At 47.8% G+C, this 71,586-nt stretch overlaps 1 long non-coding RNA gene across 1 annotated transcript; it reads left to right on the forward strand.

The window, feature by feature from the left end:
* Positions 1-6,380: 6,380 nt before the first annotated feature.
* On the forward strand, positions 6,381-14,205 carry LOC308611665. Its single transcript, XR_014014997.1, has 3 exons — positions 6,381-6,424; positions 7,129-7,362; positions 13,855-14,205. It is a non-coding gene; the product is annotated as an uncharacterized lncRNA (long non-coding RNA).
* The last annotated feature ends 57,381 nt before the right edge of the window (positions 14,206-71,586 follow it).

Consider the following 71,586-nt stretch of genomic DNA (forward strand, 5'->3'; position numbering starts at 1 on the left):
CTCTGCTATTAGAGGAGTGTCTGTGAGAGAATTGGAGCTTTGTCCAATACCATGTCACACCTATAGAAGTCGCACTACAACTATTAAAATCCTAGTTTTGTCGTCCTGGGGACCATCTACTCCTAATTAGATTCTGGGAGCTTAGGGTGGCATACGGAGACAAGGGGAGGGAGTATCAAGAAAATGTGCAAACAGCAGGTAGTGCCAGCAGATGGCCCAGCCAAGGAACCCAGAAACAAACAGACATGTGTCTTCTGTCTCATTTCAAGATAAAAAGTACAGTCACTTACGTAAACAAAAGGCTGCTTGCAAATGTCATCATACATACTAAGGCACTAACCACAGTATAACCTGGCTATGACAATAAAGTCATACAATGTTTTTTCTCCTCCCACCCTATTCCAAGTGCCCCAGCTTCCCTCCCCAGAGGAAACCAGTTTCTTGGTGTTCTTCCAGAGATCTGCTATAAAAAGCTATACTCTTGAGCACTTGATGTGACTCTTTACTCTCTCCTGCTTTCCATGTCATTGTAGTCCTATGGACAGCTCTAGACTGTTCCCAGGTTCAGACACAACTGTGCCCTAGCTTCACCCAAGTGCTCTCATCATTGGCTCACTGAGCCCGCTTCTGAAAATATTTATATTAGCCTTTGACAACATAAAAGGGGATGCTTTGTGAAATTTTAACCTGAGAGTTCGGAATTGAAACATATTTTTCATGCCTCCAGTGAAAGTTCTCTTAGTAAAACCCACACAAAGAAGATGCATGTGCCAACTAGTGAAGGCCCTGGGAAAATTGTAATAAAGGCAAAATTTGTTCTTCCCTTTCTTCTTCTCACGCTCAGCCCTTCCTTTTCCCTCCTGCAGGGTTTTCTTTGCCCTTTGCCCTCAGGGACTCAGTATTTTCTGGGGTAAAAACAATCCAGGAAATAATCTTTTATACTAGTTTGTAAAGAGAGGCTGATGAATTAATGTTACTTGGGTACTTTCAATTCGGGGAGACTCCCTAGGATAACGATCTCAAGGGGTGGGAGGGGGGTGGCTGTCCCTTAAGACAAGATGGTCAGAATATTCAGAAAAGTGTTAGTTTTTCTTTATTAAAAACTTTTTCTTTGGAAAATTTCAAGTATATACAAAAGTAGACAAAACAGTATAATACACTCCCATGTTCCCATCCCTCGGCTTCAATGCAAGGTATGCCCACCCACTACCCCTACCTCCCGCCCCTGTATTATTTTTGAAGCAAATCCCAGACATTGTATTATTTTATCTGTAAATATTTATTTCTAAATATCTAAAAGATAAGGGTTCTTTCTTTAACATAGCTACAATGGCACTATTTCACCTAAAAAAAGATGATAACAATTATTTAATATCATCATGTAACCAGTCAGTATTCAGATTTCTGATTGTCTCATAAATGTCGTCTTTTTTTTTTTTTTTTACACTGTTAGTTGAACATGTTCTGCTGTTCTCTGTGTCTCTCGCGAATACATTGTGGGATTTAGAACTTTGATCAGATTTCATTATAGCTGATATTTTAGACTTCTATCAGGAGGCGTATACCGTCTGGTTGTCTTTCATTTTGTGATGTTACCAGTCATTGGTAGTCAATGTCTAAATTCGTTAATTCATTAGAGGTCACATTCTAATTCTATCATGAGGTGATATTCTAATTCTATCATTTCTTCTTCACTTACTTGCTGGACTATTTCTATGAAAGCAAGCTTTTCCTTCCCCTAAATTTTGCTTACCCAGTGGTACTGTTTGTATAGGAAAAGCAGAAGAAATGCTTGATTCTCTCCCTTCATTTACTAATTTTCAACACAAGGAGTCAATTCACTGGATCTTCTAATGTTGACCAATCAAGTTTTTTTTAAAATTTTTAGTATCATTATGAACTCATGGAATTATACAAATTGATGTGTTTTAATCCCTTGCAAGTATTATGGTGTACATGATTTGAAAGCGCTTATTTGACATATAGTGATGTATTTGAAAAGACAAACTATGTCCTAATACAAACCACAGAAAGTAAACAGGAGTCTATCTGAGATTCTCAACACAGCAGGAATGGGAAGGTGGGGAAGGAGCACAATTTGAGGATACAGATCAGATGCTGGGGAAGTTTGAGTTTTGAAATTTATGTGATAATATAAGTGGTAACAAGGGCACATGTGTTCAAGATATGTTGACAGGGAGCCATAAATAATCCAAAGGTATGACTCTCTAATTATGAAAGCTCTGACACCTCAGCTACTGATTTGGGAAGATTCTGGGGAAGGTGTGTGTGCACCCACACATCTGTCTCCTCCTAGATGCCTCAAATCAGACAGTCTCCTCCACCACATGTATGCATACATGACTGTATACACCCCAAAGCCATCCCGCCTCTTCCTGAGAGGGCTGGCAGAAATCAGTCTCTCGCTACCTGTATAATGAAATGAGCTTGTTTATTCATTAAAAAAAATGTACTAAACACCACGTGCCAGGTGCTGTGCTAGTAGCTGAGGCTGGGGAAGAATAAGATCCATTCCAGCCTCTGCAAGGAGCTCTCAGCCCATCCAGGTATGGATACGTATGCAGACTCTTACGATACACTGTGATAAATGCTAAACTGATAGATGCTGGGTGCTAAGGAAGCAGCTCAGTCAGGGTTTTGGTGCTGATGGGGGTTGGGGGCCAGGGGGGAGGGTCATCTGCTGCCTTTGAGCGTTTGTCAGCCTGTCACGCTCATTGAACATCGGTATTGAACTTGAGATTAATCCAGATTCTAGATTCTAGGCTGTATGAGTTGTTTCAGCTGACTTCATGAACAGCATGTGTGTGTGTTCAAGACAGGGTATGAGGGATATAGGGCAACAGGAAATTAGAGAGCTGGGTAGTCATCGGATTCCACAGCGTTTATTGGGTAAGGAGCAATGAGCTTTCTAGGTGGAGCATGTTTTAGATAACGAGATTATGTCTGAAAAGAGAAAAGCTTTGTAATGCATTTCAATGCACTCTACATAACTTGAAAATGTAAAACACTATTATATATAGTGCCTATTCATATTATATATAGTGCCTATTCATTCACTTTCTATTCATCTGTACCCAGAAGAACTATCCATTGTGAAACCCAGAGACTGGCATAGAGTGACCTGTAATAATTATGTTTCCTCAAGCTTATCAGAGGTTGTTTTATATTAGGCCTAGCCTAAAACTGAAATATTTTATCAGATTATATTCACCTGACTGAGAACAAGGCTAAAATGCTACACTAGAGGGGATAAAGTTTTACCTCCCTCTCTCTAGTGGAATGTTGGTGTAACTACATTCTGTTTTTCACATTTTTCTGGCAGAGGCTTAGCAGGCAAACCTTCATTCATTTATCAAACATTTTCTAAACAGTTACCATGTTCCTGTCATAATGTTAGGCATTAATGATTTAAAAAGCTCAGACCTCAGGCTTTCCCCTTGAAAGACCTCATAGTCTAGTTGGGGGAGACAAAGCAATGAACAAATAATTATGTTGTCATGGGCTAGATTAGAAGGGTGTCTACAAAGGGTTTTAGGAACCCAGAAGATAAAGAAGCTCCTCTTTCTGTGGAGGAGAGAGGAAAGGTCATGGGGAGTTGCACAGAGGATGCACTGAGTCAGGGTTTCCTGGGAAAGAAGGTTCCAGGGAGAGGGAATAGCATGAGCAAGGTGGAAAGATGTGTTTGGAGAACTGTCTGTGGACCCTGTTGCTGAGGTGGGTGGGTGGGAGTAGAGAGGTTGGAGAGACGGACAGGTGAGGATTCAGCCCACTAAAGGCCTTGCATGCCTTGCTGGGGCATTGAGGCCCAATCCCATGTAAGGTGAGGAACCCTTAAAGGATTTCAAGCAAGGGGGTTATGTGAACCGATTTGGACTTCAGCGAAATCACGGTGATGTCTGTATGGGTGACAAGGACATTAAATCTTCCTTTCCGACGCCTTCCTGGAGCAGCCGATTCGCTACTGATGCTGCCCACCTCCAAAAGACTTTGGAGACTTTTTCATGTTTTGTTTGTTTGTTTGTTTTCGGTACGCGGGCCTCTCACTGTTGTGGCCTCTCCCGTTGCGGAGCCCAGGCTCCGGACGCACAGGCTCAGCGGCCATGGCTCACGGGCCCAGCCGCTTCGTGGCACGTGGGATCTTCCCGGACTGGGGCATGAACCCGCGTCCCCTGCTTCGGCAGGTGGACTCTCAACCACTGCGCCATCAGGGAAGCCCTATCCTGTGGTTTTTAAGTATCCCTGCACACTCTGCCTGTCTCTAGAGTATTAAGTCCAGTTGCTCTGTTTTTACCTCTTTGTTTATTGAGATTATTATTTACTTGCATTAAAATGTACCAATTTCAAAGGTACAGTTTGATTAATTTTGGTAATTGTATACCAGGTGTAACCACCACCACGACCCAGATATAGAAAAGTTACTTACCCTTTAAAAGTTTTCCATCCCAATTTGCCCCAATTCAGTTTTGAGACACTTTATTGAGTTTTACTGCTTTCTCTAACATCGACTCTCCGGGTGATTTAGGAAAGTCACTTTACCTCTCTGGATGTGTTTTTGCTTTTATAACATGAAAAATGCCAGAACAGATGTGTTACCAAGGGCCCTTGCAATACTTTCAGAAAATGAGGGGGTAGGGTAAGGGCGGGAATCTCAGCCTTGCGTCCTCATTCTTCACATAGCACACGCACGTGGCAGATCCTAGTGGGAAAAGCCTGTGGTCGCATCAGAGAGAATTAGGTTTCCATCTCCTCTCTTGCTAGTGTGTGTGTAACCTTTTGTAAGCATCAGCTTTCTCATCTCCAATATCAGGCTTATTAACAAGGCCTATTTGTTTACTGTTGTGAGGATGAATTGAGATGCACCGGCAGCCTTAAATGTTAGTTGGTATTTGTATTATGGCATAATAGAAAGGCACTGCATTCAACCATCTCAGTTACTACACGTTTATGCAGGCTGATTCTCACAGCCACGCCTGTCGTACAAGCGCGACGTAAAGCGGGTCTGCTTTATGGCACCCTGCTTCCGCCGTAAAGCGCCGTTGGCAATCCCGCGTGAGTGGGTTGAGGAGACGACTGCCAGGTGAAAAACGCGATTCTTGGAGGTTGGCTGACTTGACGTCTTCCCCATGGGCAAACGCGGGAGCCGGAGCCGGAGCCGGAGCCAGAGCCAGCTGCTCAACTCCCTAACTAAAAGGCAGAAGAAGCATCTAAGGGATTTCGGCGAGGAGCATCCCTTCTATGACAGGTATGGAGAGGCGAGGCTGGGACCGGCGCTGCCGGCGTCCTTTCCCGGTGGGAGCCCGCGTGTCCCCGCGTTTGGTCCGCCGGTGCCCCGGGGGTAGTGACAGGGCAGCTCCCGCCGCGTGCCACGCTGCCCCGGCGCCGGCCTAGCTCGCCCGGGGATCCTGGCGGCTTCCCGCCTGAGATGGGGTTCTTCGCCGGTCTTCCTACCCTTTGTTGAGCCTGTAGTTTTATGCTAGACGGCGCGCCTCCTGTGTGGCGACTGGGCAGAGATTTTATAAGCTTGTGTTCGTTTTCTATGTTTTTAAAGAATTGCTTGGGGGCTTCCCTGGTGGCGCAGTGGTTAAGAATCCGCCTGCCAAGGGAGGGGACAGGGGTTCGAGCCCTGGTCCGGGAAGATCCCACATGCCGCGGTGCAAGTAAGCCCGTGCGCCACAACTATTGAGCCTGCACTCCAGAGCCCGCGAGCCACAACTACTGAGCCAGGGTGGTGCAACTACTGATGCCCGCGAGCCTAGAGCCCCTGCTCCGCAACAAGAGAAGCCACCTCTCGCCGCAACTAGAGAAAGCCCGGGCGCAGCAACGAAGACCCATAGCAGGCAAAAATAAATGAATTAAATAAGTTAAAAAAAATAAAAAAAGAATTGCTTGGGACCCTCGACATCACCTATCTATTCAATGACCATGAGGAAACTAATGTTTGGGTAGTTGTGGGTTCCTCTCTAAGTGTCCAGACTCTCAGTTATGATCTTAGTGCTCATCCCACCCCTTTGGGCTGCTTTATCAACAGTTAGAGGGATAGTCTACTTAAGAAATCTGCTAGAAAAGGTGAACCCCGAGGGCTTTTATTTGCCAAAATTTCCCGTCTTTTGGATGAGAGCCTGTTACTGTGTGACTGTAGTATTTGTCATGTGGTCTTGTTAGACTTTTTCATTCGTCTCTTATTATCTATTTGGCATATCCTTCCAAAACCTGTCCAAATGCATATGGAGTTTTTACTTGACAATAGATATAATGTATTTATAACGGTATAGTCTGCCATGTTCATTTAAAGTTGTATCATTAGACTTTTCCTAATTGCTGCCTACTAGTAGTTAAAGTTTAACATTGCCTGTTTCTTTTCAGGGTTTCCAGAAAGGAAGCAAAACCACAGACTTGTCAACTGGTAATGCTTTATACCTTCTTTATGATAGTAGATTCTGGACTGTTACTTTTAAGATTATATATGGTAGTAAAGTTTGGCTACATTTCCACTCTCTTTGATTTTAGTTGTAAGCTATACTTTAGTAATATTGCTTAGTTTTAAGTGCAGATGTCTGTTAAAATGCCATTGTGATAACTAATATAGTATAGAGTATGAAACTGTCCTGAGAGATTAGCCTGTTAGAACCTGTTAAGGAGGCTTACCAGAGGGCTCTTGGTGAATCCTAAGAGGGAATGTCATGTTTGCTTAACATAAAATAGAGTGCAAAATCATCAAAGGTCTTATTTCATTACCACAGACTCAGAAATAAAGTATACTTTTTTGTTGTAAGTTTTCCTGTTGCTCCTTTAAAGGTGCCAAGTGTCTGACACATAGGTTAGATCGCCTTATAACCTAAAGCTCCATGTGTTTAGTTTGTTGTCTTCCCATGTGGAACATGAGCAGTTCAAAGAAGAGGAAGCGCTTCTAGAATCATAGCTAGATTAGTTGTTTGAAACAAATTTGGTGCTAGGTTTGGTTGAATAGATAGGACTGCGTATTTGCAGAAAAGCTAGTTTTTATTTAGAAAAGTCTGAACTTGATTCCACTGTGGACCTGATGATAGTCGTGGGGTAGCAACAAGAACAGTATAATTTTTGTTTTTAAAATCCCCATTTTCCTTTTAGTCAGAGAGTTTATAGATACTTCAAGTTCTGAAAGTGAAGCATAGAGTGAACCAGAACAAGTTTCTGGTTACAACAGACTACTTGCCACATTAAAGGATGTCTCCAAGGAAGATGAGGAGGAGGAAGAGGAAGAAGACAGTGTTCTAGATGAGACAGAAATGAATCTTGAAGATGGCGATAGTGACGTCATTGTGGAGGAAGAGATGGCAGTGGAGTCTACTGACATGCAGAAGAGTGAGTGTCTGTGATGTGGGTTTATCATCTTTGCAGGGACCACAGACAGATTGCCCCAGGGGCAGGGTGCCTTGTACCACAGAGCTGGGTGAAAGCACATGGATTCAAAGCAGAGATTCTTAACATTGTTGGGCTCTGTGATATCTTCAAGAATCTGATGAAAACACATGACCCTCTGGCCATAAAAATGCAGAAATGACATTTTTGCTTATGATTTCCAGGATTTCATCAATCCTACTTCAAATTCCCCTGATTGGGAGGAAAGGGAACATAATTCTGTTTTTGTAATGGTCTCAATTTATGAAAGAGATGATTGTTCCTGCCTTAGAGGAACCAAGTTTAATGGAAGATAGACATAAAATATACAAAACTTTTCAAGCACCGAATCTGAATGGAACCGATAAATATAAGGTATTAAAGAGATGCAAAGTGGTCACATGCTGCCAGGGTGAATGAGGGGAGGCTTCAGAGAAGAGCTGGGACTGAAAGCTTAAAGGGACTCTGTCTCACTCAGACATCTAGGTGACTTTTTTTTTTTAATTATTATTAATTAATTTATTTTTGGCTGCATTGTGTCTTTGTTGCAGTGCGCCGGCTTCTCACTGTGGTGGCTTCTCTTGTTGTGGAGCATGGGCTCTAGGCAAGTGGGCTTCGGTAGTTGTGGCACACGGGCTCAGTAGTTGTGGCTCACGGGCTCTAGAGCACAGGCTCTGTAGTTGTGGCGCACGGGCTTAGTTGCTCGGCGGCATGTGGGATCTTCCCAGACTAGGGCTTGAAACCACGTCCCCTGCATTAGCAGGCGAATTCTTAACCACTGTGCCACCAGGGAAGTCCCCATAGGTGACTTTTTAATTTAACTTTAAAATCAACTTTCTTGAAGTATGAATTAACATTCAACGAGGTGTACCCGTTTTAAGCATGTAATTTGATAAGTCTTGACAAATGTGTATATCTATATTGTCATCGCCAAAGTCAAGATACAGAACACTTCCAATACCTGCAAAAAGTTCCTTCTTGTCCTTTTACAGTCAGTTTCCCAGGCCTGGCATCAGGCAACCACTGACATGCTTTCTTTCACTATGTATTAGTGTTTCCTATTCTAGAAATTCATATGAATGGAAGCATACAACAAGTACCCTTTTGCACGTGGCTTCTTTGGCTCCTCATGTTGTTGTGACTCATCCGTGTAGCTCATATTAGTAATTCATTTCTTTTTATTACTGGAATAGTAGTCCATTGTCTGAATATATCTGGGTAACTTTTTATATTCTATTATCTTAATGCCTACTTGCCTTACTGTATTTTTTTCTATACTTTAAGGTGTCACACACCATTCTTAGTATTTTCATTCATCACTTGGACTCGGATAAAAAAATCGTTGCCTCAGACTTAGGGATTGTTTTAATTTTGTTGGTTTTCCAGTTTTCTTTCATGTTTTAGGTTTTTAAAAATGAAAAGTTTGGCTTTTTAAATTATAAAAGTAATATATATTTACTGTAAAAATTTAAGAGGGTAATATAGTTAACGTATATCTCCTCCACCGTGGGATGAACACCTTTAACATTTTATAGAACCTTCCAGACTACTTTTTTATGGATATATGAGTGAATATATATTTGTGTGTATGTGCATAATGGCCTCATACATTTCTGTAAGTTACTTTTTTCTTTAATAATATAACGTGTGTAACTGTGGGTTACTGCAGCTAGAACCCTGGTGTCCAAACTCCCAGGCCACATCTCCTTCTACTACATTACACTACCATGGGGAGGTTTAAAAAAGAAAGGGAAAGTATGAAGGGTGATTTTTCCATAAATTAAATCAACTTTAAAAGGCGCATTTGGAGAGTCAGAGAGTACTGATATTGTTAGAAAGAAGAAAGGTTTAAAAGCTGGTTAAATCTCATTAAAAAAAAATCCATATGTACCACATTGTAAAAAAGAGAAGGAAGACGGCATTCATGATTACTGGGCTGGCAGGGTAGGGGACAGTTGCATGCTGGGGGTGACTCTCGTACTGGCTCTTCCACTCTTCACACTTGTGCTCGGCCAGGGCCAGGGACCGCTGAGGGAGATCAGAGGAGAGGGTGGTGCCTTGGGGGTTCCAGGGAGTTGTGCAGCTGGCTCCCTTGCCACCCAGACTGCCCCAGGGTTCCCAGCCCCAAGGATTATGGAGCATCCCCACACCTGTTTGCTCTGCAGTTGCTGTTCTGCAACACATTTTCTCCTCCAGCACTTTCTGCAGTGTCTCCTTGGCCTTCTGCTCATGGCTGTTTTTCTGGTCTTGCATCTGTAATAGCAACTTATTCATTCCCCAAGAAGTGTATTTCTGTAAATTTGAGGCAATTCAACAAATACACATTGACCTACTGTGTGCTAAAGCCTGAGCAGGGATACAGAAATGAAAAGAAATTGGTCCTTGCCCACAGGGCAGAGATGTCAGTAATCTGGTGGACCTTCTTCCAGGCTGGAGGCAGGCAGGGAGAGTCCCTCAGGTGATGTGAGAGGTGAGTGGGGATAAAAAAACTGCCCTGGGCATGCTGGGCCTTCTCCCCTAGGCCTTCCACAGGCATTTGAACTCCGACATTTCCAAAGGGAAATCATCTTTCTAAACCTGCTCCTATCTCAGTGGCCAGCATCACCCCCCACCCAGTCTCCCAAACCCTAAACCAGGGAATCATCCTTGATTTCTCTCTCACCTTCTTCAAGGAATCAGTTCCTCATCAAGCTTTGTCAAGTCAGCGTCTTTAACGGCTCCTTCGTTACCTGTATCCTCTATCCCTACCGCCACCTCCTTAGTTCAGACCCTAGTGACACTATTATATGGATTATATAGAGACTATGTATTATCTTCATGCCTTGCCTCCCTTCAAACCCTTTTCAGTCCTGCATCTAGAGGGTTCTTTCTAAAACTTAAATCTGATCCCATCACAACCTGCTTAAATCTCTCAGTGGTTCTCAGTGTTCTAAGAATCAGGTCCAAACTCCTTGGCATGGTTCCTACTTACAAGCCCAGACTTTCATCTCATGCTGCCTCCACGCAAGCTGAACTGCTTGTAGGTCCCCTAAGCACTGTGCTTTTCAGCCTCTGCCTTTGCCCATAAAGCTTCTGCTTAGAGTATCGTGACCCACGCTTCTCACCTGGTTAATTTCTACCCATGTTCAAGATTCAGCCCTAGAATCATAAATTCTGATAAACTTGGCCAACCATACCTACCCCCGACTCTTTATGGATTAGGCAGTTTTACTGGTGTTCACATAGTATCTATATTTCTGATCTATTGACTCATCTGTCTCCTTTAAGGGATTGTAAACTCCTTTGAGGCAGGGAGCATTTTTATTTTTGTATTTTTTGTATTTTATTTAGTTATTTATTTATTCATTTATTTTTTATTAGTTTCTGCTTTATAACAAAGTGAATCAGTTATACATATACATCTGTTCCCACATCCCTTCCCTCATGCATCTCCCTCCCTCCCACCATCCCCATCCCACCCCTCCAGGCGGTCACAAAGCACCGAGCTGATCTCCCTGTGCTCTGCGGCTGCTTCCCACTATCTATCTACCTTACGTTTGGTAGTGTATATATGTCCATGCCTCTCTTTCGCTTTGTCACAGCTTACCCTTCCCCCTCCCCATATCCTCAAGTCCATTCTCAAGTAGGTCTGTGTCTTTATTCCCGTTTTCCCCCTAGGTTCTTCATGACATTTTTATTTTTTTTTAATTCCGTATATATGTGTTAGCATACGGTATTTGTCTTTGTCTTTCTGACTTACTTCACACTGTATGACAGACTCTAGGTCTATCCACCTCATTAAAAATAGCTCAGTTTCGTTTCTTTTTATGGCTGAGTAATATTCTGTTGTATATATGTGCCACATCTTCTTTATCCATTCATCCGATGATGGACACTTAGGTTGTTTCCATCTGCGGGCTATTGTGAATAGAGCTGCAATGAACATTTTGGTACATGTCTCTTTTTGAATTATGGTTTTCTCAGGGTATATGCCTAGTAGTGGGATTGCTGGGTCATATGGTAGTTCTATTTGTAGTTTTTTAAGGAACCTCCATACTGTTCTCCATAGTGGCTGTACCAATTCACATTCCCACCAGCAGTGCAAGAGTGTTCCCTTTTCTCCACACCCTCTCCAGCATTTATTGTTTCTAGATTTCTTGATGATGGCCATTCTGACTGGTGTGAGATGATATCTCATTGTAGTTTTGATTTGCATTTCTCTAATGATTAATGATGTTGAGCATTCTTTCATGTGTTCGTTGGCAGTCTGTATATCTTCTTTGGAGAAATGCCTATTTAAGTCTTCTGCCCATTTTTGGATTGGGTTGTTTGTTTTTTTGCTATTGAGCTGCATGAGCTGTTTATAAATTTTGGAGATTAATCCTTTGTCAGTTGCTTCATTTGCAAATATTTTCTCCCATTCTGAGGGTTGTCTTTTGGTCTTGTTTATGGTTTCCTTTGCTGTGCAAAAGCTTTTAAGTTTCATTAGGTCCCTTTTGTTTATCTTTGTTTTTATTTCCATTTCTCTAGGAGGTGGGTCCAAAAGGATCTTGCTCTGATTTATGTCATAGAGTGTTCTGCCTATGTTTTCCTCTAAGAGTTTGATAGTTTCTGGCCTTATATTTAGGTCTTTAATCCATTTTGAGCTTATTTTTGTGTATGGTGTTAGGGAATGATCTAATCTCATACTTCTACATGTCCCTGTCCAGTTTTCCCAGCACCACTTATTGAAGAGGCTTTCCTTTCTCCACTGTACATTCCTGCCTCCTTTATCAAAGATAAGTTGAGCATATGTGCGTGGGTTTACCTCTGGGGTTTCTATCCTGTTCCATTGATCTATCTTTCTGTTTTTGTGCCAGTACCACACTGTCTTGATTACTGTAGCTTTGTAGTATAGTCTGAAGAGGGAGCATTTTTAAAAAAATAAAATTATTTTTGTAGGCTTGGGGATCTGAACAATATTCAGTAAAGTCAAGTTTTAAAAATTAATACATTTGTATTTTTAGAATTTCTCCTGGCTTCAAGGTCAAAAAGAAAAAGACACAAGAGCAGCTTTGCAAATTCACTGGGGGTCTTGCCTTTCCAGTGCTTTTCATTTTTACGCCCTGTGATATTTGGGAAAGCAGGAGCCTTTTACTGTCGATTCTGGGTTACCCAACTGGGTAAGAGATAGTCTAGATAATGCAGATTTAGAGTTCAATATCAAATCATTTCCATTTAGCTTTGGAGTCATCTGAAAATTTGGATTTAAAGGTCGAGTGGGTCTTATGTTCTTGGAATTGTCATTAGAAACCAGATACAGGAGTTACTGGTTGAGATCATACATGGTTATGTCCAGGTTATTGGACTTAACCATGCTGGTCACTGACCAGCTTTATCCCCCTTTGAAAACGAGTAGACTGGCATTCTGGATTATATGTCAGTCTCTTACGAGCTTGGTTGGCATTACTGAAAAAATAAAAGTTGTGGATCCACAAACCCATAGACTCTATAGGCTATGTTCCGCTGCAGAATTCTAACTACATGGCCACCTTATCTTCCTAACATCAAGTGGGAGCAGTCTGGCCGGTCCATCTCGTTCTCTTGATCTTGAGTCCTCTGCAAAAGACATCCCCCTTTTCTGTGCCAGCACATACGTCACAGCCCTGAAGAAAGTGTAGACATCTGAGGTACGTTAACAGTGGGGGAGGGCTGATATCCCGTGAACAGACACATAGATGCCTGTTAGACCTGGAAATTGAAAACCAGAGAGGCGGGGCCACACTGGTTTTGGCCCAGGCCACCAGCCACTGGTGTTCCCAGCAAAATGTTCCCAATGTGGGAGTTTGAGGAAGCAGGGAAAGGCAGGTGGTGTGAGTTTATTAGGACTTGAGGCCCTCAGCCTCGCACTGAGGCCAGCTGAACCCCCAGAGCGTGCTTCCTGCCCTCCTATGGGCTGCTACTCCTAAAGGTACTTGGTTTCAACAGTTATTTGTGCATCAGATTAAAGACTGAAGGGAGAGGGAACAGCAAGCCTAAATTCTTCATATCATACGCCACCTCCCTTTCTCTTCTTATTATATAAGCAATTCATGTGAAAAACAAATAAGGCAAGCAAAACAAAACAAAATTACCTGAAGTCTTGCTATCCAAAAGTTACCATTAGTATTTTGGTGTATACTTGTTCCAGATTTTTCTTTATTTTCAACCCTTCATTAAGGCCATTGTAGTGTTGACAGATGATGCTGGCACAAGCACTTGAGATGAAGCTCCTCTTTTTAAAATACTGTATTTGCATTTGGCTTAATTTGTCTCAGGCCTTGCCTTGCCTGGTCCCCAGTGTGGTGTCTTCTGCTGCAGTCTCTGTAAATTGGAGTTGGGGTGATGGGGCGGTCAGGCAGGGCTGTGTGTATCTGTGTCTGTACGAGGGAGGGCGGGCACACTTTCCAGTGTTTCTGGGCAACAAGCAGGCACTCACTGCAGTTTCCTATCCCTCAGGCCTGGGCTGTGGAGACAGGGGAAGTACCAGGAAGGGGTGGAGGACCCCGACCCAGCTAAATGGAAGGCCCAGCTCCGCTGTGCGCTCAACAAGAGCAGGGAATTCAACCTGATGTACGACGGCACCAAGGAGGTGCCCATGAACCCAGTGAAGATATATCAAGTGTGTGACATCCCCCAGCCCCAGGGCTCTATCATTAACCCAGGTGAGGCCCCAGCTGCTGGGGAGAAGGTGGACAGTGTGCCAGGTTCCGGGCTGGACCCTAAAAGCGATAGTCGACTTGAAAGTCGCCTCGCTTACAAAGTTGAAGACTGGTAAATAAAGCAAGAAATGCTGTCCCTAGAAAGAACCCAGAGAACAAAAGATATAAACTCAGCACAGTCTTCCTGCCCACCCAGTGGAACAGTAAAGCATTAGAAAGAAGAGGGGGTATTGAGTTCTATAAAAAATAACTTCTCTTGGGACTCAACACCGAGAAGAGAGGCCAGGTACTTTAGAAGAAGGAGGGCTGAAAACTTAGAAGGTCTGAGTTATAAACCTCGGTCTTTCCATTTCACTACTTGTGGGACATTGAATCAAGTCATTCAACGTTTTGAGCCTCAGCTTCTTCCACTATAAAATCTGGGTTCTCATCTTTCCTGCGTATTTCAAAGGCTGTTCTAAGAATCAATTGCCATGACATTATGAAGGCTATTAAGTTCTCTTTATAAATGATGGGTAAGTGATCATTTAATTTGTATGGTATTTTTTCCTAGGAGAATACCACCTGATCCCTATATTTACTCAATGTTTAGCCAGTTCCGACTAAGAGCCAGATAATTTAGACTTGACCTCCATTGAATCTAGTGAGGCTCTGCCATGAGGGAAGGGTCTGTCTTCACAGTAAGCTTACAAAGGAGAGAAGCCGTGCTCCTTGGGTCCTTAGAAGGGATGCGAATGTGTAGAAAGGGGTTTAGAGTAGGAATTAAAAGATTTCTAGGAGAAGGGAGTAGGGTCTGCAGCTCCTGGATAGGGGAGGGGATGAGAGCTTGCACTGGGGCTCCGTAGGAGGAGCTGGGAGTGGGGTGAACACCCTTGGTTCCCACTCTTTGGCATTGAGGGTGCACACTGAACCCAAGGAACCTCTGTGCTGGCAGTGCCTAGCTTGAACAGTGGGTCAGCTGCAGGGATGACAGTGCAACGTGAGCGCCTCACTTTTGACCTTTGTGTGTGTGTGTGTGTGTGTTTCTCGGGTAGGATCCACTGGATCTGCTCCTTGGGATGAGAAAGATAATGGTGTGGATGAAGAAGATGAGGAAGATGAGCTGGACCAGTCACAGCACCACGTTCCCATCCAGGACACCTTCCCCTTCCTGAACATCAATGGTGAGTGGGGTGGGGGGTGGGACCGAGGCATGGAGAGGATGTAAGGGGCTTTGATTTTGCAACCGTTGACACCATATCCACCATTGCACTGGGAGCAGCGACCAGGCCCTGGGGCCAGGCTGCCAGTCTGTTAGCAAGTAGGAGTCATAGGCAAAGGCACTCCGTAGGCATAGTTATCCCAGTGGGGTGGCTTCTAGGCAGAGAGAGCATCTTCTGAATCTTATGTGATAATTCAGAGAAATTAAAAAATGAAATTCATTCTCAATCCCGCATACAAATACACAAGCTGTTACAAATTTTGCTGATTTCCTTCAGGCCAAGTGCAGGGATCCTTTTCGTGAATTGTAGGCAAACTCTTCTGCTATTTCCCTTGGTACAAATTTTCTGTCACTGCCTTAACAGCCTCTGCTAAGGCTGTATCGTGGGAAACTTGTGGCTCTACAGCTCTTAATACTAGGCTCTGATAAAATTTCTCTACTAGAGACTTTTATCTTTTTTAAATTAATTAATTAATTTATTTATTTTTTGTGGTACGCGGGCCTCTCACTGTTGTGGCCTCTCCCATTGCGGAGCACAGGCTCCGGACGCGCAGGCTTGGTGGCCATGGTTCACGGGCCCAGCCGCTCCGCGGCATGTGGGATCTTCCCGGACCGGGGCACGAAGCCGTGTCCCTTGCATCGGCAGGCGGACTATCAACCACTGCACCACCAGGGAAGCCCTCTCTTTTTTTTAAATTGACTCTTTGAATTCAGTTTCCCAGGAAAGATGCGTTTAGAGGTTGGAGGGTCCCTGTGAGACAGAGCAGGTACTGCACCTCCCATTGCACGCTCTGAGGACGCTCAACCACAAGGTGAACTGCTCTTCCACAGCATCTTCCCTTGAACTTTTCACTGACATGCTCCTAGTCATATGACTTGCGTTCAGTTCAGTAGCTTTTCACTACTTTTCTAAGTTCCATTTGGCTCCTAGGGTCAAATGAGATACTTTTGCCACCTAGAAACTTTAGTATATCCAGACGATTCCTGTAGGGTTTTGGAGTCCCCTTCCCTAGGTGATGCCCCTTCTTTTGAGAATCAGGAAATGACTCTTATCTGTCTACTTGCCCTCCTTCACTTACCCTGTCATTCAGAACCTTGCAACCAAGTGATGAGTAAAGAAAACGATCATAGAGCTCTCTCAGGTTAATATTGCCACAGCTACATTCCCACTTGGTGCAATTTTAAGATTTGGACGTTTGGAAATGTGATATCCTTTCCCAAATCTTTGGCTCACTCATTCTGTTATTCTCACCCCTTAAAAGGATGCAACCCATTTCCAGGATCATGATTTCCCTTTTTTTTTTTCATGTTTTTTTAAAGCTAATATTGTGTGTCCTTACGTTACGGGCCACCTTGGATCCTTTATGGAAACATGTGAACATATATTAAAAATAAAAAAGTAGGGCCTCCCTGGTGGCGCAGTGGTTGAGAGTCCGCCTGCCGATGCAGGGGATACGGGTTCGTGCCCCGGTCTGGGAGGATCCCATATGCCGCGGAGCGGCTGGGCCCGTGAGCCATGGCCGCTGGGCCTGCGCGTCCGGAGCCTGTGCTCCGCAACGGGAGAGGCCACAACAGTGAGAGGCCCGCATACCGAAAAAAAAAAAAAAAAAAGTAAAATGTGGCCCTACAGCCACACCGGGATTTCATTGCCCTGAGAGAGGAGTTGGGGCGCATCAGTGACTTCCACGAAGCCTATACTTTCAAACAGGCTCCGGGCCAGCCTGTTTCCGGCTTAAGCAAGGAGAATGTTCCAGCGGTAACCAACAAGGAGAACCTGGCGACGCCGGTCTCGACACCATTCTTGGAGCCCACCCTGGGGAGCGACGGCTCTGCGGTCACGTTCGGGAAAACCCAAGAGGATCCCAAACCATTTTGCGTGGGCAGTGCCCCACCGAGTGTGGACGTCACCCCCACCTACACGAAAGACGGAGCTGACGAGGCAGGATCAACCGATGGCAAAGTTCTGAACCCGAAGCCATCTAAGCTGGCAAAGAGAATCGCAAACTCCGCTGGTTACGTGGGTGACCGGTTCAAGTGTGTCGCTACCGGACTGTACGCAGACTCCAGTCAGCTCGGCCGGGAGCAGCGGGCATTGCAGGTGAGCCCCCCCAACCCGAATTTCAGGAGCCTGACCAGTTGTCAGGTTTTTTTAATGTGTGAAGAGGAGGGGGCCGGGGGTATGATAGGGCAGGACACCGGGCTGATTTGGTTAATGAAGCTTAGGGTAATTGAAATGTTTGAAATGTGTCCAGTAAGGGGACGTAAGTGGATACTTTAAGTTATTCTGTAGATTTTAAGCAAACTCCACTCGAATGCTGATAATGGAAGTTTTAATTATTGCGAAGGATGTCTAAAAGACATTTGCCTATCAATCGCTTTGATTTCTCTGCCGTTACTGTATGTTAACAAATATACCTAAAAGCGCTGCTTAGAATGCCTTACGTGATACTTGGTGGAGGTGTGTAGCGGCCGCATGTCTGTGAGATTTGTGCAATTTTTTTTTTCCACCAAAAAAACAAACGAACAAAACAAAAAAACAAACCTTGCTTAAAGGGATAGAGTATGTATTTAACTTGCTAGTGAATGATAGATGTTGTATAGGAATTTCCTTAAGATATTTTAGTTTTAACTAAAAGACAAATAAAGCCAAATTGTTTTGCAATGTTAAGGAAAAAATTGGTTTATGCTTATAAAAATGGATGAAGTTATCTAAATGATCCATTGAGTGCCCATTTTAATTACATAGGTGGAAGGATTACAAGAGGACAGTATTTTATGTCTACCCGCTGCTTACTGTGAGGTCAGTTCTTCAAATTTTTATTACTAGAATCTTCCATAAACCTTTTGAGTTAAATTTCATTTCCAAATATACAAAGGGAAGTTTGTGGGCCATGGTCATCTTTATTCATTGTGCATTTGTTTTCTTTTCTGTTGTGTTTTTGTTTCGCTTTCTTTGCGTCGTGTTTTTGTTTTGTTTTATTTACCTTCGAAAGAGAATGTCTGTCTCTATGCCACAGTGTATGTATGGCTATACATACACACCACATATATCTCTACATACGTATGGTTTTAGGAATAAAGAGTGTGTGACTAGTTACACATAGACACTCTTACATTTTTATCGTTCAATTTTAAAATATCTCAGTTGTGTCATAAATTGTGGTTGGTTTTGGGCAAACTTTTCTTTGAAGATACTTTCCTTTAAGGTAAGGGCAGTGAAATAGCTTTGGTGGTAAGGTGTGTCTTTTTTCCATCTCCGTTCTCTTTGTAGCGTGCAGTGATGCGCTTCTCAGAGTTGGAGATGAAAGAGCGAGAAGGTGGCCACCCCACGACCAAAGACTCCCAGGTGCGCAAATTCAGCCCCGCTGACTGGGAAAGGCTGAAAGGAAGTCAGGACAAAAAGCCAAAGTCGGTCGCCCCAGAGGAGGCCATTGCCGACCAGAACGACAGTGAGAGATGTAAGTGAACCCAGGCGGCTCGCGTGTGGTACCACGTCGGTGGGAACGGGGCGGTTCCGCTCCCAGTGCCGAGGGAGGTGAGAGGAAACAATACGCTTCTGACGGCCCAGCGTCTGGGTGCTGGCTGTTCGGAGAACGGGCTGCTCTGGCCACCCTTCCCAGCTGTGGATTGCAAGGCTGGTTGTCCTTTTGAGCGTTGCGACATCCAGGAGTGAAGCACCTATGAAATGCTGTTCCCTGGCACGCATCTCCTTTTTCCGGAGCAATGCTAGTCCTGTAGTTAGTAATAGTCTGATACAGTAGAGCAGAGGAATGGCAGTGCAGGACCTCCGGCGTAGCAGGTATGTGTTCTGTTTTGTAGCAGGTACGGACACGGGTTTTTGGTAGCAGTGGAATGACACTTGCAGCCAGAGCCAGACCCTCCAGAGTGACAGTCTCCTGTGGGAGGGAGTGGAGGGTACTCGGATTCTCCCTCCAGAGGCAGAGGTTTCGTTCACGTGCGATGAGGGCTGATGAAGGCCCCAGAGAGATGAGCATCATTGTGTTCTGTGGAGGCTCGTTTGCAGTCATGAGGAGCTGACACCACGCTCCGAGGCCGTGGGATCAACGAGGCCGTTCTTCCCACCAGACGGGTGTGTTCTGTTCTGGAGGCCGAACTGGAGAGAAAGCTCGTGTTGGCCTCGAGTCACACTCTGCGGTCCCATCGGCTGCTCCCCCACTGGGGTTGACTTCGGGCTTTGCCCTCGAGACTTCCTGGGCTAATGAGATGCGTTGGCAGCAAGTGGAGGTCTTTCTCCCGCTTTCTTCAGTGTGCGTGCTTGTGGCTTGTGGCCTGCAGCCTGCTCCGGACCCCAGAAACCTCACCGGTGATGGTGAGTGAGGGCACCTAGGTGAACGTCGAGGACAGGGTGCGCGTGCAATCCTCCTGAGACGGGACAGTTGGGGGTGGTGGGCACGTTTGGGAGGCCCAGGCCCTTGGACCCGGTCGTAGGGTCGGCGTTCGCCCGCACGCTTAGGTCGTGGGTGCCTGATGCAGTTCGGGAAAATTGTGGTCAGCCACAGCGTGTGCTTCTCTCTGCTGCTTGGAGCACTGCCCTCCCCCAGCTCATCTTTGGGGTCAGACAAAGGCCTGTGGCCAGGGTTCTGGGTAAGCCACAGCGGGACCGGTGTGTCCTACGTGGCTCCCGTAGAAGGGGATTTCTGGGGCTAGTCAGTGGCGGCCTAACCCGAGGGATGGGGCTCTCGATGTGCCTGGAGTAGACGATTCCGAGCTCCTCCCCCTCGGGATTGGAATGAAAAACGGAGGGTCCAGGCCACCCTGGAGTGAAGCAGCAAGAAGGCCTCCCTCCTTGCCTGTGCTCACAGCTGACACGCAGCCCTTACCCTCCTGAGTGGCCTCATAACTCAGCTCCTGGGGAAGTTTCTCAGAGAGATGTGGTAAAAGTGGGCACGGCCAAGTTCACGGGGATGCACTTTTCTGAGGAGGGGATCTGCCTGTTCTGGGTGGACAGTGAGGGAGGCTGGAGGAATGGAGCGGGCAGGTAACCGGCCTCGAGTCTTTTTGCCCTTTTCTCCAGCAACGTGGCCAAACCCACGGTGGCCGCTGCCCTTCACGTCTCAGTGGCCTCACCCGCCCTTCTTCCCAGAGACGTTTGTGTGCATCCTTCCCAGTCCTTCCTGCTGAGCGTGGAGACGAGAACTCGGTGTGGCTGATGGGGAGCAGGGCCTGAGCCCCAGATGATTCCGAAAGCCCCCTCCCCCCACCGCCTGCCTCCAATCTCAGACCGACCGACGGGTCTCTTCCTGGAGCACCCGGGACGTGGCCCAGTGAGCCATGAATGGCCACCATGGGAGGGCAGGAGAAGGGTTGGGGAAGGTGAGGGGCTGCGATTGAAAGGTTGGGGCAACGGAGGTGGGGTCCCCACCCACCCTCTGTCTTGTAGAGACGTGGGGTTTGTAAATAGCTGGTCAGGAAAGGTCACCTGAAGGGGCCACTGTTCTTACTGCGGCCTCCACGTCCAAGGCCCAGCAGGTGTTCATTCCATTCAGCTGGATATGAATGGGCCTTCTTGTTCTTGGGCCATCATGTCTTGAGCTGATATGGGCTCAGGTCCTTCTCATGGGTGTCGGTGTGGCCGAGAGCCGAGCTGTGAGCACATGGGAGCTGGGGCGGGGATTTGGGGCGGGCAGGGTTCCCAGAGAGGGTCCAGGATGCCTTCAAGATGCCTTCCCCCTTCTGAGGCAGCCCCTACTCATGGAGGGCCCAGGAGCTTCTAAGGTGGTGGGTGCTGTTTGCGCGGCCCTGGTTGTCCTGGTGCGGGTGCATCTTGTTGCTAGGGGCTTGTTTAAAAAAGAAATTAACTTGAAAACACAGTGGCTGAGATACTCATTTATTCTTTATGATCACATGGGTGGCTGAGTGAAATTTTTATTTTGGAAGTTCACCAAATGAGTTTGGAGGTTCCTCAGACTTGGAAGTTCATCACTAGGAACCCTCAGTGGCATTTGAAGATGGGGCGGGGCAAGGAGGCATTGGTCCCTTCCTTCTCAAACTTGGAGTAACCATCTCCCTTGCCAGCCACTTGGCTGGGACAGGCCTAGGACCTGCTCAGTGGCAGTGCCTGGCCAGGAGCTGGAGGAAGCCTCAGTCAAGGGGCTTCATGAAACTTCTTTGCTCAGGGAACTTCTCTTCCAGCTGAGCACCTGCACGTTTGTAAACTACTTTGGAACAGAGATCCCCTGCACTCCTTGTGTAGCGGGTGTAACTTTGAACAAGGTTAGCCCTGACTGGAGGTGCTATTATACATAAGCTACAGAGAAGGGGATTTTAATCCTGGGGAGCCTTGCAGCGACTCAGAACCCTCTCACCTTGTTTAGGCCTCACTGGGCATGGCTCAACAGTGGTGAGGGTGCTTTGCTGCCACAGTGACTTGTAAATGTTGCTGTGGTGATGCTTCTGTGAGGTGATGCTATGGTACAATCATAATGAATTTGGGATATATGTGCTGTGAGTCATAGGACCATGCTGCAGGGACCACGTTCACATCTTGCTTAGACTGGGTGACCAAGGGCATATGGCTTCCCACTTTTAGAAGGGCCAAAAGTAGCAATGATGGCAAAGCCTGATGGTTAGGATCCCCGTGTATCTATTTATCTCCCCATCTCCTTTGCCCTCAAGGTTCATCCTCCTGTGGGTCGTGGTTAGAACAGTCTTTGAGAAGCTCCAAGTGACACGGAGCCTCTACCCCATAGCTGGTGGCCATGGGCATCTTGGGCAGTCGGGGTGGGTGTCCTTCAGGGTTATTACTGGCCTGGGTAAGGTCACACTAGCGTAAGGTCTTGGGGGGCCTTAGCTGAGGGGAATTGAGGTCTTTGCCCTAAAAGGCTCCGGGGTTGGGGGATGGGTGGATGGACCTAGTTTGGAAAAAGAAACTTTCAAATTGGACATGGGGGTTCTTAAGGTAGCCCTTCCATTCCTCCATGGATCCCCTCCCACGGAGCTTTTAGGGAAGGCTGATTGGACCAGAGAAGTCCAATGGTGTCACCAGCAGGGCTCACCTCTTAAAATTTCCTACGTTTCAGGCCTGAGATTCAGGCTGGTCTGAAAGTCTTGGCATCTTTTGGTTAAAGGGATTTTTCCAGCCTTTCTCTGTGCTGAGCCCGGCCCGTGATTATGAAGCCCACCCTGGAGGGAGGCTAGCAATAACATTCGCACTTTACAAGTGAAGGGGGCCGAGTTGTAAAGCGGCGCCATTCCTGCCTGAGTGTTTAAGAGGGTCACAGAGCAGCCGGAGTGAGAGCTGCAGCACACCGTCTTCACCGGGCCTGTGGTAGCCTGGGCTGCATCACCTGTAAGCACAGGCCCGGAGTTTGGGGTTTCTCCTGCTGCCATGACAGGAGACCCTCGCGGTTGGGGTGATTCCACCATTCTGGCAAGAGTAGATGGGGATCTCTCCCACCTTGGGATACCCTTGGAGGAAAGCTAAGTGTGTTCCACCATTGAGAACACAGGTCAGGCTAGCCCAGGCCAGGGTTAGGTTCATCCCCACAACTGGCTGCCATTAAATGCTGGGAATGCCCCCCAAGAGAGGCTGATCAGGGGACCAGCCGGCTGGGCAGAAGTGGGAGTGATACTTGAAGTGGTCTAGGGAGAGGAGGAGGAATGCGAGCAGCATGTGAGGGGTGTGTCCATGATTTCATCTAGAAAAACGGGCTGTGGGAGCTTAGCTCAGGTGTTAACGAAATACCAAACTCATACACCCACCCCCACCCCCGGCCGGTGATGGACACAGGGTCATCTTCGGGGAACTCTTTAACAGCACAGTGATCATTATGGAATTATTTGTGTGTTAGAAACAATGTGACTAGCAAAGCAGTTGAACTGTTTCTTTGGCTAGAGCAAAAGTGAGGAGTGATGTTAGGCTGGGGTGATTGGAGGAAAAGCCCCAAGTGGATGCTAGATTGAGCAGGGGGGCAGGAGCTACACAGGCAGAGCTGGGGTGTGAGCAGTTCAGCCCTGCCCGCCACCCCCCCCACCCCCCACCCCCCATGAAGGGGGTTGGAGTCTTGTCTTTGAAATGTCCTTAGATGCTTGTTGCCTGGGAAGGAAGGCGTGGAGACGTGCCAGGTGGGTGACTGGTGTCACTGAGGGCCTTCTTCGTAGACAGGAACTAGGAGCAGCCCCTCGATGGCAGTGAAATGCTTTTTCCCCCACGGGTGTGGAAAGAGGACAGACGGACTTGTAGCAATCTGGTTGAGTTCTTTGAAATTGCCCTTGACCCTTGTGTGTGCACCAGGAAGCCTTTCCTTTCCCTTTGCCAGGCTCCTCTTGCCTTGGTCTCCCCAGCTTCCCAGCCTCCCACCATTCTTTCCCTACCCTTTTTCTTCACCCTCGCCCCTGCTGACCCAAGTGAACATTGGTGCTATGTCTGTGTAGATGGCAGTAGGGGGCTATTTGGTCTGTTGATGACATCAGCCTTTTTTGTTTACTAGCAGCTGTTTCCATAGTCATTTGTAGCTCTGCCCTGATTGGTTGGATCTTACTGTGAGGTCACTCACCCCCCCCTTTAAAAGTAAGCCACCTTGGAGAGTTAAGCAGTTAGGGAGTGATCTCACATGCCTATAGAGGGATGGTGTAGATGCCTCACCTTGACCCTTGAAGGATGGATTGTGAGTGGGCTACGCACCTCATTTTCTGCTTTCTTTGCTGGTTGTGTTCAGCTGTCCTTCCTTTGGGACGTCTTTCTGAGGGTTTTGTGCTTCCGGCGTGTGAGGCCCCTGGTCTCCAAAGGGGGGTGGTCTGTTGGTAGCAGATTGCCTTGGGCATGGGGGTCCTGCCTGCTCCTGGTGACCTTTGTTCCCTCCTTTCCGGGTTGTCTCCCCTCCCCTAGGGGAGCGTTATGATGGAAGCAAACCTGACCCCTTCGAAGCCCCAGAAGACAGTGATCTTCCTGAGGACATGGACACGGAGCCCCCCAGAGAGTCCCCCGCCGACCAGGCGGCCCCGGACGCGTCACGCAGCCCCACCCTCCGGCTGAACAGAAAGCGCAAGGTCTCTGGCGATAGGAACCACACTGAGACCACTGTGCTCCCGGAGGACTCTCTGCTGAAAGCCAAGCGGAGACGGGTCTCCAAAGGTGAGCTCGGTTTGGCTTCGGGCCTGCAGGGCACCCTACGGAAGTCCTGGAGCGGAGCAGTGGAAAGTTCCAGTCCCACCCTGGATCCCTGGGGGGAGCCACTCACACCTCCCCACCCCCCACCCCCCGAAAGCCAGTTGCCGGGGCTGGAGCCCAAAGTTGGCCAAAGGCAAATAGGCCCCCTCCCGAGACTTGGTGACAAGTTCCAGCCAACACAGTGACCACACCCCTCCCCTCCCCCACCCCTGTTAGTGATGTGTAAGACAGTTTGTTCGGCCCACCCCCCCGCCCTGGGGGGCTTCTTCATTAATTTGTAGTTATTTCTCCATTAGCTGACTGGCCTGAGAGGGAAATGACAAACAGTTCCTCTAACCACTTAGAAGAGCCACATTATAGTGAGCTGACCAACCTGAGGTGTGCATTGAATTAACAGGGCTCCATCCCAGAAAGCAGCGCCGCTTGCTGCACCTTAGAGAACGTCGGGAGCAGAGAGCAAACCTGGCCGGCAGGGCAGGAAGGAAGTGACCCAGGCGGTTCAGCCTGCGGTCACCCCCCAGGGCAATAGCATCTCCGAAGAGAAACCTGGCAGGAAAAGGGCAGAGGCCAAAAGCAACAGCAGCTGGTTGGAGGAGTCCCTTAAATGCAGTGACAATGAACAAGGTACGCATGGGGCGGGGGGCGCTCCTGGAGGGTGGATCACCCGCCCTCTGTGGGAAACGGCCCTGGAGGGGACCTGAGCGCCATCCAAGTTGACAAGAGTAGCGTGTGGCGAGCGGGGAGTTTTCTTCCTGAGGTCCTTTCAGCCTGCACACTTCCTTATGGAATGGACAGTGAGGTGGGAGCTCGACTTCCTGGGCTGCTCCTCATCACCCAGCCCGCGGCTGGGCAGGAAGGGAAGTCTTGGGTGACCCCGGGCGCTTGTCAGTGCCCTCATTCCAGCCTCAGGCTGTCCCCAGTCGCCCTGTCCCGAGCACCCAGGCCCCCCACGGGTGGGGACGGGAGCGCACGAAGGGCTGGCTTCTGCCCTCTCTTGCGGCCCTTTGAAGCGACTTGCCATTTGGCGTTTCGTGGGTTAGCCTATTTGCCGGTTGAATGTGGGATAATTAAAATATTAGTGCTTTGAAAACATATTTGGTATATCTTTAAAAACTGAAGCTGCTCCAACGATCAGTGCTAACAATGGGCTTTTCTCTCCTCACTGGCTACAACTGTGTAACGCCCGCTGCTTCTCCCCCTGACAGATGTGCTGTGCATGGACGAAGAAATGGATCAGCAGCCTTCGCCCCTGCCGCAGCAATACACCGACAACAGCGAGAAACCATCCGGGAAGTGACCGTGCAAAACCAAGCATTTGATCCCTCAGGAGCCCAGGCGGGGCTTGCCGCTGCCAGGGGACTCCTAGGTGGACAATGCGGATGGCAAGGTACCTCTTGCCCCTGGTTCTCCCCCGCCCCCCGGGCCCGTGCAGGCACATCCCGCCTGCCTGCTTCTCTGCTTCTGGGGACAAAGCTTTCCTTTTCCTGAACCCCTCCCCCCAAAACGTCCCTGCCCCTTCCTAGGGGACGTGTCTCCTGGGTGGCGGTGAAGTTTCCAGCTAGTAAAAATGCAACCCCTTCCTCGCGCCCCGCCTCCCCCAGACAGAGAGGAGGAAAAGTGCTTTCCTCCACTCAGGTTTGTAACTCAGGGAGGAGGCGAACCAGGCGGGTGGTGGAAGGACAGCCTGAAATGTGTGCGCTGCCTGGTTTCGTGATAGGTGACCGTCCGGAGATTTTGAAAGCGGCCTGAGCCCAGTTCTGACTATGATCTTTCGCCGGCCAAGCAGGACCAGAAGCCCTTGGACCGTTTGCAGCAATTGTTACCAGCTTCCCAGGCCTCGCAGCTGACATGGTCAAGCTCCCCTCCAGAGACCACCCAGTCCCGCCCGATGCCACCGGAAGCGCGGAGACTTATTGTCAATAAGAACGCGGGCGAGACCCTCCTACAGCAGGCCTCCCGGCTTGGCTACGAGGTGAGCATCCTTGTGGGTGCCCCGGATCAGGATCCGCCGGCTGCTGCTCCTTGGGTGGGGGACACACTGGCTGGGGATGGGGGGCGGGTCTCAGAGCCCAGCCCCCTCCACGTGGCGGGCTGGGCTGGGTGTTCCAGCAGGGTGTTTGCGTTGGCTCCCGCTCACACTGCCGGCTGTTTGGTGGCTTGTTCAGTCGTGGTGTGAAAAGAAAGGCAGGCCTCTCTGATGTTCCGTTCCCGTTCAGGCAGGTAGGCTGCTTCGGCCAGTCTGGCTCACTTATCTCTGATATAAAATCTGACCTAACCCAGGGCTTGGCGACCAGGGGAATTTTAATGAGCCCTTTTGGAATCTGAATAGCAAGAAAGAGAGTAGGAGAGTAGTTATTAGCTCTACTAACTTGTGCTGTTTGGGGCAGAGTGATGCCCCTGTGGGGTAGCGGGTGGGAAGTGTCTGTGCAGAGTAGGGATGGGAGTGGGGCATACCTGAGCAGTCTCTTTCTGAGAGGGCACGGGAGCCGAGGGCTGATGGGCGGGGAGCAGGGGTTGAACCTTGCACAAAACTCCCTGTCCACACTGCTGTATCCCAACCCAGCACGGCTGATGACAGTGATGGCCTCTATTGCTAGAGCAACATAGAGAGATAGCTGATATCTGCCTAAGCCCGTGTGATCTGTAGTAACTCCCTTCACCCTGTTAACATCTTCACTTGGGAGTAACGCGTACTAGCCCACTCGGATGAGGAAACTGAGCCTCAGAGGGGTTAGCTGATACCCGTACAGGTAGCAATCCAGCAGTGCTCCACAGCCCACCACGCTCCTCAGCAAGACTGACTCACACTGGAATTGCCCTTTTTACAGTTCAAAACCTCTGTAAGACAGATGACTCTCTCTGCCCTGTGCAGTTCCCCCACCATACTTGTCAGTAGCAATTGTGATGTAATAGCCCACAGGGCAAAGGCATTTTTCTGTGCTGGCATCAGCCCCCTGGGAGTTGAATGGTGACAGTAAAACGCGGTGCAGCAGGCTGAGCGTGGAGGTGTGGCTGAGCACTGGGGTGGCAGGACCCAGGCTGGCCCGGAGCCCTGGCGCCCACACCCTCAGCCAGCTCTGTGCCCCTGTCCCCCGTCTCCCGTCGTGTCCCCCCACCCCGGTCCATAGTGCCGTGAGCCCTTGGAAGTGTGCCTGCCTTGGCCCTAAGGCATGACTGTGGGTGGGAAGTTGGAAGCACTAGGGCTATGCTTAGTTTGGGGGTGTTTTTTGTTGTTGTTGTGGGTTGAATGTGCTGTTGTTTATATCTACACGTCTCTTGGAGACCTCTCCATTAGCTAGAGAGCACTTTGTGGTAGTTAGCGCAGTTACTTGCAGGTGAAGTCCAAGGAGCACCCAGTTGGTTTCCCAAGAGCTGAGAGCGGGCGCCTAGGAGGACAGTGCAGATGTTGCACATAGTGTTGAGCTAGACACCCCCGTGGTTGAGAAAATAGTCTCCTTGCTTCCAGCAAACGCTGGAGGTGGGGGGGAGACTCCTAACCCCAACTTTTGGGTTAGGGTTGAGAAAGTAGACTCCCGCTTCCAGCAAATGCTGGAGATGGGGGGGCGGGGTGCTGCTGCACCCGCCGTGGAGGGGCGGGGCTCCGAGCCCCACCTGTGAACTTGGCATCATTTCCAGCAGTCTCCCTTTGGGACCAGAGACGTCAAAAGACCCTCGTTGGTCCTCTAAGACAGTTTCCATTTTGGTTTGGTGGCTCTGAGGCCTGGACCAAGGGGCACTTGATCCATCCTTTTTTAGGCTACCTGGCCTTTGATTGCACAGGAAGCCTTGGGAATGTTTACGGTGGGATTTGTTTTTTTCTTCAAATGTAAATTTCAATATGTAGATTCCACAGATCACCAGTGTTGATGCTGAACATTGTGACAAGTAGATGAACGCTTTCAACTTTGAATCCAACTTTCTGGGATTTCTCTGGGCAGAATTTTAAATGTTGGGATGATGGCCCAGTTGGGAGATGTGGCAGCTTCAACCTTTTCAAATTGAAGGACAGTTTGCTTAAACAGATAAGGGTGTGGTTTGGGAGGGTTTTCCTGAAGTTTTGTCTTCAGCATTCTTGGTTATTTTCTTCTGCTTAGCCAAAGATACCATGTGCAGTATAAAGGCTGTCTGAGCTTTATGTCATGATAATGTGGTTCTGGAAGTTTAGAAACACACTCTGGCTTCAGATCCGCGTTAAATAGATCACTTGCGTGGCCAAAGACCTCAAACCTTTCCCTCCTGGGAAAAAGGCTTCTATTTCTTAGGCTGAAACGCCAGTGTGCAACCACATGCTTGTGCCTTTAGCGGTGATGGTTAAATTTTCTATGAATTGAATAAGTCATGTTTTTTAAAAAGTTAATGAGGCATTTAATTAACTAACAATGTCGGGCTTATGGCCTTTATGGTTACATTTTGCGGGTAGTGGCATGCGGTTTATAGCCGCTGAACAGAGAGCTGTCTGACAAAAGCAGTTTGACTTTGCTCGGGAATGGCTGGGCTGCCCTTCAGACACTCCCGTTTATTTCTAGCGGAGAAAATAAACCAAGGAATGTGTTGCGTCGACAGACTCGCCCCGCCTCTTCACCTTTCAGTTAGAGAAAGTGCTGGTGGCGACGGTTGCCATCCATTTAGAGGCCATCACCCTCCTAGCTAGGAGAGTGTAGTTAGCCCACTTGACCCCCAACAGAGAAGGCCTGTGGGGTGCTCGTCACAGCTGGATTGCATCCCTCTAACTGGGGCCCTTTTGGGCCTTTTGAATCTTCCCAGCTGACCAGGTACCAAAGACCTGAGTTATAGGTCTAGTACTTGATGTTAATTGAACTTGGGGTTTAATATCTCTGGGCCTCAGTTTCCAAGTGTTGAATGAGGATAGTACTACCTTCCTTTCCTGCTATCTCCTGGGTTACTGTGGGTGACAGAAGACGTCCTCATCTGGGGAAATGAGAAGCACTGTGTAAACAGTGGGATCAACGTGGTTGAGTTAGGACAGCCCGTGGCAAAAAGTCTGACCTGGCCGTGGGGCTACTGCTGCCTTTGCTGCCATCTTCCAGGAGAAGAGAGTTGACTTACCCACCAGCTTGGACGGCCTTTCATTTCTAGGTACCCTTGAATCTGCCCTAGTAGTGATGAAGGTTTCCAGGTGAAGGCCATGATTGTCACAGCAAATAAACCCTGCGTTGAGTAAATTGATGTGTGCACAGCAGTTGGTGGCGTTCAGACCTGATCCCAGAGCCACGTGACAGGGCCTCTCCCTGGCTGGGGCACACAACTCATTAGCTTGCAGCCGTCCACTCAAGTCTGGCTAGTGAGGGCCTGCTAAAAGAGCAGCAGCTTCATGCGGTATCCTGGATACCAGGGCTCGGGGCAGGTGGCCTGGGAGCCCAGAGGATTGTGGGCTTTCTGGCAGGTTGGGATGTAAACGGAGAAACGCATTCGTGGGCGTGCCTTTTCTCTTCCTCCTCTTGTTTTGGAAGAGAGCTGCTGCAGTGACCTGAAGTAACAGGGCACCGATGGCCAGGTTTACCAGCATGCCCCATTGGGTTCACGTGGTAAGGAAATGGAACATTCTAGTTTGCTCCCAAGTGAGTGGTCACCTTTGATTGGCGTGTCCTCCAAAGGGCATAAAAGGTTTTACAGAACCCATCTCGCACTTATGGGCGGCTAGAATGACCCCCGTTTTAGGTTTAACAGATGAGTTACCTGAGAGATGTCACAAGGAGGCCTGTTCTGACCCCATCCCATCCCCCCTTACCCTGCAGACCATGTGTTGGGCCACATGCATGTTCTGCCTACTCCCAGCTCTCAGAACCTGACGGCTCTCTGCTGGGCACGACTTACCCAGTATAAACAGTGTAACGTGTTTTCTGGTGGCATATGCTTTCGATGTGTCTGAAAACTTTCTTAAGGTAATAAAACATTGAATAAGTTCCTGCTCTGCTTACTGGGAGTGGTTCATATTAATATTTTAACAAGCCAAAAAAATAAGGTTAATAACAGTGATGCTAATGCACAGTGTTGACACAGAACATCTCCGGGGTGGGGGGTGGGGCGGTGAACGTTTTATTTGATTCTTGAAATGTGGAGGTTGCAACCTGTGGTGTATCAGGTTCCTGTCATTAACTTGAGTAAATATGAAAATTTTAGACTGATTCTGCCCCGAGAGGGTGGAGTGAGGCAAAATAGAGGGTGGGGTTATTGGAGGCATTTTGTGTCATTCCTCGAGGATGGAGGGAGAGAGCTTCTCTTTAACTCTTCTTAACATACAGACAAGAGCATCTGAGGCCCAGGTTCTGATTGGGGATCTTAACAGGGGGCGCGAGGATGTAGCTGACCTGGGTGTCCCTGCTTCTCTAAGCTGGGGAATGTTCTCTGGCTGATTTAAGCTCTCTCTTTTTTTTTTTTTGGTTTTTTTTTTTGTTTGTTTGTTTTTGTTTTGTTTTGTTTTTTGCCTTGTTTTTTTTTTGGCACCCTTTAGGTGCAAGGTTAGGTTGTTTATTCGAGATGTTTCCTGTTTCTTAAGGTGGGATTGTATTGCTATAAACTTCCCTCTTAGAACTGCTTTTGCTGCATCTCGTAGGTTTTGGGTCGTCGTGTCTCCATTGTCATTTGTTTCTAGGTATTTTTTAATTTCCTCTTTGATTTCTTCGGTTATCACTTCGTTATTGAGTAGTGTATTGTTTAGCCTCCATGTGTTTGTATTTTTTACAGCTCTTTTCCTGTAATTGATATCTAGTCTCATAGCATTGTGGTCAGAAAAGATACTTGATACAATTTCAATTTTCTTAAATTTACCAAGGCTTGATTTGTGACCGAAGATATGATCTATCCTGGAGAATGTTCCATGAGCACTTGAGAAAAATGTGTATTCTGTTGTTTTTGGATGGAATGTCCTATAAATATCAATTAAGTCCATCTTGTTTAATGTATCATTTAAAGCTTGTGTTTCCTTATTTATTTTCATTTTGGATGATCTGTCCATTGGTGAAAGTGGGGTGTTAAAGTCCCCTACTATGATTGTGTTACTGTCGATTTCTCCTTTTATGGCTGTTAGTATTTGCCTTATGTATTGAGGTGCTCCTATGTTGGGTGCATAAATATTTACAATTGTTATATCTTCTTCTTGGATCGATCCCTTGATCATTATGTAGTGTCCTTCTTTGTCTCTTCTAGTAGTCTTTATTTTATTTTATTTATTTATTTTTTTAAATTATTTATTTATTTTTGGCTGCGTTGGGTCTTCATTGTGGTGCGCAGGCTTCTCACCGTGGTGACCTCTCTTGCTGTGGATCTCGGGCTCCAGGCGCGCGGGCTTCAGCAGTTGTGGCTCACAGGCTCTAGAGTGCAGGCTCAGCAGCTGTGGCGCACAGGCTCAGCTGCTCCGCGGCATGTGGGATCATCCCGGACCAGGGCTCGAACCCGTGTCCCCCGCACTGGCAGGTGGACTCCCAACCACTGCGCCACCAGGGAAGTCCCAGTCTTTATTTTAAAGTCTATTTTGTCTGATATGAGACTTGCTACTCCAGCTTTCTTTTGGTTTCCATTTGCATGGAATATCTGTTTCCATCCCCTTACTTTCAGTCTGTATGTGTCTCTAGGTCTGAAGTGGGTCTCTTGTAGACAGCATATATATGGGTCTTGTTTTTGTATCCATTCAGCCAATCTGTGTCTTTTGGTGGGAGCATTTAGTCCATTTACATTTAAGGTAATTATCGATATGTATGTTCCTATACCCATTTCCTTAATTGTTTTGGGTTCGTTATTGTAGGTCTTTTCCTTCTGTTGTGTTTCTTGCCTAGAGAAGTTCCTTTAGCATTTGTTGTAAAGCTGGTTTGGTGGTGGTGAACTCTCTCAGCTTTTGCTTGTCTGTAAACGTTTTAATTTCTCCATCAAATCTGAATGAGATCCTTGCTGGGTAGAGTAATCTTGGTTGCAGGTTTTTCTCTTTCATCACTTTAATTATGTCCTGCCACTCCCTTCTGGCTTGTAGAGTTTCTGCTGAGAGATCAGCTGTTATCCTGACGGGGATTCCCTTGTGTGTTATTTGTTGTTTTTGCCTTGCTGCTTTTAATATGATTTCTTTGTGTTTAATTTTTGACAGTTTGATTAATATGTGTCTTGGCGTATTTCTCCTTGGATTTATTCTGTATGGGACTCTCTGTGCCTCCTGGACTTGATTAACTATTTCCTTTCCCATATTAGGGAAGTTTTCAACTATAATCTCTTCAAATATTTTCTCAGTCCCTTTCTTTTTCTCTTCTTCTTCTGGAACCCCTATAATTCGAATGTTGGTGCGTTTAATGTTGTCCCAGAGGTCTCTGAGACTGTCCTCTGTTCTTTTCATTCTTTTTTCTTTATTTTGCTCTGCAGCAGTTATTTCCACTATTTTATCTTCCACCTCACTTATCCGTTCTTCTGCCTCAGTTATTCTGCTATTGATCCCATCTAGAGTATTTTTTATTTCATGTATTGTGTTTTTAATCGATGCTTGATTCATCTTTAGTTCTTCTAGGTCCTTGTTAACTGTTTCTTGCATTTTGTCTATTCTATTTCCAAGATTTTGGATCTGGGAAATAGAATCTTGGATCATCTTTACCATCATTATTCTGAATTCTTTTTCAGGTAGACTGCCTATTACCTCTTCATTTGTTAGGTCTGGTGGGTTTTTATCTTGCTCCTTCTCCTGCTGTGTGTTTTTCTGTCTTCTCATTTTGCTTATCTTACTGTGTTTGGGGTCTCCTTTTTGCAGGCTGCAGGTTCGTAGTTCCCGTTGTTTTTGGTGTCTGTCCCCAGTGGCTAAGGTTGGTTTAGTGGGTTGTGTAGGCTTCCTGGTGGAGGGGACTAGTGCCTGTGTTCTGGTGGATGAGGCTGGATCTTGTCTTTCTGGTGGGCAGGTCCACGTCTGGTGGTGTGTTTTGGGGTGTCTGCGGACTTTTTATGATTTTAGGCCACCTCTCTGCTAATGGGTGGCGTTGTGTTCCTGTCTTGCTAGCTGTTTGGCATAGGGTGTCCAGCACTGTAGCTTGCTGGTCGTTGAGTGAAGCTGGGTGCTGGTGTTGAGATGGAGATCTCTGGAAGATTTTCGCCGTTTGATATTATGTGGAGCTGGGAGGTCTCTTGTGGACCAGTGTCCTGAAGTTGGCTCTCCCACCTCAGAGGCACAGCACTGACTCCTGGCTCCTCAATTTGCGATGATGTGTTGTCTATTCATGTATTCCACAGATGCAGGGTACATCAAGTTGATTGTGGAGCTTTAATCCGCTGCTTCTGAGGCTGCTGGGAGAGGTTTCCCTTTCTCTTCTTTGTTCTCACAGCTCCTGGGTCTCAGCTTTGGATTTGGCCCCGCCTCTGCGTGTAGGTCGCCGGAGGGCGTCTGTTCTTCGCTCAGACAGGACAGGGTTAAAGGAGCAGCCTCTTTGGGGACTCTGGCTCACTCAGGCCGGGCGGGAGAGAGGGGCACAGAGTGCGGGGCGAGCCTGCAGCGGCAGAGTTCGGCGTGATGTTGCACCAGCCCGAGGCGCGCCGTGCGTTCTCCTAGGGAAGCCGTCTCTGGATCCCGGGACCCCGGCAGTGGCGGGCTGCACAGGCTCCCGGAAGGGCGGCGTGGACAGTGTCCTGCGCTCGCACACAGGCTTCTTGGTGGCGGCAGCAGCAGCCCCAGCGTCCCACGCCCGTCACTGGGCTCCGCGCTTTCAGTCGTGACTCGAGCCCGTCTGTGGAGCCCCTTTAAGCAGCGCTCTTAATCCCCTCTCCTCGCGCACCAGGAAACCAAGAGGGAAGAAAAAGTCTCTTGCCTCTTCGGCAGCTCCAGAGTTTTCCCGGACTCCCTGCCGGCTAGCTGTGGCACATTAGCCCCCTTCAGGCTGAGTTCTCGCCGCCAGCCCCAGTCCTCTCTCTGCGCTCTGACCGAAGCCCGAGCCTCAGCTTCCAGCGCCGCCTGCCCTGGCGGGCGAGCAGACAAGCCTCTCGGGCTGGTGAGTGCCGCTCGGCACCGATCCTCTGTGCGGGAATCTCTCCGCTTTGCCCTACCCAGGTATGTGGGGAGTTTCTTGCCTTTTGGGAGGTCTGGGGTCTTCTGCCAGCATTCAGTAGGTGTTCTGTAGGAGTTGTTCCACGCGTAGCTGTATTTCTGGTGTATCCGTGGGGAGGAAGGTGATCTCCGCGTCTTACTCTTCCGCCATCTTCCTCCGGGTCCAAAAGATAGGTTTTTTAAACGTGGTATTGAGATAAGTGGATAGCATTACATCTCCAGCATCTAGTCTAGTAGGTGTTCAATAATTCTGTGATGAATGACTGAAGAAACATATGGTAAGTCCAGAGCCCAGACTTCTGGTTCCACTGGTGCTGCCTTGTGTGACCTTGGACAGAGAATTACATTTCCACTGAGTCTCAGATACCACGTAGGAAGAGGGTCTCCAACAAGATGGTCACTAAGTGTTCATCCACTTTAGACTTCTAATCCCTCAGGCAGGGAGGGCCCGTGCCTTCCTCCTGGGTACTTGGGCGGTGCCGCCAGTTGTTTTGTTTTTAATCTCAGAGGTTTTCAGGGTAGTGCCAACAAATGCTAGGGCTAAGAGAGGCTCATGGCAAGCATTAAAAGCCACTTTATTTTTTAAGGAGGCTTACTATGGTTATTTGTAGTCGTTCAGATCAGGTCCCCTATTCAGTCTGGTGGCCTTTCCATGCAGTCAGTTGGGCTTCCAGCAGCCAGCTGGCTGGTTGGGGTCTTAGGGAGATGTAGCTGCAAACACTATCTGCATTGTCTCTGGAAAGGGTCTGAAGTGATGCCCACCCACCAGGTTCCAGAGCTAGGAGAAGGTTGGGCCAAATTTTGTGAGGGTATGGTTTCTGCTGCACAGAAATGAGATTCCTTTAATAAAAAGGAGGGAGGCTATTTTCCACTTAACCTTCATTCGTTCATTCAACAAACATGCCCACTATGCACCACTCGTTGCCAGGTGCCATGTTGGGCACAAGGAGGGAGATAGTGAGCAAAAGCCGCATGGTGCCCATTTTTCTGGAGCTTGTCTTCTCAACATCAGCGGTACTGATTTTTTGAGCCATGTAACTCTTTGTTTGGGAGACTGCCCTATGCATCGTGGGGTGTTTAGCAGCATCCTTGTCCTCCACCCACTAGACGCCAGCAGCAATTATGACACCCACAAATGTGTCCAGGCATTGCTAAATGTCCTGGAGGGGGTAGGGTGGCCAGAGTCACCCCCGGTTGAGAACCACTGGCCTAAAGGGAAGACAGACGAGACGGTGGCCAAAGAACGGCACAAGTGATGCATCATTTCAAAGGCAGTCGTGCTCTGAAGGGGTAGGAGCACAGTCATAAAGAAAGCAGTTCACAGAGTCAGACTGGATTTAAAACCAACTCTCTTGGCATGGACATATATACACACACACGCTACCAAAGGTAAAATAGATAGCTAGTGGGAAGCAGCTGCATCGCACAGGGAGAGCAGGTCGTTGCTGTGTGTCTAGCTAGAGGGGTGAGATAGGGAGGGTGGGAGGGAGACGCAAGAGGCAGGGGATATGGGGATATATGGATACGTATAGCTGATTCACTTTTTGATACAGCAGAAACTAACACACCATTGTAATGCAATTATACTCCAATAAAGATGTTAAAAAAATTAACTCTCTCAAATTATTCTTTAGTAACTTTCCAGTTCTTCCATTATTGTTCGGGTTATTCTTCTGGATGTAGAAAATCATAATGGAATGCCAAGAGACTTTTTTCTTTTTTTTTATTTCAGCCTCAAAATGGCCTTTCCAGCCCAGGGTCCATCATGGCCACTGAGAAGTTATGGAAAACGGATGTGGCTGAGGCTTTAGATCTTAATGAAAAGCTGGTAGGTATACCCAGCATCAGTCCCCTCCTGTCCAAACCTGCGTGCCCTGCAGATAGTTTACACATCAACCTCACATACATGTTTAGTTGTTACAGTAGCTCCACGAGACCCATCTCCTATCCCAGCATGGGCTGGAAATTGCAGAGCCCAATTCCTTGGAAGACTGGGTAGTAAGAATGAATGTTTATATCTGTTGTCATTCCCCCCCCGCACCAATTCTCAAAATGGCATAGTGTAAATGGATGCGGGGGAAAATGAAAGTCATACTAAAAGCCCCAAATGCACTCATTAGCAAAGCATGTGTTTCTTCTCTGCAACTGCAGAAAATGAATGAAACGGAATTAGACGTTTGCCTCCTCAAAGTGGCCACCAGCGGTCTTGGGCCAGGCCTCTTACCTGTGAAACACTTTCTCGTAGTACTTGGATATGAGCAAAACCCTCGGGACTATGATGAACATCAAAGGTATGTCAGGTCACGTGTCCATGAAACACCTCTCCCCAAAAGAGAGGGAGAGAGTCCACCAGCTTCGACAAAGAGACCTCTACCTGGTGTTTGATAAGATCACCCTACTCAAGAACCAGCTGCAGAGGAAAGAAGAGCTTTTGAGACGATACGAGAAGGACATTGAACAGCTCAAGTATGGCCCGTGTCCCCGGCAAAAGGCCCAGGCCTCCATTCTCCAGGCTAAACCTCGGTGCAGCTGCAGACCCGTAGGGACCAGGACAAGAGGACAGAGGCCTGGGTGTGGAAGGGGGAGGCGAGATGGTGACTCAGGGCCTGATGGACCCAAGTCTCTGGGCAAGAAAGCAGCAGTTAAAGTACCCTACTGTTAAGGAATAAGGTGCACCTTTTATAAATGTGTCTGATGTTTCACCATGTGTGTGCTTTTCGTAATTCCATCCTATTTTCAGTGGTATCCGTTCCCCCACCCTCTCTGGGAAATTGGGAGGGGCTGGTAGCATAACCGTTGCCCCCTTCATGCTGCACGTCCACAGCCAATGGGCTATTTATTCTGCCCTCTAGTCCCCACATCTTCAGCCTTCCCCCCACTTGTAAGGAAACCGCGAAGCCAGGCATATATGGAAGTGTTCTGAGGATCTCCCAGGTCGGGAGCATTGGTGGTGAGTGAGAAAGCTGAGGAGAAAAGAGACTTTGTCTCTCCCGTGTGCTCAGGCAGAGCAAAGTGTCGGTTCAGATGTACCAGTCACAGGTGGCAAAGCTGAAGGACGACATCTCCAAAGAGGCCGAAGAAAAGGTGCTGCTGAAGGAGGCCCTGGCGCATATGGAAGAGCGGCTGCACCAGGAGAAGAGGGTCACCAGGGCGATCAGGCAGCAGAAGGTGAGAGGTCCCTGCTCGGAGCAGAGCCTCTGAGGCTGCCCCTCAGCTCCCTTTAGAAACAGCCAACTGAGGTCCCAGTGGGATCCAGGCAGCACAGAATGCATTCGCTCATTGCAAAGGAAGGTGGCAGAATAGCTTTAGCGTTAGGCAGACTTAGGTTTAGACTCTTGTTCTGCCACTTACTGTGTGACTTCAGGCAGCTTTTATTTTTTTACCATCTTTATTGGAGTATAATTGCTTTACAGTGTGGTGTTCGTTTCTGCTGTATAACAAAGTGAATCAGCTATATGCATACGTATATCCTCAGATCCCTCCCTCTTGTGTCTCCCTCCCACCCTCCTTATCCCACCCTTCTAGATGGTCGCAAAGCATTGAGCTGATCTCCCTGTGCCATGTGGCTGCTTCCCACTAGCTATCTGTTTTACATTCGGTAGTGTATATATGTCCATGCCACTCTCTCACTTCGTCCCAGCTTACCCTTCCCCCTCCCCATGTCCTCAAGTCCATTCTCTACATCTGTGTCTTTATTCCTGGCATGCCCCTAGGTTCATCAGAACATTTTTTTTTTTAGATTCCATATATATGTGTCAGCTTAACCTCTCTTGAGACTCATAGTCTAGCTTGCCTCTATGTTTTTAAACTTTCTTTTTTTTTAAGTTAATTTTTATTTTATATTGGAGTATAGTTGATTTACAGTGTTGTGTTAGTTTCAGGTGTACAGCAAAGTGATTCAGTTATACATACACATATATCTATTCTTTTTCAGATTCTTTTCCCATATAAGTTATTTCAGAATATTGAGTAGAGTTCCCTGTGCTATACAGTAGGTCCTTGTTGATTACATATTTTATATATAATAGTGTGTATATGTTAATCCCAAACTCCTAATTTATCCCTCCCCACCACATTTCCACTTTGGTAACCATAACTTTGTTTTCAAAGCCTGTGAGTCTGTTTCTGTTTTATAAATAAGCACATTTGTATCATGTTTTTTAGATTCCACATATAAGTGATATCATATGATACTTGTCTTTGTCTGACTTACTTCACATAGTATGATAGTCTCTAGGTCCATCCATGTTGCTGCAAATGGCATTACTTCATTCTTTTTTACGGCTGAGTAGTATTCCACTGTATATTTGTACCACATCTTCTTTATCCACTCCTCCATCGACATTTAGGCTGCTTCCATGTCCTGGCTGTTGTGAACAGTGCTTTCTGAGACTCATAGTCTAGCTCGTCTGTATTTTTTTAACTTTTGATAATTCGTGTATTTTATCTTGTTCTTTCTATCCAGATAACTCTTTTTTCTACCAGTTGTATTGAGACATAATTGACACACAGCACTGTACTGAGCTTAAGGGTGTCCAGCATCATGATCTGACTTCCCTGCCTCCTGCAATGATGACCACAATCAGTTGAGTGAACAGCCCGAGTGTTTTTAAAGGCAGCGATTCTGATTTTCATTGCTCTGCCAGGTGCCAGGGATACACCGAGGAAGAAGCTCTCTGAGAATAAAGATTTGGGTTTGCTCTTCTGAGTAGCCAGAATAGTACTCCAGTCTTTCTGACTTGGGGCTGTGTATTTGTACACGCATCCTTGCATGTATGTGTGTACATGTGAGTATGTGCTGTGGGTTGGCATGTGTGTGTATTTGTGTGTGTTTGTTGCCTGCATGAGCTCTAAGGAGGCCAAGGTCATAGAAGGGTGCCCTTCTCCTCAACCAGGAGGTGATGGTCAGATAGTTCCTTGCAGAAGCCTGCCCTCCATCCTGCGAACCTTCCAGGCAATAAGTTTCCAGACAGCAGGCTCTCTGGCTTAGAGCCCCAGAAATGAAAAGTGGCTGTCCTGCTCTGAGGGAGCCTGGATGCGGTGTTTCCAGTGCTCACTGCTGTGAATTAAACATCACAGGCCTTAGTCTCTGTGTGACATGGGGCTGCCTCAGGCAGAGGACAGTTTCCTTTCACACCAAGCAATGCCAGGGAGAGCTGGGCCAGTGACAGAGTTGTGACTTTCCCTTTGATGTGCCCTCTGGAGAGCTTACCCCTCCCCGAAGTGCCCACCCCCGCCCCCAGGGCTTGGCAGACTAGGTCCCAAAGCAGAGACACCAGACCACAGAATGGGACAGAGAAGGGCCCAAAAAAAAGCCATTGTCATGTACTGAAAACCTGAGGATTTACATAATGAGGTTTCACATGCTTTATTCCTGGGCTGCCTCATTCACACACAACGCAAGGGACGTGCCAGCCTGTTTGGCGCTGGACATCCCTCAGCCGAGAAGGGTCTGAAATGGCCAAGTTGAACCTGTGTCAGGGTCCCCAGAAGAGCTACAGCTAGTAGCTTTCAAATTCGTGGAATTCACAACTGGGGGAAAGATTTACCAAGGGGCAGGCACCTGCTCCACACCACACATGCTTCATCTCTCCCATCAACCCGCAAGGGATTCTGGCAAGTGTCGGCCCCTTAGAGAGAGGGGAAAGCTGATTTGACAGAGGGTACCTTTCCCTGGCTACTAAGTGGCAGAAACAGGATTTCCTCCCCACCTGCTGCCCTCCCCCGCCCAGGTTCACTTTTCCACACCCCTTCCTTCTTTATCTCCCTTATCAGGGTGGCCCCCTTGGATACCTCGCACCATTGCTCCTGGGGGTTTCACTCCAGGACTCAGGTTTGCATTTCAGGCTTGTTGTTAATATGTTGTCAGAAATCCCTGTTTGTCAGGAAGAAAACAATAATACATTTTAAGTTTTGCTGGATCCTAAAGCGCACTTGTGTACATCTGTCTTGGTATCCGTTCCTTCCAGGGAGTATATCTTCGTTGTCTTTAAGCAGAAATTAACAGAAAGTAGAATTCCTCTTTTCTAAGTTTTACACTTAGTATTTTCACAAGGAGCCTTAGTTTTTTAGCCTCCTGTATAAAACTTTGAAACTCTTCACCCGTTCACAGAGGTTGCACGGTTGAAGCACTGAGATGAAATTACACATCTTATGCTTCAGAATTGCCCCCCCCCCAAAAAAAATGGAGTTTGTAGTTTTAATGTTTGACCATCTCTTCACCAAGCAGACCTTTCAAGAATCAAAAGTCCTATTTCCACATTAATATCTCTGGCTGTGAGAATGAGACTTGGTATAAGATGCTGGGCCTTCACAGCGAACTGGGCCTGTGGCTCTGTCCATGTGGCAGAGGGACGGGAACCGCGGCCCAGGCCGTGCTCACTCGAATCCACATCCCACATCACTCGAGAAGCCGGCAGTGTCTCTCAGAGTTCAGAGGCCAGATTTGGAGTCAAACATATAGGGGTCAAGCCCCACCGCTGCCCCGAATGACCCTGAGTAAGTGGCTTGACCTCTGTATCCCAGGTTCCTCAACAAAAGCAACCAAAACTGTTAGCAAGGGGCCTACTGCGTGGGGCAGCGGGAGGGTTAAATGGCAAAATGCCTGCAGTGCCTGGCACATCACAAGCCCCGTTTCTAAGGGGGAAGAATAGGCAGCTCATGGATGGGTGGGGATTCCTCTAATTCTTTCAGGGAGCTTCCTGCCAGCCGAGGCCTTCCCCGGTCCTCCCAAAGCCGCCAGCTCTTATGGGACGTGCTCTTCTCTTTGGTGAATACGACTAGGGCCACGGCCAAGAAAGGACCCAGATACCTTTTGTGAAAGGGCTAAGGCTGGGATTTTCAAGAGGAAATTTTTAAATGCACAGAAGTTGCCACTTGGGAAGCACGCAAGCCCTTTCTTAGGGCTTGAAGTGTAAGAAAGGCTGAAGGGCACCAGCTGCTTCTGGCAGGAGAAGCCGCTCAGCTCTCCTGCCAATCAAATTTCCAGCCAATCAAGTCCTGGCTAGCGGCGTGACCACTGCTTTGCCTTGTGGTCTCAGCCAGGAAAACCCCCTAACCTTCCCTCTGCTTAATTAGCTCAGATCCCTCTTCTTTAAGATGAGAATAAAAATGGCACCTAGCTCGTAGCCTTCCCAATGGGAGCTTGTATACAAAACCCTTAGCACATAGGACCACAAAGCATACATGCTCTCCTACCATCGTCATTATCCTCACTATTCTCTTTAACTCACTATCTTCCAAGATTTCCTTGGGCCCAGGTATTCTCAAGATTCTGGCTTCCTCCGTGCCACTTGTGTGTTTTGTTTGTTACTTTGTTTGTTTTTGCGGTACGCAGGCCTCTCACTGTTGTGGCCTCTCCCGTTGCGGAGCACAGGCTCCGGACGCGCAGAGTTAGCGGCCCTGGCTCACGGGCCCAGCCGCTCGGCGGCATGTGGGATCCTCCTGGACCGGGACACGAACCCGTGTCCCCTGCATCGGCAGGTGGACTCTCAACCACTGCGCCACCAGGGAAGCCCCACAATTGGTAGATGTTGTGTAGGAGGGGCGTGGGATTGGAGGGGCTTCGGGTGGTGCTCTTCCGCCCACAATGATGAAGTAGAACCATGTGGCCAGGCCTATGCAGCATACGGATAGAAGAAGGCTAAAGAAAAAGACCCTCCCCCACCCCCTTCACCACATCCCAGTGAGTTCAGTAAAGTTCAGGAAAAGCAGGTGCACAGGGGCCAGGCTCTGCCCTCAGTGCCCAGCTGCCCACTGATGGAACTTAATCCAGGAAGGAATTTTGCAGCAATGTTCAAACCGGGGTTCCCTGGAGCCTTTGGGTGCCATGGAAGGGTGTGACTCTCAAAGCACACACACTTTTCTCCCGCCAGAGAAGCTCTGCGTTATCTTATACCCCAAGTTCCTCATGGGATTTTGCTTGGATAAACGGTTCTGCAAAAAAAAAAGGCGGGGGATGGGGTGGGAGAGAAGAAGGCTGTTGGTTTAAACCTAACCCCTGCTCTATAATATCTGGGCATTTGGATAGTGATTGTCTCAACGGAGTTTGTGATAAATACCGAGTGGCCGCCGGCTCGAGGCCTTCTCCACGGAAAATGCGTGGAGGGCAATTGTCAGTTCAATACGGGCCCATCAGCCTTCACGGACAGTCCTCTGAGGGTAGAGTCAGCATCCTGCTGGGAGAAGGGAAGAGTCTCGTAAGCACCTATGCCCTGTCCCAAAAGACAGCCTTATTTCCTCCCTGAGTTTTGTGACTACCCGGTAGGGTTGCCAGATTGAGGGGAAAACAAACAAACCAAAAACACGATGCCCAGTTAAATTTTAATTTTAGATAAACAACAAAAGCTATTCAGTATAAATGTCCTAAATATTACACGGGGCATATTCACACTCACAAATTTGTTGGCTTCATTCTGGAATTCAGATTTAACTGGGCATCCTGTATTTTATCTGGCAACCCCTCCAACATTTACTGAGCACCAACTAGACACCAAGCAGGGAGGTTCTGAAGCGGGTGTCGCAAGATGGCAGCCCACAGATATATTCCATTTGGCTCATGGGAGTTTTTTTTAAGTTACATTTCAAAATAGGGCAGTTTCCTGGAATATTCTAGATTTCCAGCTTCTCTGGGAAACTTGGAAGATCTGGCGACCCTAGGCCCACAGACCCACAAGCCACCATCACAAGCCTCCATCTTCCAGGCCCCTTAGAAAGGCGCTGGGCTCGTGTGTTTGCTGCTGTCCACCACCACCCCAGCTCACTTCACCCACTTCTTTTACTTTCCTGGCCGCTGTAGGAATCAGGTTGGCGACCCCAGTGGATGCTCAGGGCTCTAGGAGAACGTCTCCTTCCTGACACCACTGCACATTCACCTGCGGAGTGTCAGTCTGCAAGGGAGACCCCAGTTCCCTCTCACTTTTGTGTCTCCAGTGCCTAGGGGGTGCTCTTTCTTTGATGAGCTGCCCCTGAGGTGCAGGGTCTTGAGCAGATCAGGGTCAGCAATAGTCATCAAACCCCAAGGGAGCGGCAAGCTCCAGGTTTTCAGTGATGCTGGCTTGCCAACAGGCCCGTGTAGTCCCTGCCAGGGAGGTTAGCCACTGGGGCTTTCAACATTTCCACTGGGTGGAAAGCCACTGGACATCTACAGCCTCTTCCACTGATCTAGGAGGCTCTGCTTCCAGCTAAAGCAGATCTGTCCTCCAAGAAGAATACAGTATCCTTCGTAGCCTTCTTGGTTGACCACCTCCTTGTCTGCTGGAATCTGGAACAGAGATTCCCTAAAAGGTGCAGCAGGACAGTGTAGCGTTACCCCAAAGCCACACCCGCTTCTGCAGACCTCTATCCTCACCTCCTCACCTAGGAAGGCTCAACATTCCATCCAAATGGGTAGCATCTGAAAGTTGAGAAAAATCCATTTTTCTCTGATGCAAAAGGCAAAGAAGAACATAAGCTAAATTTTGTCAATATTCTTTCTGTGTTAAAGAGACGAATGTTTGGAGAGCTGATGAAGAACTCAAAGATGCAGAACTCACGTTTCCAGGTGAGCCAGAAGAGAGAAGAGAGAAAACCCTAGAACGTCAGCAGGAAGCCCAGTGGACAGTTATCCCACATCTATTATGTATTGAGCATTTGGCATGTGCCGGGCACAGAGCCAAACACTCGACGTGCAGTATCTGTTTTAAGCTTCACAACAACCCTATGGGGTGGGTGTTGTTATTATACCCAATTTACAGATGAGGTGTCTGAGGCTCAGAGACTTTCTTTGTCCAGAGCCACACAGCTCAGTAGGAGAGCTGGGAATCAGTGCAGATCTGACACCCAGGGGAGTGCTAGCTTTTCCTCCTTTAGGTTATAAACCTCAAGGTAATATACCTGATACATTTCCAGTGACATTTCTCTTAAATTTCAAGGAAGCATCCTCTAGAATTCTCTTCAAAGTTGAGAATTAGGACTATGAAATCTTGAACATGTTGAAACATTGCCATTGACAAATCAGCCCTGGAACTGCAATTAAGCCAGTCCACGTTCCCACTTTGCAGACAGTAGAAGCGAGCTCTCAGGAAGCTAGAAAGCCAAACACATTTTGGTTGAATATGAGAGAGGAGACATTCAAGTTTGATAAAAGGCCACAGTCATGCTGAGGCAACCAAATTATCATGGGAAGAAACGAAGATATTCTAGGTGAGGGATATATTTGAAAAATAGAAGCTTCTCAACCAGCATCCTTGTGCTAAGACCAGAAGGTGGTTACTCCCCAGAGCAGGATGTTAAGAGGATAGAGAGCATCCTGAGGGCCCCACTTGATCTGAGACGTTTGCCACCCTGCAAAGTGGAAACGACTGGAAGTTTGTTACTTATTCACTCACATATATGACTGAGCTGGGAGGAGGCAGAAACTGCCCTACATCTAGGTTTTGTCTGAGGACCACCTGCGGATGTGAAATGGCAGAGGAGATATTGGGATGGGCCCCGGATGTTGTGGGAACATTGTGCTTCTCTGAGATGTGAGACACCCTGGAACTTCACGCTACCTCTGGCTTTAACAGAAGCGGGGCAGATGGTGCTTCGGCTAAGAGCAAAGAGCCAGCTTCCCATTCTCCCTGCCCTCCAGCCTGAGCTTAGAAGTTTGGTGTCTAGGATCTCCTCAGTACAGAAAGGTTTCCTCCAGGTTCCTTGCCAAGTGTAACTTGGGCGACTCCTTCCCCAAGAGTGGGCCTTGGGCTTCCCTGGTGGCGCAGTGTTTGAGAGTCCGCCTGCCGATGCAGGGGACACGGGTTCATGCCCCGGTCTGGGAAGAGCCCACATGCCGCGGAGCGGCTGGGCCTGTGAGCCATGGCCGCTGAGCCTACGTGTCTGGAGCCTGTGCTCCGCAACGGGAGAGGCCACAACACTGAGAGGCCCGCGTACCGCCAAAAAAAAAAGGGGGGTGGAGTGGGCTTTTTTAAGGATATAGGGGTGAGTTCCTCATAAAAACTGGGAGCTGAAAGAGAGCCTGGCCTCGAAATAGAACTGGTAAGCCATCAGATCTCAGGCATCATCTCTTTTACACACACACAAGCATGCGCACACGCACACCTAGGCCGTATCTCCTCTCTGTGTCTCTGTGTGGCTCCCCTGATCTCTGCTCTCTCCAGTCATGTGACAGGAAGGAATGACCTCATGGTCCCCCAGTTCAAAGGACCAGCCCAGGAAGCAAGTAGCATCTTAGAGCCCATAACCCCAAATCCTGGGAGTGACCATCTTAAAAGCCCAGCCCGTGCCATGTGCCCGATCAGCTATGACCAGGGACAGAGTCACACACATGGCTGCCTGGATCCAGGAGTAGTGCTCAGAAAAGGGTTAGACAGACCCCCTAGAGTATGCTGCATTTTACCCTCCTAAGACATCAGAGACATAAGGCATTCAGTTCAGTAACAGCTTTTCGAGAGAAAGTCCACCCCAATGAAATTGCCTATCATCAGAAACTCCTGGTTCAAAAAAAGATGCAAATGTAAGAAGAAAACGTTATCTGTGTATCTGGAAGAGTGTACACCAAAATGTGAATAAGGTTACCTGTGGGTAGTGTGATAATGGTGGATCATTTTACCTTCATTTTGCTCACGTCTATGTGTGTATATAAATACTTTTTACAACAAAGATTTTATTTTCAGTAAAAAAAATGCCATTTGAGAAATATTTGGGGATCTCCCTACAATTATAGAGTTTGGGCATTTGTTGCTCTTGCTTGTTGTAGGTTGGAGCCAGAAAAGGCACCCCAAAGATGGACCAAGGAAGGGAGATGCTGAAGAGAGAAATGTCCAGCAAATCCAGCCAGAACCTTCTGTTTTCTAAACCTGGTGGAAGGAACTAGAAACGTCGTCCCGCTGGGCCTCGCGTGATCCTCCGTGAGTCAGTGTAACTCTTCTGCGTCAAACTACTAAGATGCTTTTTTAGGACATTAAAGGTTGCTACCCTAGTGTGTTGCTTCCTAGACTGGTATTTTGCACAATACTGTATTTTGGAGTGTGTGAGGAGAGGGGTTCTTTTCACAGATATTATGAATGTAAACATACGCAGGCATATGAAGAATAAGTTTGAAATTCAGACTCCTAGGCCTGGTAGATGCAATTATGTGTTTGGGTAGTGACAAACCCAAATGTCACACCTCCAAGGAGCTCTGAGAAGCCCGCAGTTGAGAAAACCCAGGGCGTGTACTGGGGCCACAGGACAGAATGGTAACCTCAGGGCTGTTGGGGCCATGGTATAGTGCATTTATATCTGAATTGATTATAATAAATGTGAACAGCAACCAGTTTTATCGCTTCCATAACAGTGAGTCATGTTTATATGGCGCTCTGCGGTGTTCAAAACACTTCTCGTCTAATCCTCTCTCAAGCCCTGGGAGGTAAATAGCATTATGTTCCCCATTTTACAAATGAGGAAGCTGAGGCCCAGAGAGGTTAAATGGCCCGTCTAAAGTCACACAGCTAGTAAATTCAAGAATTGGGTCTGGAACCCAGGTTTCTAACTCCATCTCACGCTGCCCATTCTGCCGCACCAAGACAGCCCAGTAGGTCAAGTCCCAGGCCATCAGGACGGACCAAGTACCCAGTCATCAAAGAACACACACTGCCCAGGTGGACACACCCCTTTCCCGTGGTGTTTGAAGAGACCCTCATTTTTGCCTTCTCTCCAGCCATCTGTTCTCTCCCTGCCTTTCTTGTACGGCCAGAGACCACCAAATAAAACAGGAAGAAGAGCCAGAAGCCATGAATATCATTTATTTTTTATTTTTAAAAAGCCACAATAAAAGTATTTTGATATTTTAAAACCAAATGCATTCTTTATACTGATTAAAACTAGAAGGAAATGGGAAAAATGATTTGCATCATCTTCCACTAAAGGTGCTTCTTACACAGTGAGAAGGGTGAGCATCACCTGACCTTAAAAATAATCTTGAAAATCCCAGCAGTTTTCCATAAAGAACATATTACTTATACTGTACCATATAGCCAAAATCCAAAACAGCCATCTCCAGCACCAGAAAAGATCACTTGGTCAGGCAGTAGTTAAGTAGCTGGCTCATGTTTGGAAGCCAAATTGTGTGGGAAAAAAACTACTTTGGTTGAATACAAATATTTGAATTTGCATAAGTTAAATGTAATGCCTATGTGACTCCACTGTATTTGAGGTCTTTCAAAGGACGTGTTAATCTTTACCGTATCAACATTGCAACCCACAATGGCAATGTCCTTTCTTCACTCCTTGAACTAGATGGTTCTTTAGGTGTCTCCTCAGCCACACACCCCTTTCTCTGAGAATGCACATTCCCCAACCAGGTTTACCCTACCTACTGCTGCTCTCTTGGCCACACCTGACTGGCTGATCAGTAGATATTCTACCCAAGCCAGACCAATCAGGTTTCTCTTCTAACCCAAGCTGGGCCAATCAGCACCTGTGCCCTTGATATTTGGAAGTGGGACACGGAGTTACCACACAGGTCATTAATGGCCTGGAGCTGAAAGTCTTGATGCAGTTCCCAGCTGGGGTGGCCATTTCTCCCACTGTGTTTGGAGAAACAAAGCCAGTCTTAGATAGAGATGGCCAGGATAGATAAGCAACAGGTAGAGACAGGAAACCAAGACCCAGGGAATTCCCTGGCAGTCCACCCTGCCCTTTCACTGCCAAGGGCCCGGACTCAATCCCTGATCAGGGAGCTAGGATCCCATAAGCCACACCGTGTGGCAAAAAAAAAAAAAAAGAAGAAGAAACCAAGACGACCCCCAGAGAGACAGTGCAGCAGACACTACAAGCCCCTTAGTCATTGCCTCCCTCTACTGTATAAGCAGCATGCAAAATGCCCTCATTTCCCAGCCTCCCTTGCAGCTAGACCTGGCTGTGTTGTTCAGTTCTGGCCAGTGACATGCAGGTGAAGGCCCTGGGCAGGGCTTCCCTTCTGGAATTAAAGACAAGGCTTTGCTAGGAGAAAGTTTTTCTCTTTGTCCCTTTGCATTGTCTCCTTTTCCTCTCCTGGAGCTCGGACTTGGAGCTGGAACAGCCATGTTGGGGATCACCAGGTAACAAGCAACAGACCAAAGCCCACCTCAAAGGACAGTGGAGTGGAAAGACATGAAAAGCCTGGTTGGGAGCCTAGTGGCATCACTGTGCTCTGCACTGTACCTCAACTGCCTACCTCTGTACATCCTGTTGTATAAATAAATCAATCCTATCAGTTTCAGCCACTGTAGTCAGATGTACCTGTTTGTGCTGTGGAGCCAACCACTCAAAAGTTAGTGACTTAAAATGGCAACTATTAGTTCTCATGATTCCAGGCGTCAAGCTGGCCCCTTGTACTGGTCTGGTTGGTTTGGCTGGGGCTCGTTTAGGGTGGCTTCGTGTACATGCCTGCCTGGTCATTGCCAGGCAAGCTGGGTTAGGACAGTGGTTCTCAACTGGGGGCGATTTTGCCACCCAGGGGTCATTTGGCAATGTCTGGACACACTTTGGTTGTTAAACTGGGGTGGGGGTGATCCTATCTTCTAGGGGTAGAGGCCAAGGATGCTGCTAAACATCCTGCAGTGCACAGAACAGCTGCCCACAACCAAGACTTATTTGATCCAATATGTCAATAGTACCGAGAATGAGAAACCCTGGTCTAGAAAGGCCTCAGCTGGGACGTCTGATTCTGCCCGGTGTGGTCCCTCATCACCCAGCAGGCCAGACCAGGCCACGTGTGGTGGGTACAGGTTTCCAAGAGCAACAGGAAAGAGAAAGCCCCAAAGCACACTTTTCAAGTCTCCACCTGCCATGTGTCTGCCAACATCTCATCAGACAAAGCAAGCCACATGGCTAGAGTTCATTTGGGAGGGGCTCCAAATTTTTACCATCTACCCACATCCAGGTTTCTGTTATTTAAAGCTGAAGACAGCGCGCGCCCAGAGCGTTAACGGGCGGGGGCGGGGGTGTGGAGTTGGGAGGTCAACTGGGCCTCCTGGTAGCCTCCCTGAGTTCAACCAATCCAGTGAGGAGAAGCCGTGGGCGGGGCGAGCTCCTCTGCCAGAGCGGCGTGAAAAATTTCCCAAGGCAGAGCGAAAACCTTGCCTGAGCCACTGAGCATGCCCAGTGGTGAAAGGTCCAGCCCAACTTTCACCACATCCCAGACTCCAGAGGGACTTTTCTGAAACCCAGAGAATTGACCATGTCCTCAAACAGCTTAAAAATCTTCCATGGCTCCCCCATGCCTCCTCAGGAAAAAAAGATCACACTTCAGTGGGGTTTTTATGCTTCATCCTCAACCAATTTCTTCAGCCACGTCTCCCACTACTTTTTCAAGAACTCTTTTGCTCCACGGATGTTGAAAACTTGCAGCTTCTCATACATACCATGTTCTCTGTGCACACAGGTTCACCTACCTGCGATTCTCTGCCCAGGCCCTCTCTACCAGGATAATTGCATCTGGGCTTTCTAGGTCTATGAAGACAGTCATGCTTCATCCCTCTGGCATAGCTCTTCTTTTTTTTTTGCATCTTTGTTGGAGTGTAGTTGCTTTACAATGGTGTGTCGGTTTCTGCTTTGTGGCAGGGTGAATCAGTTATGCATGTGCATGTGTTCCCATGTCTCTTCCCTCTTGCGTCCCTCCCGCCCTCCCTGTCCCAACCCTCTAGGTGGTCACGGGGCACCAAGCTGATCTCCCTGTGCTATGCGGCTGCTTCCCACTAGCTATCTATTTTATGTTTGCTGGTTTATATGTGTCCATGGCATAGCTCTTCTTATTCTGTGTTGTGAATATACTCTATGTGCTCACATGTCTTATCTTCACTAGAATGTGAGCTACTTGAGGGCAGGGGTCTTGGCATATTTTATACCTGTATGGAACTCTAAGACCTAGCAGGGTGCCTGGCACAGGATAGACACTCAATAATTGCTTATTGAATAAATGAATGGATTATGAGCTCCATGAAGGAAAAAAAAAAAAAAGCTGAAGGCATTCCAACTGATGCAGAAAGTTGCCCTGATTCCTGATGACTTTCTGGTTCTTGGTTTCTTTCCTTGGAAAGGCCCATTCCAATGCCTGCCCTTGGGTTCCACTAGGACTTTTTGTATCACTCAAGATTCTCTGGTTGCAACCAACAGAAATCTCCTGTGGCTAACTTAAAGAGAAAAGGAGTTTACTGAAAGGAAATGCGGAAGGTTAGAGAATCAACGGGCAAGCAAAGCGGAGGAGTCTGGACAGGCAGGAGCCATCTTTTCTTCCCCGTAGATGTCCCCTTTTTTGCTTCAGCCGGTTTGAGTTTCTGTTATTTGCAACCAAAATGGCATTTACTAAGACGCTCTGCACAGCCCCAACTGGTAGCTCTTTGAAGCTACCAGCGACCTTTCTTTCCCCTGACGTTGTACCAAGGGACAGCAAGGTACCTGCAGTCCCCGCACCAGAACTCCCAATTTTCTGATCCCCCAAGAAGCTAAGCCAAACAACTTCCTTCCACCCTTGGCAATGGGGGCCCATTTGGATTCGTGGCTTTGCAGATAAGGTGCCCTTCTCCAGCAACTTGGCAGAGCCAGCAGTGCCTGCTGTTGTGGAAACTGGGGTCATGAAGTGTCTACGGAAGAAAAGAGCTTCCCCTGGATCCGTGTTGCAAAGTGTGTTCCTGGTAAGTGGAGTGGTTTCCAATTTTTTAGCGTCTTAGGAATGAAAGCATTACACTAACGATGAGAGGAAACCCAAAATCTGCTAATGCATTTATTTTTTATTATTATTATTATTTTTAAAATTTATGGCTGCATTGGGTCTTCGTTGCTGCGCCCGGGCTTTCTCTAGTTGTGTCGAGCAGGGGCTACTCTTTGTTGCGTTGCGCGGGCTTCTCATTCCATGGCCTTCTCTTGTTGCGGAGCACAGGCTCTAGGCATGGAGGCTTCAGTAGTTGTGGCTCGCAGGCTCAAGAACGCAGGCTCAGTAGTTGTGGCGCCCGGGCTTAGTTGCTCCACGGCATGTGGGATCTTCCTGGACCAGGGCTCGAGCCTGTGTCCCCTGCATTGGCAGGCGGTTTCTTAACCACTGCACCACCAGGGAAGCCCCTCATTTACTCTTAATGCTTCCCCCTGTTGAGGAAAAACAGGAGGAAAAAAGAAAGGGCAGGGCTTCCTTGGATGCCAGCAGCCACCAGAGCTGGAAGAGGCAAGGGATGGACTCCTCCCTAGAGCATCCAAGGGAGTTTGGTCCTTCTGAAAAACCTTGATTGCAGCCCAGCTGATGCTGATTTGGGGCTTCCAGCCCCCAGACCCATGAGAGAATACGTTTGTTGTTTTAGGCCACTAAGCTTGTGGGAATTCATCACTGTGTTTAGCAAACCAACACGGGGCTCAATCTTCAACTCATTAGAGACCAGCCCCCCACTTTGATCTGAACACTTCTGGACTCTTCCTATACGGCAGGAGTGCTGTGGGAATTGCACAAAGGACCTTAGTTGTTTTGTATGTGTGGAAACAATCAAGTAGAAAATTATTCACGTTGTTCAGAGAATAGCTCATGGATGTTTAGTACGTAAACTATGGAGCATGGATGCACCTCCGTCTAAAAGGAAGGCAGGGAGAATGTTAGCTGGGAATGGTAGCAATAGGCTGGAGCCCTGAATAGTGCCTAGGAAGACAAGGAAGTTATCTGCAAGAGTAAATTAAAACCAAAGCAGGAGGTCACTTTCACCTCAAAATTCCCGAAGGCACACTCATCCTGCTTGTTCACTGGTTCAGACTTCTCAGAGCTCTCTCTCTTTTCACTACAGAAAAAAGCTAAAAAGGTAAAAACCAGAAGAAAGACCCTGGCCCTTCCTTTCCTCTCCGCCGTGTTTTTGTTCTTAGACTAAATATAAGAAAGGCAGAGACAGGGGAGAAAAATCAAAAGCCACCCACCTCACCTGTTCTTGGGCCCTAACTGGCCCCAGGGCTATGAAAGAGCAAAGAAAATTCCCCCAGCACTCCCACCCCACCCAAAAGGAGGAATCTCAGCAGCCATATTGGTGCCATGTGACCTCCACCCTCTCAAGTCACAGCTGATAGTTATGTGTTCACCTGACCCAGGAGAACCAATCAGAAGCTGGGCTGGGCTAGGTTCGTCTCTCCCAGGTCCTGGGTTGGGCAATGTGGTATCAGGGATTAAGGGGCCACAGGTGAGTGAAGTAGGGGACGTACCTCAGCACAGAGAGAAGGTGACTGCTGAAAGAGGCCGACATGAGGATGAGACCTCAGACATAGCTGTGTCCTGATGACTTTCTGGTCTTTGGTCCTGATGCCTTGGAAAGCCCAGCTGTACTTCTGCCCCTGGGTTCCACAAGAAATGCTGTGTCCTCCCAATAAATTCCCCTTTTAAGGTTGGATCCTAAATGTAGTCCATGTCCTTGAAGGCGGGCCCTGCCTTTGCATCATATCAGGCAGTGCTGGGCCCACAGTGGATACTCTACCTGGTCTCAATTTTGATTTTCACTTTTCTCAGACCAGTTACAGTTCTGAAAAGGGGAGCCACAAGCAGATGATTGAGATAAAAGATCGTGTTGGAGCACAACTGTGACTGCAGTGCAGAGCGCTGCCTGGTGTGTGTGTGCAGCTAAGTCAGCTGCATCCACCCACAGATAAGTATGGAGCTCCACAGATATGTGCCAGGGTACTGTTCTGGGTTCTGGGGATAAAGCATGAAGCCCCTCTCTCCATGGGAAGGGTCCTTGCTTGAACAGTGTTTCCCAAAGTGGGTCCCGTGGCCTTGGGTGACAATGACCATGGTCATTTTGGACTGGCTACTTGCCCTGGATCTAATCAACTTGAAAGCCACCAGGGAGCCACGTGCACAGAGAAAGCTGGTCTGCAAGAGGAGACTCATGAAGCAGAGGTTCACGGAGAAAACAGTCCTTCATAGAAAGAGATAGTTCTGGGCTCTCCTTAGCCTGGCCTCACTCACTGTCCTATAGGATGCCCCAGGCTACTTTCAATAAAGTCCTATCTTATGCTTAAACGAGTTGCAGTGGGTTTCTGTTGCTTGATGCCAAATGTTCTGAGACGCCTTGGCTCTGGATGAACACGTGTGAGATGGGAAATCTAAACTAAACCCACAACTGTGGAGCAAAACTGAAAATGGGACACAGCTTTATCCCTGGAAATGGATGGATCAATCAAACCACAGGCCATAAATGGGCAGTACACGAAGAGCCCTTCTGAGGATTACTGGTCTCATTTGTTGCCTTAAGGGCCCTGGCCAGGCCCATTTAGCTCCGAGGACAAATTGTGCTGAGTATTTAAGTGTGGAGGTACAAAAGGACAGCCCCTGTTCTGTATGCAAGCACAGAGGGCGAGAGATGGGATTTCAACTGGGGAGGACTTTGTTTTAATCCAAGCACTGCTGCTTCCTAGAAGGATGATCGTGAGCAAATAATTGGATCCCTCTGAGCCTTCCTCTCTACACCAGCAAAATGGAGTTTCCTAATTTATTTGTGTGTGTGTGTGGTATGCAGGCCTCTCACTGTTGTGGTCTCTCCTGTTGTGGAGCGCTGGCTCCAGATGCGCAGGTCCAGCAGCCATGGCTCATGGGACCAGCCGCTCCGTGGCATGTGGGATCCTCCCGGACTGGGGCACCTGTATTTCCTCTTAATAACAACCACACTGGCGTTTAAGTGAGCCTGGCTAGGCTTACAAATGCACACATAAAGATTACCAACTACCTTCCACAGAGATGGAAGAGGGAAGATGAAGCTAAAACACCCTGTGAGGGCTTCCCTGGTGGCGCAGTGGTTGAGAGTCCGCCTGCCGATGCAGGGGACACGGGTTCGTGCCCTGGTCCAAAAAGATCCCACATGCCACAGATTGGCTGGGTCTGTGGGCCATGGCCACTGAGCCTGTGCGTCCGGAGCCTGTGCTCCGCAATGGGAGAGGCCACAACAGTGAGAGGCCCGCGAACCGCAAAAAAAAAAAAAACAAAAAAAAAACCCCAAACCAAAACAAAAAAAACACCCCGTGGGTAGTCAGAGGAGAGGACGGTCACAGCTCATCCCCCTGAGCCGTGTGCCAGGCATGATCTGAGCACTTGTACACATGCTTACTTATTAAAATACTTCTAACAATCCTATCAGGTTGGGACTACCATCACCCTGCGTACAGACTGAACAAAAGGAAACAGAATATGGTGTCCTCCTTGTGTTCACAAAGCCCGTTAACTGGCAGAGACAGGACTTGGAGGCCACAGTCCGGCTCCCGAGTCCATGCCATGCTTTACAGCCTCCAACTTCTCACGCTCATTCCTAGAGCCACCTGGGAAGGAGGAACCAGGCAACTAAAGACTGGGTTTGAATCAGACTCCACGTCTGACCAGCCACGTGATCCCGAGCAGGGGGCCTCGCCTCTCTGAGTCTCAACCTGGCTCCCTTAATGGGAACGTCAGCCTTCAGCAACGCTGTGACGAGTAACAGTGTAGCATGTGTGAACGGGCTCTGTAAACTCTGGAGTGTTCTGTGAGGTATAAACTACCCTCTATTCTCATTAGAGGGAATTCATTTCATAACCTGCTCCCGGCTCTTGAACTTTGCTGTGCATCCAGTCAGTGCTGGATGATCTGGAACCAACAGCTGGTCTATTTATGGCTGAAAAACCCACAGGTCATAGGAAGACAGCAGCACCGGAGCCCCTGGGTAGCCACAAAGATAAGGTCCATGTCTCGAGGACCGATGACATGGTGGTCACTGAAGGAACAGGCCCCCTCCTGCCCCTTCCACTAGTGACAACTGAAAACTTTGGTTTCCCCAACACCCCGATCCAAGATCAACCCGACTCTTTGCCCAATGTTGGAGAAGTACCGGCGTGTCCTGCAGGCCTGGCTGGCCCCCTCTGACTGTGTGTTGCCTCCTTCCACAGATCAGTGCCCTACAGCAAGGCTACAACCAGGTGCTGTGCCAGACCCTGTCTGAGAGAAACTTAGAAATCACCTCCCTGAAGCACGAGGCCGAGAACTTAAGGAGGGAGACCGCCATTACGTCAGGTGAGGCCCTTCTGCATTCAGGCCTCAGAGCTTTTGCCCTCCCCCTGCAGACATCACCAGTCAACCAGCACACCTGTGCCCGTGACATGGGTGCAGCCTCAGGGATCACCCGTGTCGGTGCATTAGAGTTCTCCCTCAGTGGAGGTTTCTTGCCGCCCAGTTCCGAGGGCAGGGCCTGGTAAATATTTGAGAGAATGGTATCTCTTGGCTACAAGGTCTCCTGAGCACTGGCCCCACCAGGGAGAACACAGGTCGCCTTGTGGCTTGGGTGGTTCCACAAAGCAGCCTGAGTGCAAACTAGAGCGTGGACAAAATGGGGTCACTCCTTTAAGGCACCCATTGTCTCACCCATTTCAGCCGAGTGCACTTGGGCCCAAGGGAAACCATTTTCTAATTTGATCAGAGGTGGTTACCTGACAAAGGGCCTGGGTTGGGAGAGGGGCAGCCAACGCACAGCTGTGGCTGAGCTTTGATTCCCTGGATTCCTTCATTGCTTCAACATGTTTCTTGAGCTCCTACTAGGTGTCAGGCCCCATTCCAGGCTCCGGGGAGGGAGAGCCAAGCAAGACAGTCAGATTCCTGTACTCACAGATTCGGGAGGGGGTGACAGACAATAAAAGTAAACGGATGAATAAACAAGCCCACTTCAGAGAGCAGTGGTGCTGTGGAGAAAATAAACTGTGTGTCGTGGTGGCCAGCGCTTCAAGCGGGGAGGCCAAGGGGGACCAGCTTAGTGGGTGTGCAACCATGGAACTCAGGTGGGACTTGAACCCGTGGGCTGGGACTCGAACCCAGTCAGAACCCACTATCTTTTAATCGAGATCACGCATGTGGTCTCGGGACTTAATAAAGCTCAGGTTCTTTATGTCTCATGCAGAAAGAATTCAGTGAGAGACAAAGTAAGAAGTGGATTTCTTTAGAGAGAAACACACTCCACAGACAGAGTGTGGGCTATCTCAGAAGGCTAGAGGCCCCTAAATATGGGGTGGTTAGTTTTTATGGGGTGGGTAATTTTATTGGCTAATGAGTGGGAGGATTGTGACAACTCTAATATTTTGGGGAAGGGGCGGGGATTTCCAGGAATTGGGCCACCACCCACTTTTTTTTTTTTCCTGTACACGGGCCTCTCGCTGCTGTGGCCTCTCCCGTTGCGGAGCCCTGGCTCCGGACGCACAGGCTCAGTGGCCATGGCTCATGGGCCCAGTCGCTCCGCGGCATGTGGGATCTTCCCGGACAGGGGCACGAACCCGTGTCCCCTGAATCGGCAGGTGGACTCTCAACCACTGCGCCACCAGGGAAGCCCCACCACCCACTTTTTGACCTTTATGGTCAGCCTCGGAACTGTCCTGGTACTGGTGGGTGTGTCATTTCGCTCATGTATTACAATGAGTCTGTAATGAGGCTCCAGTCCCCCTGGAAGTCGTATCTTACGCCCCCTTGGACCTAGCTGATTCTAACCAGTTTATGTTGTATCCTCCACGGCTATGTCCTTCTTTTAGAGAGGACCTGTTTCACGTGAGCAAGGACAAGCCAAGGGCAAGAGAGGCTGCATGGAGTGAACAGGGGATTGTGGGGCTGGGCAGGGTCGGGGGGTCTGGGTTTTTATTCCAAGGGTGTTGGGAATCCAGTGGAGGTTTTTAAGCAGAAACTGACATGCCTAGAGACCTGAAGAGGATGGGACCACTCACAGACGAGGGGAGGGAGAGAAGCAGGTGACAGGGAGGAGGCAGTGAGCCTCGGAGGGGCACATCACTCTGAAAGCAGCCGGCGCGTAACAGGAAACATGCCCACAGCTGTAGAAGCCAGACATAGCATTGAGTCGCACGTGAATCCCCATCTCTGTATGAATCCGTGCTTTTCTTCTGCCTCACTCTGCAACTTAATCACACCCAGCCCCACCCCCTGCTGCCCCCAGGTCTCTGCTTATGCTCCTCCCTCACTTGGGATGTCCTCAGATATTTTCTGAGCACCTCCCCCAGGCTAGGTGCTGTTCTGGGCACCAGGAATGGAAGGATGAACTCGCTGGTCCTCACCTTCCTCCCGTATGTCGGCCAGTGAAACCTCATCCAAGCATCAAGCCTGTCTCAGATCCCACCTTCTCCGATCAGGGAGTCGGACAGACCTGGGTTGGGATAACGCTTGAGATGGGCTGGACCCACTCAAAGTGTGGCAAGCCCCAGAGGGATTTCCAAGTAACTGAACTGTGTCCTGGAGGCAAAGCTCATTTTTAAACTGAAATTCTGGAGCATTTTGTGCTTTATTTCATAGACATTCTTGATTGATATCTACCACTAAAACTGGGCCTGATGTTCTTTCAAGAAAAGAACCATAGGAGATAACCCAATACCACTGCATTTATGCACCCTTCTTCCCACTTTTATTCAAAATGATACTACAATGCAAGAGGGAAGAGATATGGGGAGATATGTATATGCATAACTGATTCACTTGGTTATAAAGCAGAAACTAACACACCATTGTAAAGCAATTATACTCCAATAAAGATGTTTAAAAAAATGATACTACAGTAATGGAGTAGTTATCTATTGCTGCATAACAAGTTACCCCAAAATGTAATGGATAAAACCCCAACCAATATTTATTATCTCCCCCAGTTTCTGTAGTTCAGGAATTTGAGCGGGGGGTGACTTAGTTCTCATGAGTTGCAGTCAAGATGTTGGCTGGGGCATCAGTCATGTCATCTAAAGCCTCAGGGGGAGCCGGAGGATCCCCCTTCCGAATGGCTGCTCATGTGGCTATTGGCTGGAGGCCTTAGTCCCTGAGCACACATGCTTCTCTCTTGGGCTGCTTGAGTGTCCTCACAACACAGCAGTTGGCTTCCCCCAGAGTGAGTGATTCAAGAGGGAGCAAAGAGGAGGCCACAGTGTCTTTTATGACTCAGCCTGAGAGGAAACAGTTCGTCATTTCCACAGTATCATATTGGTTACCCATGGCAGCCCTATTCAAGGTGGGAGGGGCTACACAGGGCATGAATTCTAGGCGGCAGGGATCATTGGGGCCATTTTGGAAGCTGGCTGCCGAGAATAATAATAGGCGCCATGGAACAAACATAATTTAGCCACTTTGTGTTCTTGGGACATACCGTCTCATTTGACCCTTACAATAAATCTGTGTGGGACAGACAGTGGGAGGTGAAATAGCTTGTCCAAGACCATGAAGCTAATAAGTGGTAGAGAGGGGTCCAAACTCAGAGGACTGTGAAACCAACCACCCCATCAATAGCGTCCAGCAGTGCCCTCTGCCACACACCCGTCTCCTGGCCTCTGGAGAAGAATTCTTGGACCTTCCCTGTGCTGGGCCTTTGTTCCCCAGGCCCATGGTGTGGCCTCTCCTCCCAGCTTTGCCTGGCCTGTGCTCACAAGGGGCCCCCACAGGTTTCTCCTCTCGCTGGTGCCGACTGCCCCTCATTCTCACTGAAGCCTCAAACCCTGTTCCGTGGACTTTGCTCTCATTCCCATTCCTGCTCTGGGACCCTTGGAAAAAGCCTCCCCAGTTCTAGGCGGGCACCGGTGGTGGCCCAGGCTTGGAAGGTCTTGTCCGAACATTGGCTGACAGCCATGGTGTTGCCAACAATCCTTCCTGCCTCTTTGACCTCCATGAGTCTTTTGTTTTGGTTTGGTTTGGTTCTTTTACAGAGATGGTGTCATCTTTGCAAAGAGACGTGTTAGTAAAGGATGGTCAAGTTCAACAACTACAACAGGAGGTGAATCAACTGAAAAGTGAGAACAAAGAAAAGGATCACCAGCTCGAAGCCCTCAGCTCCAGAGTGAGTGTCGGGTCATCAGCAAATTGTAGCTGTGAAAAGCAGACACAGTGGAGTCACATGACACACGGTGGTGAGATGAGGCCAGTGCCCAAGGACCCAGGGAGGGTAGCTGCTGGGCAGGTGGCCAACTTCTCTGAAGCCTTTCAAAGAACAGCATGTATGTGGCTCAGAATAAGCATAATAGATTTTCAAATCCAGCAAACATTTTCTAACCCCTATTATAAATGAGTTTGTTTAATCCCAGCAACAAACACACCTATGAGCATATACTGCCATTGCAAAGTTTAATATTAAGCAGAATACGATCTCTCTGTGAGCAAGGATGGCAGAATACGATCTCTCTGTGAGCAAGGATGACCACACGGCTGCATCGTGGTCCCAGCACCACTGGTTCTCATAATTGTCTTCAAAGCAGAACGTTTGAAGGTCCAGATGCAAACACGCAGACTCTCATTTCTTCCTTAGACTTTAGTGTGTAGAATGTCTCTATGGAAGATGAACGTGGTAGGCAAGCAAAGAGCTTTTTACATGTAACTTTGACTATTTGCAAATCTTGCCTTCAATGCTAACTTTAGAATCCTGACTCTATAGGATAAGATTTCTCAGTATTTGCATGATGTGCCTGTTTCTGTGAGTCAAGGTAAAACCTCAAAGCTTTCATCTCAGGTGGCAACTCAGAGATTCCCAGAGGCTACCCGATAGCTAGGTCTGCATGGGGGTGGGATGAGAACAGATCTTGAGGTTCCAAGGAAAAGGCACAGTAGGTAATACCTGGTACGTAGTACCATACCCAGTTTGCAACTGGTGAAAGGCACTGCATGAGCTTTGGGATCAAACAGACCAGGGTCCAATCCCAGAGCTTTCTTTTATTGTAACTTATTTGGCCTCCATTTCCCCATCTGTGAAATGGGGATGACAAAATCGTTTTCCGAGAAGTGGGAGGCTGGTTTTCGTTGTGCTCTTCTGCCTCTGCCCGAGGTTGGCTGCCTGGCCAAGCCCTCTGCATTCGTTTCTCCCAAGCAGACTGTCTTCGCAGGCATGTGCTATAGCTGTTTTATGTATGTGTGTGTGTGTGTGTGTGTGTGTGTGTGTGTGTGTGTGTGTGTTGGGGACGGGAAGGGGATGCAGAGCTGGTGCTAAGTAGAAGGAATCTGCAAAGACAGCACCTGCTTGGCTCTTCTACCTCCTGAAGTGCATTTGGATGATTTATGTCCCCGTTTCCCCTTCCTCATTGACCTTGGAGTGAGGTCCCTCCTCCTCTAGACTGTGCTGGCCAATAGCACAAGGGCTCGTCACCACCAAGGGTACTGCTCTTGTGAACATTTGAGATGCCTTTTTTTTTAATGACATACATCATGTGTGTTAATTTTAGAAAAATAAGTAGATGACATTGAGAAGAAAAAATGAAAAGAGAGGAGAGGAAATGCTACCTTGAGAAATCAGTGTTAATATTTTCATGTCTGTTTTTCCAGTCTTGTTTCTATATATTGCCTAGAAATCAATCAATCAATCATTTTATAGTGAATTTATACTATGCACATTTTTTAAATTTTTAAATACTTATTATTTTCCCATTCTAATAAATCAACGCTCTTATCATTCGTCTTAAAAGCTACATACTTTCTCCTGGATGTACCCAGTGTTATAAAGTGGTCTGCTGTTCTAAACAACACTTGGGTTGTTTCCTCTTTTTTTTTTTTTTCTTCCACTGTTACTGACAATTCTGTGAAGAGCATCCTTGAAACTACAAATTTACTTATTTCTCCAGTCATTGTCCTTAAGGTACATTCCTAAAGTGGGAATTGCTGGGTCAAAAGAAGGCACATCCATCCTTATGCCCTTAATGCCTGTTGCCAAGCCGCCCTCGGGCAAGACAGCTCCGTTTTCCCCTCCACACCAGTCAGGGCAGTTGTGTCTTTGAGATGCAACCTGCACAAAAGCCCTAAGATGGACCCCAGCTCACTGGCTCGGCCCCCTCCACCCTCACCGGTCACAGCGTGAAAACATCCCAATTCCTTCACCCTAAGTACCCAGACTCTACAAAGCTGGATTTCGCCTGCAGTGAAGTTTGCTGGCTCTTGAAGAGGAATTTAGACGCTCTATTCCTCAGAACTCATGAGAGGGGTGAACTGGGAATGACTGCAGGATCCCGTGCTCCCATCACACAAATGGTCTCGCCTCTCAGAATTCAGAGGTGTGATTGGGTTATACAGCAGGAAACACTCCTGGGCGTGAACACAGGTACTGGGAACCCCTGCCAAGCCCCCGTGGCCTTGTCCTTTTTCTCCACAGTGCTCAGTGCTGAAAGAAGAGTTACAGAAGGAAGATGCCCAGAAGGAGAAGTGGGAAGCCCAAGAGAAAGAGTTAAAACTCTGCAAAACCGTGCGTTGAACCTCCTGCCCCCTAGGTGTCCACTGAAAGCCTAGATTGTGGCCTTGAGGGTTTTGGAGGGGTTCCTTGGCCCATTAGCTAGCACAAGCTCTGGGGCTTTCTGGGTGTTTGTCTGTTAATGTAGTCTCCTAATTGGTTTGCTGGCCTCAAAGAGATGGGTGAAAAGACCATGGAAAACACACTCTCCCCAGATTTTCTGTGCAGTTGGCTCAAGGCCCCACATCAGGTTTCCCCTGGGGAAAGGGACGGGAAGTGGCCACCGTATGCTGCTAGAAATTCACCGTGGTCCCTACCCCTGGACTTGTGATGCCCAGACTTTCATGATCCACTGTCACAAGTTTTATCACAGCCCTGAACACTGTTATTAACACAACTCTTCTTGAAGTGTTTTTGCTTAAATACATTCAATTTTACAACAATTCATAAAAACAAAGTAAAAAGCAAATGTATCACTGGCCTTGTATGGAAGGTGAACATAAAAATGAATACAATGAAAAGATGACCACTCAATGTAAATGTTCACCCCCTGTACCAGCCCGAACACTCGTGCACATCACCAGGCATACGTTTTCCATCCGTTGGGAAGGACGGTGCCTGGGACGGGGGCAGGAGACATGTGTTCTTCTCTCTGTCAGGAGCACACTTCTCTGCCTCAAATGAGAAAAAAGAAAAATAGCATTGTTCTTTTCTTCCAAACTGTGCCTATTGTGTCTTCCAAACAGCCCTTATTTAGATTGAACTCAAAAATATACCCCAAGGAAAGAGACTCTAATGAGTGGATAGGTATCTTGTACTGTTTAATCCAGGATCCATGCTGATCTTCAAAAGAAACTCAAATTTTCCCTCACCCAGCCCTTTCATTGCATCCGTTGAAAGAAAGTCCACTTTGCCTCAAAGATGTGGAATTGTCCCCCAAGGGAAGGAGTTAAGCAAATCCCAGACTAGGTTTCTGCCTTAATGAACCGGATGAAGTGAGTTGTGAAGTTGACTTCCCTGTTGTTGGAACTCTTTCAGCAAATCCATGACATGGAAAAAGAAATGAGGAAGCTCAGGGTGGAGCTGAAAAGGAGCAGTACCGAGCAGAGCCTGATCTCTCTGAGGCTGCGGGAAAAGAGCAAGGTATGGCAGGGACAGGTCGGCCTGGGAACCACTCTGGGGCCAGCACTCCACCTGCATCATCTCTGTTCATCCTCACAATGACCCCATGCGGTCTATACTGGTATTCACCCCACTTTACAGTTGGGAAAACTGAGGCTCACAGAGGTGAAGGAAGTTATCCAAGTTCACTTGCATAAAGTAGTTGTGGCAGAACTTGAATCCAGGTCTGCCTGACTCCAAAGCTCCTGTGTGTAACCACAACCCTAGACTGCCTTCAGATATTAATTGTGAAATTATCTAAGAAAGAATTGATCCATTAAATCAAGTTTGCCAATGATGTTGTTCCAACTTAAATTCTCATATTGATTTTTTTTGTCTTTTTGTTCCATCATTGAGAATGTTTTTAAAAATCTCAACATGTTTGTCATTTGTGTGTTTCTTCTTTTAATATGAACAATTTTTGCTTTATATATTTTGAGGCTGTGTTACTAGGTGCATATAAATTTAGAATCCTAATACTTCCTGTAGAGCAAAACTTTAGATCATCATGAAATGTCCCTTTTCATCTCTAGTAGTGTTTCTCCCTTATCGTCTCCTTTGTCATTTAGCTTCATCACTGGCTTTCTGTTGGTTAGAGTTTTCATACCATATCTTTTTCATATGTTCTCTGTCAATTTTTGTCTTAAGGTTTAGACATATGCCTTCAAATAGCGTATCATTTTTACAAAATCCAGTTTGACAATCTTTGACTTTTAGTCCATTTATATTATGTAATTACTCGTGTACTGGGGTTTAAATCTACCTTCTTGCTCAATACCAGTTGTACCATCTGTGCTATGTTCCTTTTTCTCTCCTTTCTTGCCTCCTTCTGAGTGGATGGTTTTCTCTTATTCCACTTTCGCCCTCTATTAGCTTGGAAATATTTCACTTTTTTACTATTCTTTTAGTAATAGTAAGACAATAGCATTCATCCTTGACTCACCAAAATCACACATTAATTAAGTTTTTCACTCTTCTACTATTCTCTTAGTAGTCATCCTGAAGACTACAATATGCATTCTTTTTTTTTTTTTTTTTTTTTTTGTGGTACGTGGGCCTCTCACTGTTGTGGCCTCTCCCGTTGTGGAGCACAGGCTCCGGACGCACAGGCTCAGTGGCCATGGCCCACGGGCCTAGCCGTTCCGCGGCATGTGGGATCCTCCCGGACCGGAACACGAACCCATGTCCCCTGCATCGGCAGGCGGACTCTCAACCACTGCGCCACCAGGGAAGCCCTGCATTCTTAACTTACCAAGAGGCAATAGTAGTTGATAATTATGCCCTTCTCCTTGACAGTGCAATGAGTTTCAAACACCTTAACTTCACTTACCCCCTCCAGATTTATAAGCCATTGCTGTCATTTTCTAAACTCCTCTTGATAGTTAAAACCCCACAAGACATTACTAGTGTTTTTCTATAGTCAGTATCATATCCACACATTACCCTTACTGTTGCTTGTCTTTTCTGCATCTCTGATCACCCACCTGGGTTCATTTTTCTTGTGCCTGAAGAATAGCCTTTAATGTTTTCCCTCATTGTGACTCTACTGATGACAAATTCTCAAATGTGCCTGTGTGTCTGTCTGGAGATGTATATTTAACCTTCATTCTTTTTTTTTTTTTTTTTTTTTTTTGCAGTATGTGGGCCTCTCACTGTTGTGGCCTCTCCCGTTACGGAGCACAGGCTCCGGATGCACAGGCCCAGCGGCCATGGCTCACGGGCCCAGCCGCTCCACGGCATGTGGGATCTTCCCAGACTGGGTCACGAACCCGTTTCCCCTGCATCGGCAGGCGGACTCTCAACCACTGCGCCACCAGGGAAGCCCACCTTCATTCTTAAAACACATTTGACTGTGTATTGAATTCTACAATGGCAATTCTTTTCTTTCAGCACATTAGACACAGCATTAGATATGTCACTATTGTCTTGTGGCTCCGATTATTTCTATTTAGAAGTCATTTGTAAGCCTAACTGTTGTACCTTTGCATAACCTGTCTTTTTCTCTGGTTGCTTTTAAGATTGTCTTTTCCCCTGATTTCCAGCCGTTTTATTATGGTTTATCTAGGTGTGGATTCAGTTTTATTTACCTCGTTCAGAGTTCGTAGGGGCTTCTTGAATCCCTGGCTTGGTGTTTTGCCTTAGTTCAGGCGCTTGGGCTCTGTACCACACAGGCAGTGGGGAGCTACTAAGGCTTCTAAACAAGTGACTGATGGAAAGACATTCGTGGACAGTAATAAGGGTGAAAATGATAGTTACAATTTCTCAGGTACTAGGCGTTCCCCTGAACATTTCATCTCTTCATCTTCACAACAGCGCTGTGATCTAGAAATCATCCTCTCCATTTTACAGATGAGAAAGTCAAGGCTACTAGCTACTAGTAAAGTAACTAGCCCAATGGCACAGTCGGTTTTGTCTGACTCCAGGTTCGTCTGACTTCAGTGACCCTGGCGTAGCAAACAGCCACATGCTACTGTTTTCACTGAAATTAATAAAAATTAACTAAAATTTTTAATTCAGTTCCTCCGTCACACCAGCCCCATTTCGAGTGCTTGATCCCCAGATGTGGCTGGTGGCTGCCGTATTAGACAACACAGCCTCGCTCAGAGTACCTGTACCGTTGCAGAAAGTTCTGTTGGACAGAGCTGCCTTACAGCAAGGTAACTCTCACAGTCCCGTTAAGATTGCACTGGAAGAAACTAAACTAGAGGCGAGGAGGCCAGTTGTCACAGTCCAGCTAGCATGTGAGAGGGACTGGAGGACAGGCGTGAGACCACTGAGTGTGAGAGAGGGAGCAGGGCGGCCGCTGAAGGTGACTCTGAGACTTGGGGACGGGAACGGGGGCTGTTCATGCAGAGCACAGATAAGGGCAGAGCCCAAGGCTGGACTTGGCTTTTGCAGCATATGAAGAAGGCTGCTGATACAGAAGTCAGAGCATGTTTAGACCTGGGAGAAAACTAAGGCCCAGAGAGCTTAGATGACTTTTCCAAGGTAACGGAGCTGGGTAGAGGCTCTTCCACTGGACCACACTACTCAGAAGAAAGCTCTTAAGGGCTTTTCTGGGTCTTTTATTAGATCCCTGTGATCCCCCTCTTCAGATCCCTAAAAAAACAGCCTGTGAATTTGTTTCAGCACAAACACTTTCCATTTATTTATGAGAGTTTGCCTCATTTCCTGTTAGTGCCAGAGCCCAGGGCTCAGCAGGTGCATCCAAGAATTGAGCAGCTGCGAGGCCTACACTGGCCAGCCAAGGGTAGCGTGGAGCACTCCCAAGCTTACCATGCGTTGACTGTTACCCAAGCAAGGGGGGAAAACTAGGCAAGCTTCTCCACTTTAAATGCCTTCCTTGGTAGGCTGCAATTCTTAATAGACATTGCTTTAGCAAGTCTCCAGAGAGGTTACCACCAGTGAGTGTGCTCAAAGTGGTAACGACAAACAGTTATGATAATAAACCCAATCATAACATTTCCAAGTACCCATCACGAGTTATTAGAACGAGACTGTACGGCGGACATTGCCGTCCACCTTTCATAGGTTACAACAGTACTTAACACACTCACAGAGCCCTTAAGCACTATTCCAAACATTGAATGCCCACAATAACTCTATGCAGTGATACTAGTATCATCATCCCCATTTGACAGATGAGGACACTGAGTCACGGAGCAGTGAAATAACTTTCCGAGTGTCGTACGGCTTGTTAGGGACCGAGCTGGGATGGGAGTGTGCGGTAGAACATAGTTGAGCCCCGGGTGCAGAGCTCGGCCCTTTCCCGTAGGGGGCAACTCTCTGTGAGTTTGCCTCCACCCTGTGCATGCCTGTGACCCCTGCTGCTGGGCTGCAGCTGTCCCTACCCCTCAGGGACTCCCCCACTGCCATTAGCCCCCCCAGAAGAGTTTCCCCAGAGGGCATGAGGGTCACATTAGCAGCAAGCCCTCGGTTTCATCATCCTTTCAGGTGGAAGAGAAGCTTCGGGAGGATTCCAGAAGGAAATTGCTTCAGCTGCAAGAAATGAGGAACAGAGAAAACCTCATTAAAGCCAATTTGGAAAGGGCAGTAGGTCAGGTAGGCGTGCTGCAGAGCCCCTTCACGGGCCCGTGCTCTCCACAGAATCCCGCACCCAAGCGGCCGGCAGGGATGAAAGAGGAGGAAGACGGCCTGCCTTAGTTCACCCGCTTATTTTCTATATGAAGAAGTGTCTAGAAAGAACTAGAGCTGAGATTCTACCTAGATCTGGAGTCTGAGCTCTTAACCACGATGCTCTACTACTTCGCTATTAGTTACTAAGCTAAGCATCGTTTTTCTGTGTTTTGAAGAAAGTTTCGTGAACCTTTGTCCCGCCCCCAAAGGTAGTGGAAATGACTCCTGCGTTAGTCCTGTCCCCCATCAGCTGCAGTTCCCCTTCCCCTCATTTCAGATGAAGATCAACAGTTCTTGGGAAACTCAGCAGTATTTGCTGCGAGAAGAGTTACGGCAGCATCTGGCAGAGAAGGAGAAGCTGACTGAGGAAAGGCTACAGCAAGAGGAGAAGCTGAAAGCCAGAGTCAAGCGGCTAATGGCAGAGAAATCGGTAAGGTGGTCCCCGTCCTTTTCTTTACTACTGGAAACTGATGAAATGGGCTTTCCTATGAGAAACAGAGGGCACGTACTTAGATGGAGGAATCTCAGCAACTCCTTGTTGGGAGCTAAATTAATTAAAGAGGGTGAATGGTGTAGGAGGAATTAACATGAAGCTTGAATCCTAAAACTCAGAGATCAACTTGAAGATCAACTTGAAGAGGCAAGCTTATTGAAATGTCTAGAAATGGTACTTTGTTTATATACCGCAGCTGATTTTATTGATACAAATCCCAGTCGTTACTGCGGGTCCTGGTTTGTGTCTAAGTGTGTGCAAGACCAACCAATAGTATTTCAGTCTTTCTCTTCATGCATATCAGGGGAAACACATGGCCAAAACTGCAACTTACTTTTCCAGAAACCAGCCAATTAGAGGATAGTTTACAGTGGCGCCTCTCAACTCAAAGGTGTCCACGGATCATATGGGGATGTTGTTGAAATGCAGATTCTGACTCAGCAGGTCTCGGGTGGGGGGAGCCTGGGATTCTGCATTTCTGAACAGCTTCCAGCTGGTACCAAGAGCACAGCTCTGCAGACTACATTTTTAGCCACAAAGTCTTAGAAGAAGGTTTTCCCCAAGTTGGCCGATAAGAACCACCTGGGTCTTCTCTGGTGGCAGAGTAGTTGAGAGTCCGCCTGCCGATGCAGGGGACACGGGTTCGTGCCCCGGTCTGGGAAGATCCCACATGCCGCGGAGCGGCTGGGCCTGTGAGCCATGGCCGCTGAGCCTGCGCGTCCGGAGCCTGTGCTCCGCAACTGGAGAGGCCACAACACTGAGAGGCCCGCGTACCGCAAAAAAAAAGGGGAGTGGAGGGGGCTTTTTTAAGGATATAGGGGTGAGTGCCTCATAAAAACTGGGAGCTGAAAGAGAGCCTGGCCTCGAAATAGAACTGGTAAGCCATCAGATCTCAGGCATCATCTCTTTTACACACACACAAGCATGCGCACACGCACACCTAGGCCGTATCTCCTCTCTGTGTCTCTGTGTGGCTCCCCTGATCTCTGCTCTCTCCAGTCATGTGACAGGAAGGAATGACCTCATGGTCCCCCAGTTCAAAGGACCAGCCCAGGAAGCAAGTAGCATCTTAGAGCCCATAACCCCAAATCCTGGGAGTGACCATCTTAAAAGCCCAGCCCGTGCCATGTGCCCGATCAGCTATGACCAGGGACAGAGTCACACACATGGCTGCCTGGATCCAGGAGTAGTGCTCAGAAAAGGGTTAGACAGACCCCCTAGAGTATGCTGCATTTTACCCTCCTAAGACATCAGAGACATAAGGCATTCAGTTCAGTAACAGCTTTTCGAGAGAAAGTCCACCCCAATGAAATTGCCTATCATCAGAAACTCCTGGTTCAAAAAAAGATGCAAATGTAAGAAGAAAACGTTATCTGTGTATCTGGAAGAGTGTACACCAAAATGTGAATAAGGTTACCTGTGGGTAGTGTGATAATGGTGGATCATTTTACCTTCGTTTTGCTCACGTCTATGTGTGTATATAAATACTTTTTACAACAAAGATTTTATTTTCAGTAAAAAAAAATGCCATTTGAGAAATATTTGGGGATCTCCCTACAATTATAGAGTTTGGGCATTTGTTGCTCTTGCTTGTTGTAGGTTGGAGCCAGAAAAGGCACCCCAAAGATGGACCAAGGAAGGGAGATGCTGAAGAGAGAAATGTCCAGCAAATCCAGCCAGAACCTTCTGTTTTCTAAACCTGGTGGAAGGAACTAGAAACGTCGTCCCGCTGGGCCTCGCGTGATCCTCCGTGAGTCAGTGTAACTCTTCTGCGTCAAACTACTAAGATGCTTTTTTAGGACATTAAAGGTTGCTACCCTAGTGTGTTGCTTCCTAGACTGGTATTTTGCACAATACTGTATTTTGGAGTGTGTGAGGAGAGGGGTTCTTTTCACAGATATTATGAATGTAAACATACGCAGGCATATGAAGAATAAGTTTGAAATTCAGACTCCTAGGCCTGGTAGATGCAATTATGTGTTTGGGTAGTGACAAACCCAAATGTCACACCTCCAAGGAGCTCTGAGAAGCCCGCAGTTGAGAAAACCCAGGGCGTGTACTGGGGCCACAGGACAGAATGGTAACCTCAGGGCTGTTGGGGCCATGGTATAGTGCATTTATATCTGAATTGATTATAATAAATGTGAACAGCAACCAGTTTTATCGCTTCCATAACAGTGAGTCATGTTTATATGGCGCTCTGCGGTGTTCAAAACACTTCTCGTCTAATCCTCTCTCAAGCCCTGGGAGGTAAATAGCATTATGTTCCCCATTTTACAAATGAGGAAGCTGAGGCCCAGAGAGGTTAAATGGCCCGTCTAAAGTCACACAGCTAGTAAATTCAAGAATTGGGTCTGGAACCCAGGTTTCTAACTCCATCTCACGCTGCCCATTCTGCCGCACCAAGACAGCCCAGTAGGTCAAGTCCCAGGCCATCAGGACGGACCAAGTACCCAGTCATCAAAGAACACACACTGCCCAGGTGGACACACCCCTTTCCCGTGGTGTTTGAAGAGACCCTCATTTTTGCCTTCTCTCCAGCCATCTGTTCTCTCCCTGCCTTTCTTGTACGGCCAGAGACCACCAAATAAAACAGGAAGAAGAGCCAGAAGCCATGAATATCATTTATTTTTTATTTTTAAAAAGCCACAATAAAAGTATTTTGATATTTTAAAACCAAATGCATTCTTTATACTGATTAAAACTAGAAGGAAATGGGAAAAATGATTTGCATCATCTTCCACTAAAGGTGCTTCTTACACAGTGAGAAGGGTGAGCATCACCTGACCTTAAAAATAATCTTGAAAATCCCAGCAGTTTTCCATAAAGAACATATTACTTATACTGTACCATATCCCCCAAATCCAAAACAGCCATCTCCAGCACCAGAAAAGATCACTTGGTCAGGCAGTAGTTAAGTAGCTGGCTCATGTTTGGAAGCCAAATTGTGTGGGAAAAAAACTACTTTGGTTGAATACAAATATTTGAATTTGCATAAGTTAAATGTAATGCCTATGTGACTCCACTGTATTTGAGGTCTTTCAAAGGACGTGTTAATCTTTATCGTATCAACATTGCAACCCACAATGGCAATGTCCTTTCTTCACTCCTTGAACTAGATGGTTCTTTAGGTGTCTCCTCAGCCACACACCCCTTTCTCTGAGAATGCACATTCCCCAACCAGGTTTACCCTACCTACTGCTGCTCTCTTGGCCACACCTGACTGGCTGATCAGTAGATATTCTACCCAAGCCAGACCAATCAGGTTTCTCTTCTAACCCAAGCTGGGCCAATCAGCACCTGTGCCCTTGATATTTGGAAGTGGGACACGGAGTTACCACACAGGTCATTAAGGGTCCGGAGCTGAAAGTCTTGATGCAGTTCCCAGCTGGGGTGGCCATTTCTCCCACTGTGTTTGGAGAAACAAAGCCAGTCTTAGAAAGAGATGGCCAGGATAGATAAGCAACAGGTAGAGACAAGAAACCAAGACCCAGGGAATTCCCTGGCAGTCCACCCTGCCCTTTCACTGCCAAGGGCCCGGACTCAATCCCTGGTCAGTTAGCTAGGATCGCATAAGCCACACCGTGTGGCAAAAAAAAAAAAAGAAGAAGAAGAAACCAAGATGACCCCCAGAGAGACAGTGCAGCAGACACTACAAGCCCCTTAGTCATTGCCTCCCTCTACTGTATAAGCAGCACGCGAAATGCCCTCATTTCCCAGCCTCCCTTGCAGCTAGACCTGGCTGTGTTGTTCAGTTCTGGCCAGTGACATGCAGGTGAAGGCCCTGGGCAGGGCTTCCCTTCTGGAATTAAAGACAAGGCTTTGCTAGGAGAAAGTTTTTCTCTTTGTCCCTTTGCATTGTCTCCTTTTCCTCTCCTGGAGCTCAGTCTTGGAGCTGGAACAGCCATGTTGGGGATCACCAGGTAACAAGTAACAGACCAAAGCCCACCTCAAAGGACAGTGGAGTGGAAAGACATGAAAAGCCTGGTTGGGAGCCTAGTGGCATCACTGTGCTCTGCACTGTACCTCAACTGCCTACCTCTGTACATCCTGTTGTATAAATAAATCAATCCTATCAGTTTCAGCCACTGTAGTCAGATGTACCTGTTTGTGCTGTGGAGCCAACCACTCAAAAGTTAGTGACTTAAAATGGCAACTATTAGTTCTCATGATTCCAGGCGTCAAGCTGGCCCCTTGTACTGGTCTGGTTGGTTTGGCTGGGGCTAGTTTAGGGTGG

This window comes from Mesoplodon bidens, assembly GCF_964165515.1.
Source record: "Mesoplodon bidens genome assembly, contig: HAP1_SCAFFOLD_776, whole genome shotgun sequence".
In the NCBI taxonomy this organism is placed as follows: domain Eukaryota; kingdom Metazoa; phylum Chordata; class Mammalia; order Artiodactyla; family Ziphiidae; genus Mesoplodon; species Mesoplodon bidens.